The 72,089-nt window shown below is 41.2% G+C and overlaps 1 long non-coding RNA gene across 1 annotated transcript; it reads right to left on the bottom strand.

Annotated features, from left to right (window-relative positions):
• Positions 1–31,390: 31,390 nt before the first annotated feature.
• LOC133254425 (uncharacterized) lies at positions 31,391–70,772 on the bottom strand. The gene is made up of 3 exons (XR_009738668.1): positions 70,657–70,772; positions 41,777–41,885; positions 31,391–31,578 (listed from the first exon to the last, which is right to left on the bottom strand). It is a non-coding gene; the product is annotated as an uncharacterized LOC133254425 (long non-coding RNA).
• Between the last annotated feature and the right edge of the window lie 1,317 nt (positions 70,773–72,089).

Here is a 72,089-nt window from a genome sequence, read left to right as displayed (position 1 = left end):
ATTACTTTATTTTCATCCCACCTCTAAAAATAGATTCCCCATACACTGAGAGGGAGACTAAATGGGGAAAAACACAACTAATTTTAATAACAACATTAATAACAAGAGCCTTCCCAGTCATACTCTTACTATATACAGAAAAACAATTGATGGCGTTTTGCTCACCTTGCAATTTTTAAATCTTTCTTTCCCTTATATCTTCACTAAGTAAAGCAGGCCAGAGGCCTGGCACCTCGTGTGTCCCCTCTGCAGTCCCGGCAAGTGTCCTTTACACCTTGATAGCTTTATCACCTGCAGTCAGCCTCTCCCGTAAGCCAGACAGGCATATTATTGGAAGCTGGTGTGTCGGCTCCTTGCATGCGTTTATTGCTCTTCTCATCTTTGTCTACAAAGGAGGATCCTCTTTTATGGTTGTGGGGATAATTGATTCACTAGACTTCCTCAGGTCTGTCAGAAAGCTTCTCACCTTATTACAATCGCAAGCTTCTCTCGCAATTCAAGCAGTAGGGTTATTTTCCAGACTTGGGGAAAGCTTCCCTCCTCTCACTTTTTCATGCCGGTTTCTCTTAACTAATTCCCTGCACAGAGGAACCTCCATTCCTGTCATCCGTTTTTACCACTTTGGCGATACGTTCATCACATGGGCCTCCTCCTTCTGGTCTCCCAAAGAGCCCTTCTAGAGCACATTTCATCTAATCTAGAAATCAGTTGCTGACATTTTTTTAAAGCAAAAATATATTAAATGTTAATATTTGCTCCTCACAATCAACTTTTTCTTACCCAGGACCCTGCTCAGTCTTGTCCACCTCTTTGCGACCCCACAGGCTCCTCAGTCCACAGGATTGTCCTGGCAAGAATACTGGAGTGGGCTTGCCATTTCCTTCTCCAAGGGATCTTCCTGACCCCAGGATTGAACCCGAATCTCTTACATCTCCTGCACTGCAGGCAGATTCCTTATCACCGAGCTACCAGGGAGGCCTACCCATGGAGAACTCACTCCGTTTATTTAAAGACATAACAAAGTTTCTTCCAAATCATCTGTCTTGTTCATTACTGAATCCCCAGCAACAAGTTGAGTCTGGCATAGGGGTCCTCAGCAAATACTTGTTGAATTGATAAAGAATTGAAATAATTAATCTTAAATGTGTAGATACCATGTTTCAGATTGTCCTTCTGGGCCTTTATATGCTATGGTACAAACACCCCTGGTATCCAGTCTTAAATAAAAATATCAACCACAGCAAAAGAAGTAGAAATTGCCATCATGTCTTTCTTAAAATAAGAGAAACAGAAAATTGCTCACCAAAGGGCCAGTTAGTTAGGACATTATATTTGTAGGTTCACTAAAAGTAGCATAGCCATTTCCTTTGCTTTAAATGAAATAAAGAGGGTCAGGAAGGTTTGGTCTGTTCCTCCCACCCCCAGGCTGTTAAGCTAACTCTTAGATAACAAATCACTCTCTGGTCAGTTTTTGAGCCACTGGATGTAGATATATATATATATAGCTTGTAGATGTAGGATATACATTGTTCTTTTCATTGCACATTTGAAATACAATATTTCTAATACCTGGGTTATTTATTGAAATACATGAAGATGGGTTAATACACAAAATGTTGTTTATATGTGCAAAATATACCAACAGAGAAAGAACCCATAGCTTTAATCAGCTTCTCAAATAAGTTAGTGACCCAGAAAAGTTCCAACCTAAATGTGAAATCTAGCTATATCTGGTTTTTCTGCTTGGTGCAGCCCTGCCTAAGGTAGCTTGAGAGGAACTGGTAGGGAATAGCATTTCTAGCTTTTCTGGGAACTCTATAATTTGGTAGTCTAGTTAGCATCATAGACTCAAGATGTTAACTAACTTAAACTATGTTCTGGAAGGCCATGTGCAAAAAATTATGAATCTAAATCAGTCAGATTAAAAAAACAACCTAAGATGAAATTTAATCTATATTGAAAAATTCTACCCAAAGTGCCAAATTCTCTGCATGTTGCATACAACACCCAAAATGTGGGATCATATAAATAGAAAACCACTTCTATATCCTTACAATGAAATATTACTCAATTACAGTAGGGATGAACATATACTGATACATGCTACAAAATGAAAAATTATACTCAGTGAAAGAATCCAGTCACTAAAGACCACATATCTTGTGATTCCATTTATACAAAATGTCTGGAATAGGCAAATCCATACTAACAAAGAGTAGATTGGTAGTTGCCTAGGGCTGGAGGGTTGAAGGGAAATGGGAAGTGACTGCTAAAGGGCAGGTGGTTTCTTTTAGGGGGAGATGAAAATATTCTAAAATTGATTGCACTGATAGTTATACAATCTGGGGAACATACTGAAAAACATTTAATTGTACATATTAACTAGGTGAATCATGTGATATACTAATTACATCTCAATAAACCCATTACAGAATAAAAAGAAGAAATTTTCTCCATATCAGAAAAAAAAATAGAAAACCACATCAAAAAGTCAAAAGCTGAAAACACAGTATGGCGTGTATGAGGTGTGCATTTCAGTCCATGCTGATGGCACAGGGTGGAATTGTTATAGGATCTGCTGGAAATCAAATGACTTTCCAAGAATAGGGAAGGACATTTTAATGTAAAAATTCAATGCAAGAGAACTGAATGTCCAGAAAATAAAAGCCAACAGATCCATACTCAGGAATGGTAGTCCTTTCAAGTAAATACAGGTAAGCTCTTCTCATAGGCACCCTGAACCCTTTCTGGTTCCCAAGTGGTGTGAGTTTTGTCTCTGCAACCCACATGAGTTGCAGAAATTCATCTCAGCTTACTCTTTACAGCCTGGATCACTGTATTCTCTCACTTGAGACAGAGGAAATGTGCACGGTGCTTCTTTCCCACATCCCTCACCAACATACAGCTTCCAGCGAAGTCACCTGCTTTACCTGGGCTTGAAACATACCTTTTACATATCCAAGTTCCCAGCCAAGATGTACTTCTTAAGAGATATATTATCTATAAAGACTGCAGAAGCTCAGAGCCAGGCTTCTGAACTTTTAAAAAAATCTAAAACAACAGAGAATCGATTGCTTTTAATGCCATATCAGGATATAAGTATTTCTCCAAATAGAGTACATTTTTTAAAATAAAAGTTCAGAGGGAAAGACTTTTTTTTTCTAAACACAGGAAACTAAGCACAAAATGCAGTATCTCTTCCAGGAAAAAAAAAAAAAACCTAGGTGTCATACTGGAAGGTGGGGAGCAAGTTCTCCTCAAGAGAATGAGACAGAGAACAGCTACTTTTTGATTTGCAGGACAGAAGGCAGGTAGAAAGAAAATGTGGACATATAGCACTGAAATGGTCTTCACTGAAAAAGGAAGAACTTCAAGAAATATTATTTGGATAATTAGCCCAAACAAAGTATTTCCTGGGTAGAATGAGGTTTTACATTTTCAATTACCCAGAAATTTGCCTTAAATTTCCATTTCATGCTACAAATATCGATATGGGCAAAGCTATTTACTGGTGGTTTCACTGGTGTGGGGCGGGGGTGACAGGAGCGTGGTGGCAAGAGACAAATGACTTAAGAGTGAGCTGAGAATGGGAAAGTTTCTAACAGTATTAAACAATCATTCTGCATAACCTAATGTTGGAAGCATAATTTTATAAGTGGAATATTTCTACAGCATCCGTAAAATTCAAGAAAAAATAATAAAGGTGAGTATTAAAAAATAAAGCTAACCAGGTATCATTTCATTTTACATAAAATGGAGATTGCATTCCCAGCTGGGCTGAAGTTAAGACAGCTATTTCCATTTACTATGCCCCTTAAAGCTGTTTTAAAAGTATCAGCCTCTCTGCTCAATTGTAAAATGCCTGCTAGTTTTTGAAGGAGTGCTTTGGAGGGTGAGAAAGATTCAACTCTAAAATGGCTAAAAGACAGTTTTATGAATCTCCCTGTGTCTACAAGATGAAGTATTCAGGCCGTTATCATGTGCTTATATTTCTAGGATATGAACAGGCAGCTCCTGACTCGGTATTGATGACTGCTTACTATGCTGGCACCTTTTGTGCCGCACAATAGGTAACAAGTCTGCAAAACCACTCTCAGTAGCAGCAAAGGCAGCTGTTAAAATTACACTGTTCCTGCATTCAACCCACCCCCCAGTTGTGAGCCTTGCGAGCTCTGTTAAGAAGTCATCTTACCTGATCCCTGTTGATGAGCTTTATATATATATATATATATATACACACACATATAACACACATATATAATATATATATATACACACATGTAGTCTTCTGGAAATATCACTGAGGCGTGTTGCCAGGCTTCTATTATTAGCAGGAATTCCACCTCTTGTGAAGCCTCAGAAGCCAAACCATTACAGCTTATAGACCACCCCCCCTAAATCCCACCTATTAGACCACCAATCTCCCATTGGGTTAGAAAAGGCTGAAATTTGCATGCATATAGAGTTTAACCAGAAACATTCATTTCCTGTAGAAGAGGACATCTCAAGGTGGTAAAAATCAAAAGTTTTCCATTCCCAACCCATTTGCATCTTGTACAAAGTCCGTCTCCCTAGCCTGCTACCCAGCAGCCCACCAGAATCATGAGGGTTCATCCAGATTGGGTTTACTATTACCCTAGAGGAACTGGGAACCTCACATTTTGCCAGAAGAAGAACTTTCAGAGCAGGAGGCTTTCTATGACCCTGAAACCAGGGTCCTTAGTTAAGAGCAAGGATTCAGCAAAACACCTCATAGAAATCTTTGCCTATTGCCTAGGAGGTTAGATGCCCAGAAAGCCACATTTATGCAATGTGGGTCCAGGAATTCTCTCACATTTTTATTTGAAATCTATATTTATCTTCTGGGGATGCTGTAACAAATTGCCATACACTGATTGGCTTAAAGCAACAGAAAGATATCCTCTCACAGTTCCAGAGGCCAGAAGTCAGAAATTAAGTCTCCAAGGGAGAATCTGTTCTCTGCATCATCCAGCTGCTGGCGGCCACCAGCATTCCTTGATTTGTGTCCACATCTTTCTAATCTCTGCCTCCATGATCACAGGACCTCTTCTGTCTGTTCTATCTCCCCTTGCCTCTCTTATAAGGACATTTGTGGTGGCACTATAGGGCTCACGCAGGTAATCCAAGATAATCTCCTTATTGCAAGATTTCTTAATAATGACATCTGCAAATAGCCTCTTTCCAAATATGGTACCATTCACACATTCCAGGGATTAGGATTTGATAAGAATCTGCCTGCAATGCAGGAGACCAGGATTTGATCCGTGGGTCAGGAAGATCTCCTGGAGGAGGAAATGGCAAGCCACTCCAGTATTCTTGCCTGGAGAATTCCATGAACAGAGGAGCCTGGTGGGCTACAGTCCAAGGAGTCGCAAAGTGTCAGACACGATTGAGTGACTAACACACAACATTACCCAATGCTTTCATCCTTGAGTAGCCACGGGTTTTGAAAGTGCAGTTGGTGCAACTGCTGACTAACACAGGGCTGTTAGTTTCTTTAACATTTTCCTCAAATCTGTGCCAAAAAGTTTGGGCTTTTTTGTGTGTGTATGTGCATTGGTGCTAGAAGACATGAATAAATCTGGCCTTTCTTGTCTTCCCTTTAACCCTGCTGCTCTCCTTTATCCTCTCTCCAATCATCTTCCCTTTGCCCAACATACTGACTTTGCTCAGAAGGGGAACCTATAATTTCACTTGTCTCTCTTCAAGGGAGTAGGCAAGAAAAGGAAGAAGAACCCCGATGCCACAATGCCTTAGTCTCACTCTCAGTCCACTGCCTGTAAGAACAAAAAGGCTTTTTGTGTATCACAGTCTGTTTCCTCTTTGTTGGCCTCCTTTCTTCTTTATTCTCGGATGAACCTGGCTAACAAAATGTGGCTGCCCTGCTGTTTGAGCCCACTGCTCTGCCAGCTCTTGGCTGAGGTGAGGACTGGTAGATAACTAAGGTTAGGAGACAATTTAAGGCTGCATCTCCCTGCAAAAACAACAACAACAACCTGGCAAAGAATAAACCCTAAAGGATGTTGTCCAAATTGTATCATCTTCCAAAACCTGTGACTACCTGAAATTTGAATTCAAGGAATAGCCTTGCTTTCTAACACTCACATTGTAACAAAGAAGACAGGAAGAATGATAAAACAGCCCTGGATTCTGAGCACACGTAACTTAACATGAATTCAACTTAATGCACTGAGCTGAGGGTAGGGAGAAGGAGAGAACATTCAATCATGGGGATGTTTCCACCTGCCATTCCACTCAGTGAGCATATGCTCCAATTAGCATGAGACAGAGACGTTAATTTCTATTTCCTCAGTTTGGCCTCACTTTTCTAGTGAGTATAAGCTTCCTGCTACACTGTGCAAAATTCTAGAACGGAAAGATATATATTGTCTTGCCATGTGATCTTTAAAGACAACCCAACCACTTTATTATAAATGCGCACATAACATGCATTTACAAAATAGTATATATACTATGATATTTATTGCTGTTTATGGATGTCTTTATTTTCAAGGGTAATTTTGATAATTTAAAAGTTTTCACTGACTTTATCACCTCTGATAGTTACACTTCAACTGTGACAAAAGAAGGGATGAAATAGCTAGAAGTAAAAGATTCTCTAGATTATATCACACAGGTAACTGCTTTTTGTGACAATCTTTATAAGACCTCTGATGCAGAAGTAGTCTTGGGGTCATTTCATTCAGAATATAGTCTGTATCAGTCAGGATAGCCTGATAAGCTGTAGTAACATACATCCCCGAAATCCCAGGGGTTTAAAAAACTTTCAGGGTTTGTCTCTGCTCACGTTACATGTCTATTGTGGGTCAGTTGTGGTTCTGCTTGGCACCATGTTCATTCAGGGCCCAGGCTGACCACACACTGACACTTGTTGTGGCAAACAGAAAACGGAAACAGCAAACCATGCCCTTTCCCTTAAACTTCTTCCTGAAAGTGGCAGATGTCACTTCTACTCACATCTCAGTGGCCAGAACAAGTCATGCCATTGCTCTTAAGCAGGTCAAGAGATGTATAACTCTCCTGTAGCAAGAGGAGACGGCAATATTTAGCAAACTTTCGAAGATTCTCTTCACTATTTTCCCAATCAATTCTCAGGACCTCAAAATACCCTTCAAAGTAGACTATTTTACTTTTAGTCAGTTCTAAATACTAGAAAGTTGTTCCTTCAGATGATTACACATCTATTTCCTTGGAGTTTCTACCCATTGGTCCGCGTTTCGTGCTTTGTCAGTCAAGACAAATTTAGTTAATTTCCATGGGACGGCTCCTCAAAGATCAGAAACACCCAAGCCCTTCAACTATTTCTCACAAACCATGGTATTTGATCTTTCCTTGATAATTTTATTTTCCCAACTCTCTATTCTAATAATAAACTCCTTATCATTTTCTCTGTCTCTAGAACTTTTTACACATTTGGCTCCTAGCAGTGTGTTTTTACCATCAAATTCACTTCACTGGGTTCAAACGCCTGTCACAATGCTGGCGGTCTCCCTCCCAAAAACCAATGAACAAGATTCAGCAAGAAGATACACGGTTATGGCACCCTAGGTATCCGTGTTGCATGGCACTGTTTGTACCTCATTAGTAAACATTTTCTTTAAATTATCTTGGATACTCATTAAATATTATCAGCTACTTAGAACCAAAGGATAATTATGAGTTTAATGAAGCGTGCACCAGCTTGCTCAAGTCTAACGTTTGTTTCTCTGCTGGGACCCCATTTTACTTTGCACTTATCCTTCAGCAAAGCTACTCAACAAAGTCACTTTGGCAATAAGAAGTATTTAATTAGATTAATGAATTTTTATCGCCTCTCCTAGGGATTAGGCTTGTTAAATCCTGGCGACCAAAGAACAACAGATTTTTTATTACTGAATGTTTAGGGATGCACCGGTTGTGCTGCCGTGGCAGTCCTCATAAGGCAGGCTGCTCTGGGCAGTTCTACCTGGCATCCCTTGGTAGACCAGGGATATTTGGCAGAGACAACTCGTGCCTTCAGTGAAATCACAGAAATCAAAATGCAAATGAAATCACGAGCACACCAGTCAAGGCTTTTGGCGGCTTTCTGTCAGAGCTGCTGACTTATGGTGCCCTGACAAAATCTGCCCCTCTTCCTCTGTCTGCAAGTGTTTGAGAGGAAAGGGAAGACCCTGTAACCAGTACAGCCAGCTCTTCGAGAGGGCATGAGCGTCCACTGATATTCTTGTAAGTCCTTGGTGTGAGGACTTGGAAGTAAGGCAGGAGGGGTGGATTTTTTTCAGAACAGTTGTGTTTTCAAGATGTTAAGCAATATACATATGTAAAACAATTTGGTGTCTTTCTTAAGTAATGCTTTGAATGCTGGCAATATCTTTCATCTAGAAACTTCAAAGCACTTTTAAGAAAAAAAAAACCAAAAAACATGTTTCTCTTCATCATGTTCCTAGGAGTCAATTTTCAAGCATCAGCATCCCCACTTAATACATGGGGAAACTGAGGCACAAAGCATAGGATTGGTTACGGTGGTAAAAGCACAATGCATATCACAACAAAAGAATGGCTTTGTGCTGACAAGACTGGTGTTCTTTCAGAAGCATTAAATCCAAACGGAATCACACAATCCTCTCTCAGAGTTTTAAGGTGATGATGCAGGAAAAGAAAAAGGAACAAGTATGGGGGTAAAAGAAGATGGGAGACTTCCTGGGGTGATAAATTTTTGATCAGAGCAGAGAGAGAAAAACAGACCTGGAGATGCTGAAAGTCAGCTTCGTGGCAGTTGGGAGGAAAATTAAAATATAAAGAACAGTATTCCCAAATTTAGTCAATTTGTGAACATTCAGGATTTGCTACACAACATACACATGACCATACAATCTATCACCCAGATGGGGACATTTCTGAGAGAGAAAGCCAATGCCATTAATCATTCCACTAATTGTACCTCTCTCATTTCTTTGCAATTAGCCTAGAAATCAAGGTTTTCCAGTCTTTTAAATAAGCGCTCTCACTTAAGCACTGTCCAAGTGTTACAAAAAACCTTACATGTTGATCAGGAACCAGGAGAGAAGATGAACATGGTGAAGGGTTTGCAGGAACTACAAAACTGTGAACCAGACTGACGGCCTTTTTCTTTTCCAAGAGCAGTCTCCTTTCCTAACACTTCAGGTAAAAGAAATGCTGCTTGAGGAGAGATTGCACAAAGCTCATTTACAATTTAATTCTTCTCTTCTTTCTGATTATTAAAAAACAAAAAACACCAGTGTTCTCTGCTGCCCACGTTTAGCTGACTGGGCTAAAGCAGTCACAAAAAAGGTGGCATTCAAGAACTGTCCCTGTAGACACAGACATTTATCACCACACTATCAATAGTTTAGGTCCGTATAGAGGGAACTGGACTGGATCCCTCAACAAAGCAAGAGTCCCCTTCCAGCACTTACCTTGGTGAGCTGGCTAATGGAAAGAGTGATGTGGATGGGGGGTCTTTTGTTCTATTTCAAGACCCAGAGTAAGAACACACATGCCACCTCTACACCAGTTCAGTTCAACAGAACTTTCTGAGATAATGGAAATGTTTTATATCTGCACAGTTGGATCCACTGTGGATCCACTCACCCCCCACAAAAAGTCATGTGTGGCTAGTGGCTATCATGCTTGACAATACAAATCTAGACACTCAAATTTATATACAGACCACTTTGTTCTGAGGTGGCACTAGTGGTAAAGAATCTGCCTGCCAACGCAGGAGACACAAGAGATGCAGGTTCAGTCCCTGGGTTGGGAAGATCCCCTGGAGGAAGACATGGCAACCCACTCCAGTATTCTTTCCTGGAAAATTCCAAGGACAGAGGAGCCTGGGGTGGGCTACAGTCCATGGGGTCACAAAGAGTCAGACACCACTGTGCGTGAATACACACACACACTTTGTTTTCTAGGAATCAGCATATGCTGAACATGTTCAAGCTTCTAACATCTAAGTACAGTTTTGCAAACTGGGAACCATTTTGTCTTTAATTAGAGAAGGAGTCTAGTCTGGCTTCAGCCATCAAGAAGGAATGATGAGACATTTCTTTGCTATGGTGACAGCCTCAATCAGAGCTATGATTGAGAGGTGGAGGCTCTGGGGCCCACATCCTCACCTTCAAAGACGGACTCCCAAGAGAGGAAATAAAGCAGTATACACACACCTAGAGAATAGAGACATGTGGATCTGCCAAAGCCCGAGATGTTCATGCAAGAGACTTATGGCTAGCTTTCCTTTCTTTCATCTGCAGTTAAGACACAGTTTAAAATAGCTGAGTGACTGCCTTTGTGCTAATATCACTGAAACACAGTGATCAGACAAGTCTGATCCACCAAGGTAGCAAGATCTGTCTGGGGTTTGGAGGACTCTCCCTCCAGAGAAGTCAGCTAAGTGACTAAGGATTGACAGCATTTTCCCACTCCTTTTATAAACAACTCTGGTGTCAGACTACCCCCTGCTGGAAAAAGGAGGAATTAAAAACTGGGTACCTCAAAAAAGGACCACCGCCTCCTCTTTCCTACATAAGTGTTGTATTTCACTCACGGTTCAGGAGACTGTCACGATGCAGGTTGGATAAAATTACAAGGCACCAGCTTTGGTCACATCCTTTCATTTCTTCCAGATCTTGAGGCAACACAACACCACAGAGGTGACCCCACCAAGGGTAAGACTTGGACTCATTTCTGTACCTTTTGAACGGCTTACCCTTCCTTACAGGATCTCCTGAATTTATAAGGGAATAGCACATGTTTTATGGGAAATCAAAGCTCAACAAACCATAGGGGAGTTTACATTAATGCAGCTCACACACTCCACACACACAAGAAATCAATTCAACCCATGGACATCACCCGACATAACATCGTTCACTCACCAAACCATGCCACACATGCAGTTATGTTATGGGGCCATTTGGCACTAACCCATATTTGCAATATCAATACAAATGCTCCACTGGTAAGGCATAGTTAAAGGACAAGTGTTCTTTGCTTAAAAGGTGTTTCCTAAAATACAAAGTAAAGTCAACTGAATTTTTGCATACTTCTGACTTATAGAGTCATGATATGCACTGAATTCATTACAAACTCAGAAACAAACACTGAATTTAACTTTCTTAACTACTTAACCCTTATTTAACTATTCTATTTTTTAGAATCTTGACATTTTCTGGATCTATTTTTCCCACTTCCAAAATGGAGTTAAGATACAGAATTAAATATAAACTCACTTGAGTTAGGAAGATTTCATCTTATTACATCCTTACCACAGAGGAGCCACAGCTTATGACTTCGTCAGAATAACCACAATCGGCATATAAAATACTATTCAGCCCCATTTCTATGGACCTTGCCCCTGGCCTTGAAATGATAAGCCAGACAGCACTGACACTAGCGGGTAGGGACAGGCTCCACTGAGGGAGAGACACCAGTGTTCTGTATACAGTTAGAGAGAACCTACCACCAATTAATAAAAATTGGATGAATTTCCCATTTTATTCATTTTCCTTGTCTTCATGACAATTACGCTTTGACAAGATTCTGGACCATAACTGCTGAAACCTTAGCCTCATTTAAACCAAATTTAGTTTCCGAGAAAATGACACATCGCTAGATAATAACACATCACGTGTCCTGCCATCAAATCTGCGGCAGGGTCTGAACTGGACGGACTAGGAATGGAGTCCTGCACCACTTGTAAGGCTGCCCGGTTGCTCATGGACCCTCATGGGGGGAGCAGCCCTGAGCTCCGCACGGTCCTGGGAGACAGCTTACCTCATCCTCACTGGGGCCTGTGCTCCCTGAAGGAGGGATGGAAGGAGGGCACCTGATAACAATAAGGCAAAGGACAAGGCCAAGGCTGACTTTACAGTCATGGTCCCTCTAAAGTGAGGAGAAGTCACCATAGGTTACCAGTCATGCTCAACACTCTTGAACTTCGGGAAATTCAGAACCTCAGGATGGCCAAGGGCTTCCCTGATGGTTCAAGTGGTAAAGAATTCACCTGCCAATGCAGGAGACACAGGAGATGTGGGTTCGATCCCTGGGTCAGGAAGATCCCCTGGAGAAGGGAACGGCAATCCACTCCAATATTCTTGCCTGGAAAATCCCATGACAGAGGAGGCTGGTGGGCTACAGTCCATGGGGTCGCAGAAGAGTTGGACATGACTGAGCATGTAATGGATGGGATGGAGGATAGGCTGCTCTCTCTTACATGTGCTGGCCCCTCTTGGCTCTTCTCTTGTTTGGACCTTCAGCTTGGACCCAGCTCACTAACCTCATGGACACATACCTGGGTGTATCCTGAATGCTCCAGTGATCCTTTTCCTATGACAGTCATACAGGAGATTTTGAAACTGCAACTCAGAAGGCTCCATACGCATATAAAGCTATTCCTGGTGGTCATTTTGTCATTTGGTTATAACCTGATTGACAAGTAATAAAACCAGAAAAGAAGACTTAAGCAACCAGGTGGGGAAAATGCTGAAATCAACCCCCTCCCACATTCAGAAAGTGGCTCCTTGGCTGATGCAGGCACAGGTAGAATTGGGGGGAGGTGAATCTTTTCCTTTCTTTCACCTCTATCTCTTTTGATATAAAGTGATAACAGGAATATCTGCTTTTCTGACAAAGGTATTATGTTCATGCTTAGAAAACACCTGGATGGTACAAACTGATAGGTGTTGTTAGAGTGACAAGGTGTTGTTAGAGCGACAAGGTGTTGCAGGAACAGACAAGCCTGGCCACGGCCAGCCACCCATGACCCAGGAAGCTGGTGGTACCCTAGAGGGTTCTGCTTGCACCCGGGCACCAGACCTACTCACATGTCCTACTTCCTTCTAGGTGGATATTCTATCACTAAAATGAGGAAGAGGCGCAGGTGACAGTGTGTGCCCAGAGCAAACGCTGACAGCTGGAGAACCAGGGCCCCTGCAGGGCATGGTCAGCCTCACCCACGGGACTGCAGGCCTGCGTGCTGTGACGAAAAGGCACCCACAGTAGTGAGCTGCAACTTGTTTCCCACCAGGAACTTTTCACTAATGAAGGTTTTACATCTCTCCAAACACATTAAACAAGGCTTTCATTTGTTAAAAATAAGCCATCCAAAGAAGGAAGCAACTGGAAGAGAAAATATTGTATTTATCTCTTTAAGATCCGGGAGTGACAGTAAAGAGATACACTGTTAAGGTATTTCTATAGAAATTCTGAAGATAGATTTAAAGTCATGAAATGAATAGATCACTGGCTAACTGATCTGTTTTGGCTGCCTTGATGACTGATGTAGATCAACCTGGTTTTAGCTAGAAAGTTTAATTGGCTTTTTTAAGATTGTGGTTTTAGATCAGGAACCATCTGAGTCACGGTTCAGTTCATGCACTCTTTACGAAACTCCCTTTCTGAGAATGACAATTAACATTTATTGCACGTTTAGCATGAGCCGGGCACCAGGCTGGCACTTTATGTGCATGAACACATTTAGGGCCCAGCATAGCCCTGCAAGGTGGGATTCACGACTGTTCATCATTTACAGATGAGGAAATGAGGAACTTGACCACGGTTATCCAGCAAACAAGAGCAGAGTCAGGACTGGATTCGCAAATGGAATCCATTTATCAATAATACACAAAGGAGTATTTGTGTGTGTGTTCAGGGATTCGGAGTTGTGGCACTTTAGAAATGTGGGTAACCATTTCTGAACCTTCAGAAGGAAGGGGCAGTCAATCCACACAACCTACATGCAATCCATCTTATGCAGTCTATCCTAACAACTAAAGCGGGTCCAGTTCATTTGGTTTTACTTACATATATCCGATATAATGAAAATTTAACAGATTGAAGCTTTTTGATACAACCCTTAGGTTGCACGCTGTATAATACTACATATATTAACAAAGGTGTCTTAATGCCCCACACCAGATTTTGACAAACTCCATCCCTGAAGTCTGATTTAGTATTGCTGGTTTCTGATTTAAGACCAAAAATAATTCCAAGCCAATAAATCTGTATAGAGAGGAAGACTGAGAAAACAAGCCAGGCTCTAAGCAGCTTCATGCTCTGATACTACAGGTAGGTGTTGAATCAGATATTAAGTTTCCACTCCCTTGGCTGTACCCAGTGTCAACGGGCCCATCTCTTTCCCTGTGACAGGGATGATGTTAATTTCTCCAGAGTCACGTGCGAAGTGACCAGGGGAAGAAACACAATCAATTCACCCTGAAATTGGTAGTGGAATGGAAATCCCACAGAATCCGCTTAGAACTCAGGTTTGGACAACATCTATTCTGCTTGGCACTGAGAAGAAATTTTTTTAAAAGAGAGGAAAGGGGAGAAGGATAAAGTGGAAATCTAATTTTGAGAAATAAGGATTAAAGGTTCCATTATTCATGCTGTTTTCGCTGTATAGATTGAGTTAACAACATGTGATTTTACTGGATGAAAATGTGGGCCCCATGCAAGGCGAATGCGGTGCAGATCAGTCCCCACCGTGACCGTAATGAGCCAGGGTTAGTGTCTCATCGGCGGGAGGCTGTAAACAGTCCTGGGTTTTGAGCGAGTATAATAAGTGGAGATTGTTCCTGGACTTACTGGGGAGCACAGATAGTTTCTGCCACAGGAAAAGCAACACCCCCCTGGGGCAGAGAGGCGCAGCATCGCAGTCTCCCTGCTTATCTGCTTGTCATGTGCGAATTGGGGTCCCCAAAGTGCAGAGTCCCCACAGGGGGCTGGACTGCAGGCTCCTCCGAGTTGGCTGCCTGCCTCCGTTTATTTATTTATTTATCCTGTCTCCACGAGGTTTTGTCAATACTTGCGAAGTTGATATTTCTACCCTATCACCCTCCACCACCCCCTTCCCTTCCAAAGGTTGGGGGTTAAGCAAAGGACACCCTGAGAATCCCAGGTGTGGATCAATCTATTGTGATGGGACTAAGAGGAGATAAACAGGTAATAAATTCATTTCTGAGCCCTGTAATGATCACCACCCACACCACCCTCACCAAGCCCAGATCAGCAGCTCTAGGCAGGCAAATTCAAAGAGTGTGTGGTAGCCTGTTCATCTGAATCTCATACTGGTGCTAGCTGGCACGAAAAATGGGGCTTTAACTTTCACATGACTTGGTGTCCCGGACTACAAAGCGAGGGCTTCCCTGGTAGCTCAGCTGGTAAAACCATGTGCCTGCAAAGGAGGAGACTCTGGTTCAATTCCTGGGTCAGGAAGATCTCCTGGAGAAGGGATAGGCTACCCACTCCAGTATTCTTGGGTTCCCCTGGTGGTTCAGTCAGTAAAAAATCCTCCTGCAATGCAGGAGACCTGGGTTTGATCCCTGGGTTGGGAAGATCCCCTAGAGGAGGGCATGGCAACCCACTTCAGTATCCTTGTCTGGAGAATCCCCATGGACAAGGGAACCTGGTGGGCTGCGGTTCACGGGGTCGCAAAGAGTCAGACACTACTGAGCGACTAAGCACAGCACAGCACAGCACTGCACAGCAAAGGGAAATTTTACTCTTTCAAAGCTGTTGCTGGCTATTGGCTACACACCATCTAAAACTAATGACTTGCTCACTGCCTGATATTTATCATGAAAAAGTCTGCATCTTATCATTAGTGTGAAGATCAGATCAGGCAAGAATCATCCATGGTTGTGAAATCTAAAGGAAATTTCCATGCAGGGCAAGATATTCTTAAAGTGCCTACTCACAGATTGCTTATTAGTTGCAAGGGGGAAGTATGATAGCTATAAAATGAAAAAACCAGAAAATATCTTGCCTGAGGGCCAAAATTTGCATCATCAAGGTGGGGAGATGACCATTGTTTGCACAACACTACCTAGGGAACATTTCCACCAAGAGCATGTAGCCTGCATCCAACCAGGAGGAAATGTCTGACAAAATGAGAAACGTTCCATTAAAAAAAGATGGAGGGCTGTATTCTTTTAAAATGCCAATGTCAAAAGGACAAAGAAAGGCTCTGGAAATGTTCTAAATTAAAGGAGGCTAAAGAGATGTGACAACTAATTGCAATATTTGACCCTAGACTGGATCTCGTACTGAGGGGGAAAAAGCTATAATGGCCATTACTGGGCCAATTAATAAAATTAAAATATGGACACTAGCTTAGACAAAAAGTATTATGGCAACATTAAATTTCCTGAAGCTGATAGTTGTACTGTGGTTATGTAAGAAAATATCCCTGTGCTAAGAATACACTCGGAAGTATTTAGGGATAAAGGACCATAATATATGTAAATTACCCTTAAATGGTCCAGAAAAACTAGTCTGAGTATATACACATTTACATATATCATATCGGAGAGTATAAATATATGTACATGTAAAGAGAGAGCAAATAATGCAGCATATGGGGGAAAATGTTAACAATAGGTAAATATGGCCAGAGACTTTACCGTGTTCTTTATACTGCCCTAATTTTTGCAACTTTTCTATAAGTTTGAAATTATTTCCCAAATAAAAAGATTTGTCTTAATGTTTAATTAAGGCTTCAATTCAGCACCACATTGTCCTCATTTATTTCATTTAAATAGATGCTCAATCCACAGGAAACTGCAAGAGACACATTGGTACATTTTAGTCAGTTGCTTCCTTACTCTGAGTTTATCTGTTCTACAAGAACGAACGCATCCTGGACTCAAAATCTTCCCCAACCCCAATTCGATAAAGGCGCTATTGATGGCAGTCAAGAACTGTCCTGACAAATTTTCACACGTAAATGAAAGTCAATTAAAACAAAACTGTATGCTACCTTAAGCCAAATACCTTTCAACACTAAGAATTCTTAAGTTATTCTACATTTGGAAATTTCCAATTATGCTCAAATATATCTTTCTGTAGTATCACAACAGAGAAAGAAAATATCCAATAGATTGCATTCTGAAAATAGTCAATCTAAGATATACAACAACATGTAGAAATATATTATTGTAAGTTACATCACCACTTCCCTTTTACTTAACAATGTGTATAATATTTCTTTATGAACAGCCCACAAATATCCAAGCAGTTGGTAACTCAATCCAGACTTTTACTTAGTTGTAGGACCTGAATAAAAATCTTGTATTTCTATCTATTCTGTTTCTGATCTCACAGTTTGATGAAGAGATTGTGATTTACCAAAAGTTGCAGCCAATTAGGTTAAGAAGAGGAGGCTGTTGTTCCCAGGAAGCATCCCTCCTCACCAACATAGCTTTTTTCAGCCCATATCAGTTGTTTAGAATAGTGGGATTTGTATACACAGTACTATATATAAAATAGTATACAGAGGGCTTCTCTGGTGGCTCAGACAGTAAAGAACCTGCCTGTAATCTGTCCACCTGCTCTGGTCATTCTCACCAGGAGAGCTGAGCTAAAGTAAGAGAGTCTACCCTCCTTAGATGTGTCAGTATAATTAGTAGGGGACAAAAGAGGATACAAAACTTGGTTCAAGAGAAATGTGAATTTTCTTAGTAAGACAGTTATGACAAAGAATCAGAGATGGGAAGGATGGATGTTTTATAGATGGAAGGAAATTGAGCCTTAATAAAATAAGATTTGGAAGCATGCAGTCCATTAATCAGAAAGTGACCTTTCTTCGTCACACTTCTCCTCCTCTAAACACTGGGTGATGCCTTTCACCCCTACTTAAGAGGTGAGAAAGAGGACCTCGATGAGTTAAAGCAGGTTTTCCAACTGCACTCTGTGAATAATAAAAGTAAATACTGCACAGCATGGGAGGCTGTGAGATAGGGTTTATGGAGCACTTACTGCATTCCAGGCACTGCAGAAGCACTTCACCTTTAATCCCAAACACAGCCCTTAAAGTGGGCACCATTATTACCTCCATTTTACAGAAGAAGAAATTGAGAAAGTAACTTGGCCAGAAGTTGCACAATGAATAAGTGGCAGAGCTGGGAGAGGAGCCTGAGCAGTCAACTGTGAGTCTGACAGAGCTTTACGCCCGCAAAGCACTATTCAAGGGCTGCACTGCAGGCTGTGGCTTGGAGCCAAAGAAGCTGAGATGAGCACAATTCATTCCTATAGGAAAGCAACCCTGAATATTCATTGGAAGGACTGATGCTGAAGCCAAAGCTCCAGTACTTTGGTCACCTGAGGGAGAGGGAGAGGGTGGGATGATTTGGGAGAATGGCATTGAAACATGTATAATATCATATATGAAACAAGTCGCCAGTCCAGGTTTGATGCACGATACTGGATGCTTGGGGCTGGTGCACTTGGACGACCCAGAGGGATGGTATGGGGAGGGAGAAGGGAGGAGGGTTCAGAATGGGAAACACATGTATACCTGTGGCGGATTCATTTCAATATTTGGCAAAACCAATACAATATTGTAAAGTTTAAAAATAAAATAAAATTTAAAAAAGAAAGAAAAAGACCCTGATGCTGGGAAAGACTGAAGGCGTGAGGAGAAGGGGACGACAGAGGATGAGATGGTTGGATGGCATCACCGACTTAATGGGCGTGTTTGAGCAAACTCCGGGAGATGGTGAAGGACAGGGAAGTCTGGTATGCTACAGTTCATGGGGTCGCAAAGAGTCAGACAGGACTTAGCAACTGAACAACAAAATGTCTTGTAAAGGTGAAATGCTTACATTTTGGTCTCTGTCAGCTGGTCCCCTTGGCTGCGGCCCATCCTGTGTTTGATCTCAGCTTCCCCCACTGCCGCTCCCAGCCCATGGACATCGCCTATCCCTTCCCTCTTCAGAAAAAAGGAAGGAAGTGGCATCATGGTGTATGGCAGTGGTCCTTTGATACACCACATGCTGGGATTGGCCCTTCACACCTTGTATCTCCTTTAACCAGCACAGTCTCCCTGTGAGGTTGGTTTTGTTTTTAATCCCTATTTAACGGTTGAGGAAACAGGAGCCCAAAACAGTTCAATAGCTTGCTTCTGTCTGCCTCCAGAGCCTATAATCTTTTCACTAAATTGTGCTGATTCCACCCTCGATCTGAAAGACAAATGCTGTAGGTAAGATTTCACTAGGAAGCATTTCAAGATCTCAGAAGTTAAGAGGCCAGGTCCTTGACTGGCAATAAATGCTCAGGAGAAAACCCCTTTCAAAGAGAGCTTTTCTTTTGTAAATTAAAAATCTTCTGAAAAATAATGAGTCCTGCCAAACCTACAAAGAGAGTCATTTCACCCAAAATTCACCTGAGTCTGTATTTCTATTTCAACAAATGATGGAAAATCAAAGATTCATATGAGATATGCTACATCACACCAACTAAAATTTGGAGTCTGAATTTCCCCTGGAGATGTGACGTGAATCTTTCCTCTGCCCCAAGTTTCCAGAATGACCCCAAGGAAAAGGGTGGCTGCTCTGAAGTGTGAGGGACAGCTTGGGTTGGTTCCACAGCTGACAGATGTCAAATCCCCCTCAAGAGATTGAGAAAAATCCAAACAAATGTAAAGAAATAGAAATTGAACTCTTTGCATGCCTGGTTATAATGACTGATGCCTGGGGACTCTTTGACAAGGAAATTAAAAATCGTCTACGTTTCATGGTTTAGTGAAAGGAGCACTAACTTTTGAATTAAGGGTTGGCTGTGTGACCTTGAACAATCTGCTTAACCTCTCTGTGCTTCCGTATTTTCACTGACATTTCTCTTACTTGACGATATATAAGGATGCAGGTGGAAGGGCCTGGGATGTATGTTGCTCTCCCCGCCCCCGCAAATTCCTTATTCTCTCCTCTCAGAATAGCTTCCCCAGAGTCCTCTAAACCAGTTTTTCCCAAACACCAGTATGCAAAGAATCACTCAGAATGCTTTTTAAAGCAAACATTCCCTTGCTCTGCTGCAGTTGGTCAGAGGTGAGACTGAGACGCCTGCAGTCCCACAACTGGCCAACTGCTAAAACCCCACACTGAGGAACACTGCCCAAGTATCACCCATCCTGTGGCCAAAACACACTCAAATTGTACATCCCCAAATTAAATACATGACCCAACATTTCCTCCTTTGCAAATACAATCGATGCTACCTTTCAGCAGGTTCCACATCCAAAGACTCAACCAACCATGGATCGAATATACTCAGGGGGGAGAAAATTTCCAGAAAGTTCCAAGAAGCAAAACTAGAATTTGCTGTACACAGACAGCTATTTACATAACATTTACATTGTATTTACCATTATTTGCATAGCATTTATGTTGTATTAGGTATAATAACTAATCTAGAGATGATTTAAAATATACTGGAGGATGTGTGTAGGTTATATATAAATGCTATGCCACTTTATATAAGGGATTTGGGCATCTGAGGAATTCAGTATTAGGGTGGTCCTGCAACCAGTGCCCCCTGATGGATACCGAGGGATGACTCTCTACCTGTCTGCGTTGGTCAGGATACCCAGTAGTCCCTGTGTGCTTCATTCTGAAGAGTTTCCTGTGACATTCAGGCACACTGGCTGGCAGAATGTACTGCCAGTTCCATAGCACCCTCCCTGTCTGGCCAGATTTATGCCACCATCAGCTGCTTCCAAAAACTTAAATCATGCTTCAGACAGTCTGAGTAAAGGGGACCTTGAGGCAGAAAAAGTTAAGTGAGAAGTGGAAACATTTCATGACAATTAAAGTGTTTGGAAATGACTTTCACTTCTCCTAAGTATTTTTAAGAAATATTATTACCCACCTCAATGCCTGGGATGTTTTGCTGATATTGCTATTTAGGAAATATACATATAGCTGTTAGTGAAAGCCTAGCGTTATCTGGATCATCAAATTCCGTATCCAAAATGTGTGTTTCATTTTGGCCAAAGATGTTTGTGGTTATTTGCTTTACAAAAACAGCTGGTAAATTAACATAGTCAACCTCATGGACCTCCTCTTTCTTCCATTTCACTCCTAACTGGTGAGAATGAAAATAAATAGTAGCAAGTCCACTACAAGCCCAGGAAGATGAGGCAGAAGAAGGGAGAGAATGTAGAATAGATTCCTCCTTATTACAAAAGCAACACGTATGGTGTTTCCGTGTGTGCAGCTGCAGAACAGGTACCAGTTACTTATATTTCCAGATCCTCATCTTGACTGGGGATTAAATCAGTACACTGAAACCAGCAGCATAAACCAAAAGGGACCATGTAAAATCTTGGCCATGGGTACCAGCACTTAAACCACTCACTTGTCCTCTGTTGAGCAATGCCCTCCATCGTTGATTGTTCTCAACTCCAAGAGATGTATAGGTCAGCAGATCAGCTGCTATGTGATGATTAACCTAGGACTCTAATCAGTGTCTCTGACAAGGAAATGCAGTGGTCCCATCATTGAAAACAAATAGCCCTTGAAAGACTCTAAGCCACATAGAATCTGTCTCATAATAACTTACGATTTCTCCTCCTCTCTCCTCCCTCTTTCTCCTCTTTCTGCCCCCTTTTCTGTTTTTCTTCTTTTTCACACACACACTACTTTTCCAACAGAAATTCGTCTTGTTCCAAAATCAACACAACTACTTCTCTTTGTGTTCAACCCCAGTGCATTTTCATAGCCATTCCTGAAATAATATCCTAAAACGACAACTTGCTGCTGTAGGACAAAGGCACAGCATAAAAAGAAAATGAGGACTGAGCGCTCTTGAAAATTTCAGATGTCTGCTGAAGTAAGCCATCTATGCATCTTAGTCAAGCGCAGAGCTCCCCCTAATGGCCAGACCAGGAAGCGGGGGTGGGGGAAGGGAGCACCGGAAGTTTTATACTGTCCTGTATTTCGTTCAAAACAAAACAAGCCAGTTCTCAAATGCTAATCTTGTTCAGGATAATCTTGCCTTCCTTTTACTCTTTCACCTCTACCCACACAGCCCTACACCGTGCCCAGCAGGCTTGATCGGCGTTATAATCTCACTTGTCAAGGTCACCTGGCAATGACCGGGTGCCCCCCACCTCCCCTACCCCCCATCCCCCTTACCCCCACACCCCGTCCACCAATAAGGCTAGTGCCTGGGGCGCCGTGAAGAGCTTTCACATCGAACCAGGCTCTGAAGGCGGCTCCTTGTCATAAGTGCCAGACTGTCACGGTGGACTCTGGGGACCTGTTTGAAAAATTATGTTTTTGGTCCTGAATTAAAGGATTGCATTTCTCCTGAAGGCCAGCTGTTGGCTGACTCCAGTGCCAAGAAGACACTCTTCGAAGTGTCCTCCTGTGTTCCTTTAAACCGGAGCTAATCCTCTGGTTGAGAAGCAGCCAGCAAGTCTCTCACAGGGGTTTGCTTGCTCACTGATAGGGAGGACCCTGGTATCTGCTCTGCTCAGGAACACCTTGAGAACCTGGAACACGCAGAGCTCTCCCAACCCGGGACGATGGCTGTTTCCACATCAAAGGAAAATGAGTGTCATTTACTGAAGATGACAGAAGCCTCCGAGTCACTCAAAGTCTCATCCCAAGCAGAAGAAATGAGGCTATGGCCCCCAGCCAACCCTTCTTGGCCTTCATCCTCCTTTAGACTTGACTCCAGTCAGGTCTGAGGGACCTGAGTCCTGCCCCAGCAACCCCACATCCCGTGCTCCGTGACTGGGTGTTATCCACAGGCCCCTTCTCCACTCAGCTCCTCATAGAACATTTAAAACAGTCACCTGCTTCCAGACTCGCCTCCAGTATACAACACCAGGAAGGCACAAATCCTGAGGTACAAACTAGAGGCCAATGAGCCTGACCACATCAGGTTGGCCAGGAAGGCCATGCCGTGTTTCCAGAAATTCTGAAAGAATGATCAACATTTTAAAAATCAGGATATTTCAGACATTGAATGTGAAAGTGATAGTCGCTCAGTCACGTCGGACTCTTTGCAACCCCATGGACTGTAACCTGCCAGGCTCCTCTGTCCATGGAATTCTCCAGGCAAGAATACCGGAGTGGGTAGCCATTCCCTTCTCCAGGGTATCTTCCCGACCCAGGGATCAAACCCTGGTCTTCTGCATTGGAGACAGATTCTTTACTGTCTGAGCCACCATTAATCTTTCTTAAAAGGAAGGCAAATGGCTGCCTGGACCCCAGGCCTACGCACTCACAGGTGCCAAGCCTCAGCTGGGTACCTGCTCCTGTCCAGCCCTCCCCAGTCAGCAGTCCATTCACAAGCTACTGGTCTGGCCCCTGAGGCACTGTGTTTGCAACTATGAATTAATCAGATATATAACACATTAACACAGATTAGTTTATTTGGCATCTCTCCCAGGTAACATCTTAACCCAGCTAAAATGCCTAAGAAGTGGTTCTAATGAAATCTGATCATGGGAGGGTCAAGGCGGGTGGAAATATCCTGGCTTCACAAGGCTTTTCAGCACCCTTCCAGTTTCTCAGTGACAGTTGCATGTATGCCACAGCTCCAGCATAGGATCCACTTTGTACTATCTGGTTGATTTGCTCAAATTAGTTCCACAGGAGAACAAATAATAGAGAGCATAGAGTAACCTTACATCTCTTTTGGAACAAAGCAGTCCATGCATAAATAAATACAAATTTTTGAGATGGGCCTGAAAATAAACTCAGGTACAGGTCCTAAAAGAAATCCAAATAATTCATTCGTGTCTTTTTTTGTGTTTTCCTTCCAATTGGTTTTTAAAGGAATTCACATTCATGGAATAAACTCAAAGATGTTGTCTTCAGGCAAATGCTGTGCTTTCAGCTAAGAAAAAGAATCTGGGCAGGCCAGGAGTTAACAGAATGTCAGTCACTGGGTTCAAGGACAGACAGCCAAGTTAAAATTTTCAGAGTAAGAAGAATTTTGAAAATTATGTTGGAAGAGAAACTGCAAGACTACTGTTCTATGTTTTGGGTTTTTTTAAATAAGGGTTTGGTTGGGTGGATTTATTTACTCAGTCAATAGAAATAAAGAGGTAAATACATAGATATGTACTGTGTAGGAAATATAAGTCCTACTTAAGAAGCTATGGCCTGTGGAATCTACCAAAATGTATTGTATCCCTATAAGTCTCCAGCCCAGAACTCAGCACCCTAGGGATCAGCTTAAATACTCAGTGCCTGACTGTGTCCATGAAGCCAGGCTTCTCAGCCTATTATTAGTCTACAGCTTGTCCTATTTTACCTGAAGGACTTTTCCAATTAGAATGTTGTAATCGGAAGTTAATCAGGCAGAACATTCATAATATTGTCTATAATTTTACCAGAAAAAAATATATTTATTCTAGATATTAGATTTTTTTCAGTCTCTCTACTTTTCACAGCTTTATAGCACTGAGTTTTGACTTTTTAAGTTAAATGCAAATTTTTAAAATAGTAAAATGCTATAAAATATTTTTTCATAAAAAATACTAGAAAGGCATTTTTTATTTTTTAAATACTTTTTTTGAATCCTCATCTTGGGTAAAACCTTCATTTTATCAGAATATTTTTTGTAATTTTATCCAAAATAGGTGAAAACACTAAAAATTGTTCATTAGAAATGTAATTTTTTAAAAGGTTGAATAATTCAGCTTCTACACTTTCCAAGACAGTTATGGCATATATAATGAGCACTCATAGTTATAAAAGAAATCTTAAAAACACTTAAAGAGAGTAAAATCTTTGACAATACCAGAAACTTACAATGAGTGTCTACTCAACACTCATTTCACAGATGAAGAAGCTGAAGCAGTGTATGCTAGAGTGAATTGTCTAAAAAGTTACTCCTCTTCTTAGAAGTAAAACCAGGGATAATTTCCGGTCTATGATGCCCATCATTCCAGGCATCCTTCTTTGATTAGTGAGTGAAGATTCAACCATGTTGAATGTTCTACACTAAGTTAAGGTGACCAGGAGAGTTAATAAAGCAAATATGCGCCCCCCCGCCCTCGACAATGAATCCTGGTCCTTCTTATAATAAGAATTCACTGACCAAACCCAACATCATTCTAGAAACAGGAACACTTGTTTACCCAACTGATATTTATTGCCATACTTACCAGCATGCACAGGGCCCTTGACTAGGATCTGAAAGAATGACCAAAAAATGTAAAATTCTTCCCTCCCCTCCTGAAGCTTACAATCCTTAAAGCTTACTTCTCATTAAAGGAAATAAGAAGTAATGTGCTAAATAATTAGTAAACATTGCAAAAAATCACAGCGAAGCACAGGTAGGACAAAGTGTCACAGACTTAACTAAAGAATAAGGCCAAATGAAGATAGGGTGGATCAGAAATGCCCTTCAGCCAAGGGGGAGCTTGCCTTAGATGCTATTAAACCCTGAAGGTGACACCAGTTGGGTCATATGGACCCTCACTGGGGCCCTAGCCTGGACAGAGACCCTCTTTTTCAGCCAGGGAGTTTCTTTTCAACCTTCTGAGTCAAACAGCCAAAAAATGAAACCAAAGCTAAGATCAAGCAGGGCAAGATTTATTCAAGGACCAGAGCATAGAGAAGCGGGAACTTAGTTCAGAAAATCAAGTTCTCAGCCAGAGTGCAATTAAGGCAAGGTTTTAAAGGCAAGGTTAATGAAAGGGAGGCAAATGTATTGGATTTCTGGGAATAGGCACAGTTCTTCCTGAAACTGGGGTGCCACCTCTTTTCTGCCTTTGTATGGTCCTTTGGCATCTGGGTCAGGAGGGGGTCAAACCCTCATGGCATGGCGGGGAGAGATCTTACTATTACAGTGAGATGGTAATGGGCTGCAGGGCAACCTCTGTCCTGCTTCTGAAGCTGAACCCAGCTTGCACCAACTTTCTTCTGGTTAGATTCTCTGATTCTTGTGCTGTGAACAGAATGGAGGATCTGGCTAGTTGTGGTTTTCTGCAAGTTTCCCCAGGGGGAGGGGCAGGGGTACAGTTTGGGGGCAATAGCCTTGGTCACAAAGGGATGCCAGGGTGAGAGGGAGCAGGAATAAGAAGGGAGGGAAAAGCTGACCTTCAAAAGGCCCCCCTGTGCCATAAAAATATCTTTGATGAATCTGCTTTATCCCTTAAATTCACCACTGTAAACAACTGCAGGTTCTTAACAGAACCATAAAACAACTCCTAACCTTGACCCTTAGCGGTCTCTGGTCTTCTTGTCACCTCTGCTCCCCTGCATACACAGAAAGCAGTGCGCTCATAGCCCCATTAGGTACCAGTCAGGCCTCTGAGTATTAACAGAGCATAGAACTGTGAGACTGGTAGCATGTTTTCTGGTAAAGTTTAGTGCTCAGATCCAAATTAGTGTTCCTGGTTATAGACAACTGTCCAGTTACCCTTGGGGCTGGGGGAGAGGCTTGATTTATAGGAGAGCCCCTCCCTTGGAAAGCCGCTTTGGTCCCTCTGCACTGGCACAGAGGAACCTGTGGAACCTCCACTGTGGTGTCTGGGTCCCCCTGGGCCAACTCCACAGCCCCTTGCAAAGGAAAATGGCACCATTCAGTGATACCTGACCATGTGACAGGCCCTGCGTCTGTACAAGCTCACTTAATCCTCAAAGCAACACTGCAAGGTGAATCTCATCCTCTTTGTTTACCACCTACAGAAACAAGGCTCTTGGATATATACACTACCATGTGTAAACTAGACAGCTAGTGGGAAGCTGCTGTACAGCATGGGGAACTCAGCTTGGTGCTCTGTGATGACCTAGAAGGGTGGGATGGGGCAGGGGGTGGAAGGGAGGTTCAAAGAGGGAGGTGATATATGTATATAGCTGAGTCACTTCATTGTATAACAGAAACTAACACAACATTGTAAAGCAATTATACACCAATCTTAAAAATAATTTTAAAATGAAAATTGAAAAAATAAACAAGTCTCTCAGAGCTAGAGTAATCAGCCCAGTGTTGCACCAGAAGTGAGTGTTAAGGCTGGAATGTGAGGTCAGGTGGCCCTGAGCACCAAGGCCCAGGCTTTGCACAAGCATCACAGTCTCCCTGGGGATCCCTCAAGGTGGAAAGGCAGCTAGAGCAGCCCCTTTATGTCAGAGCTCGGCCCTTCACTAAAAGGGAAGGGGACTGGTGTCAGTGAGTGGCTGAGTGATTTAGGAGTTGAGATTCCTGCTGATTCCAGTGACAGCTGGACCCAGACCAGGCCTGACACACTGTGAAGTCTTGAAGGTGAGACCTATGTCATTGTTCAGCCCCCTGTGGCACTTGGGGCGGACATTTCTGGTCCATTTACCAACTTCAGTAGTTGTACAAGATAATGACTCATCTCCCAAAATGTATTTTTTTGTATACTTATATATTACATAATCCTTTCAACTTGCCTTTTTCTTGTTTCTCTTTTTTTACTGGAATGGGACAAAATGAAAGCATTAGTTGTTCAGTCATATCCAACTCTTTGCAACCACATGGACTGTAGCCTGCCAGGCTCCTCTGTCCATAGAATTCTCCAGATAAAAATTCTAGTGCGGGTAGGCATTACCTTCCGGACCCAGGGATCCAACTCGGATCTCCTACATTGAAGGCAAATTCTTCACCATCTGAGCCACCAGTGATGGAATGGGACAAGATGATGGTAACTGGCTGAAATCTGACTTCAAGACCACTGTCCAGAAGGTCGCATCTGGTGTTACAGGTGCTGTAAACAAGTAGTGCCTGGCAATTTCTGGCGTAATAGAGCTGTGTGGTAGAAGGCAGGGCACATCAGTCATTTATAGAGTCTGTCCTGAGCAGAACGTTCTTTCTTTCCTTGGGATGGATCTGTGAATTCAATATGGCTTCTGGTTCAAGCTTTCCTGGCCACTCCTCACTGTCACCAGGCAGATGCTGTGGACACCAGCGCACAGTCTGATATCAGAGCAATCTCATGGTAAAGGGGAAACTGCCATCACAACAGAACTTTCCTTGTTCTGTGTACTTTTAGATCAGTTTCTTCCTTTCTCCCAAATCCATCACAAAGGAAATGAAAGTCCATGTATTATGAAAGAGATAACAACAATATTCTACAGATTAAAAACTAATTTAAAAAAATGATGACAAACTAGTTACAGCTTAACTTTCCTCACAGAGATACATGTGAAAACTTACAAAGTCTGACCCTCAACTGTGCCCCCTTTATGTTTCTAAAATCCTACTCATAAAAATCTCTGAAGACCGAGACCCCGTGTAGGTATAGTTACTGCTATTTCAGATACAACCTGTAATAAAGTTAATCAGGCACACATTTAACAACATACATGTGGTGATTGTTATGGCACTGCATCGTAATTGGACATTAAGACTAAATGGTTCACATAAATTATAGAAAAATGGAAAATCCACATTACTCCTTCCTCAATACCACTGGTTCCTAAATGCCTGGGTGCAGACCACCTGTGTCCACATCACAGGGGAGGGCTTTTGAAATTATAAATCCCTGATCCCCCACCCTACCCCCAGAGAGTGGGTACACTCAGCACACTTGGCCTACAGAGACGCTTTTCACCACACCAAGACTGTCAAGTTCAAATGTCTCCACAAACAAGGCAAGTAAATTTGTGTACAGGACCATGTCCTTTAACCAAAGCAGTTGTGTGTCTGCTAAGTATTTCTTCCCAAAGGCATTTCCATTAAGAACATCTGTAGTACTCTGAGCCACCTCTGCCATCCCTCCTTCACTTCTTACCCCTAGAAAACAAGTCTGTGTACTGAATTGAAGCTGACAGTTTGCATCCTCCATGGACTATACCACAGTGCCCGTATCTTAAGAATTTACTCTTCTTGGTACATGAAGCAGAGATGATATACACGAAAAGGATCTTCTGCTGTATATGCCCATGCCCTTCACTTGCTGCAGCTAATTCTAAATCATTGTTAACTACACACATTCATTCATTTCTTCATTCAGTAAGTTCTTACTGGGCATCTAATATATTTCAGGCACCTGCCTCAACACTGGAAACACAAAAATTAAAGAAGACAAGTAGCTCACAGTTTGGAGGGCTAGATTTCAGAGTGATTCTGATGGTCACAATGGCATGAAAATATTCCTTTAAATCCAAGTGCAAGAACTGATTTCTCACCGTCCAAAAGCTGAGGATACAGATCTCTCAGAGAACCTATTTTGAAGGGTCTCCCTGCCACACTCCCATTCCCCACCTCCCGCAACCCCATCTCCCACATCCCAACGTCAACAGAGGACAGGCCGACATCTGAAGCTCCGTGGCTCTCTGAAGCAGACATTACCTCATGCTACATGGCTCTCTTGTTCACAGTGGCACTAGGAGAAATGGGGCTTCCAGGACATTCCATCCTGCCAGCCATCTGATGATGTATTTGAAATGCCTGTTTCTGGGCTGTCTAATGAATGACATTTATAAGGTGTCCTTCTCTTCCCCGAATCAAAAGATACTGAAATTTCTTTTATCTTATGCTCTCCCAGCCCGTGTTCAGTGTATATATGGCCGAAATCTTGAGCAAGTCACTCAATTCCATTTCTGTGCTCACTGTTTCGCTACAGAAATGCAAACTCCCCTGGGTAATTCCAAGCAGTTTCTTTACCCAGAGATCATCTCTGGCCACAGAGCAGCTCAGCTGCAACCTGCGTTGTGTGCACTGCATAATACTGTAACATTTTCAGAGTCAGGGAAGATTTATTCAGTGATCAACTGCCTCAGCATCCTGAATCACTCCAGAGACAGTCTGTTAAAGAGGGGACCAAGAGGGAGCTGAAAATGTAAGCAAGAAGTGAAATAATCCTCTTTCCCTTTTAACCCCTTAAGCCCTGATAAGGAAATAACATTCATTTTTTTTATATGCATAGTGGAAAATTTCTAAAAGTAAATACCTCAAATTATGGAATGCTTCCCTGGAGGAGAGCATGTCAACCCCACTCCAGTATTCTTGCCTGGAGAATCCCACAGACAGAGGAGCCTGGCAGGCTACAGTTCATGGGGTCACAAAGAGTCGAAAACAACTAAAGTGACTTAGCATGCATGCATTCATGGAGTGCTTATCTGTAGAAGGTAAAATTAAAGGTGATATTTATTGTCTTCTTTTTTCATAATATATACTCTCTACAATAAACTTTAATTCTATAGTAAGAAAAATATTTTAAGGTACATACACTATTCTTCAAAAAGATCTTCCAAGAGAAAAAAAAAAAAAAACAACACATCATTAGCTATCTTAGGAACTAGGTCAGAATTTGGAAGACTAGTACACTATTTACCAAAACAATTAGAGTGATTACATATAACCAAACAGTAAAGGCTTCCAGAGCTTTTAATATTTGAAATCAATATAAGCCAGGAATTGCTAATAATTTTTACTTAACACTACACACTAGACAAAAGCTGCTTCAACTTTTTTTTCCCAATTTGCTTAGAAATTCAGAATGAAAGACGTCCTCAGAGGGTGAAAAAAACTAAAGTGTCATGTCCATAACTCTAAGACCCTTCAAAGTGAATATCTAATCTGCCCTGCGAACTCTATGACAGGGATGAGCAAAAGTGGCCTGGTTGCTAATTGAATGAAAGCCAAAAGGGCAGATGATGGAATTCTCCACCTATCCCAGTCTATCTACTTTTTGGATCACACAGGTTTGCTGAAGGAAAGAGCGAGCCACAACTTGAATGATCTTTGAACTCAAGATCAAGGTGAAATAGATCTCTTAGAAGTACGGGCACATCTTCCTTCTGATGGCCTACAGTCAGTCTGTACTGTGCACAACTACTTCTACAGAATTCAGTTTGTTAAAGAAAGCAAATTTACTTGGTAGGTCAGCTGGGGCATTTGCTTACGTGATGGCAGGATTTTTCACTTTTTTGTCATTTGACCTCACATGCACACAGCCAAGACCAAAATGAAGCTTAGAATGAACACCAGAAAAGACAGCTACTAATGGACCAGGCTGGGCAAAGAGCAAGCAAAGGGCATTCTGAATAAAGACCACCAACTGACTAAAAGGAAGAGGGTGGATTTCAGATGGTGATAAATCCTTTAAATGAACAGATATCGTCAGACAAACAAGCATATATGAAAAGCCATTACAGTAACACTCATCATAACATCCATGCTAGAAAACAATCATTCACAAATGGCAGATATTGTTCAAACTTGTAATATGAAGGATAATCATTTGTTACTTAAAATTTAAAAAAAAATCTCACTATAAAAAAACAGAAAGAAAGAAAAAAGAACCACTGAATGAGCCTGGGTCCTTATTGTCAACTATAACAGAAATTAAATTTAAACCTATCTATGGATTTCAAATTAATTATTTTCACCAGAGTCATAATAGCAGAAATAACTGACTAGCTTTTATATAGAATAAAACGCACTCTGTTTAATTAATTTGCCATTGGTTTTTACCAGGTAGGCATTAGCCAGTGTTTGGTCTTTAATCATGATGTACATACATCAACTTACTCGGAAAGTTCAAAACATCAAAGTCAAGGTTTAAATTTTTTTCCTGGCAGTTGTTACAAAAAATAAAAATAAAAAAGAGTTGAAAATTTGTTTAAAAATACACACACACACACAATGCAGGTCAACGGGAGAAATCTTCATTTCCAGAGAATTATTTTATTTTGACTGAATATATTCTTTCATCAGTGCAATTTTCTCTTTAACCATCCTGGGAAACACCCTTCCCGCGATGAACAAACTGCAGTATCTCCCGATCTCGACAGCCGCGCCAAGGCCGACACTCAAAAACCATCGTGCCCTCTGAAAAAGGGTTCAGTGAAGATGTGAAAGTTAGATTTGTACATTCACGTGGTTTTAGATTTTTTTTTAATCCCTTTAAAGGTATGTTTCACCCATGTTATCAGATTAACATTATTTTATGTTTTTCTAATCATATCCCATGATGAATTTGAGCACCAATTCAAGATTTTAAAAAAAAAAAAAACTTTTATTAAAGAAAAAACAGGAAAAAATAGAAAGAGAGAAGGAAGGTATTGCTTAAGAAAAACTCACAGAGGGTCCAGCCTCCCTAGCATTTCAAATTCTATCAAATGGTAACATGGAAATGTTTGCCAGAACAATCCACATCCTTCTCTGAAATCATAGGAGGCTGTCACTGATGACAAAAAGGTCCCTCTCTCCCCACCCCTCTCTCTCTCACACACGAAACAAATGAGAGATGTCACCATGAACAATCCCAACGGCTATGCATTTATTCATTTCTAAATGCTATATAATTTCATTTTAAGGACAATTAAATATGCATTTGCATTAATGAATATGTGCTCTTGTGTGATGCGTACAAGCCAGGAAAACTGCAGAGGTTTGCCACCAAATGTACTATCAAATCAGATCAAACTTATGCCTGCAAAGACAGTCTTGATTTTTCTAGATCTTCCTTAGAAATTCCTACTCCATCAAGGTGTAGATGTGGTGTTTTCTTGTGTATTTTCTAATTCTTGTCCAAAGCAAGCTAATTTGGGCACACTTCCTTCTTCTGTTTGCTCAGTTGTGATTCTAACTTCCCTGTAAGCCTGTTAATAAATAATACATTGTCTTGTCAGCTTTAGCAAATATGTGTAGGTTAAAATGTTTCCTCTTCTTTCCATTAGCCCATCTGGCCACCATCTCATCCAGCAACAACACACAGCACTGTGAAACGGCTCTGAGCAGGGTCCTCAACAGAGAGGCACTGCGGCCTTTCACTGTTGGGATGGCAGCATTGGCTGACCCGTGGCATCACCCTCAGTGAAGTGAAAACCATTTCACTAGCTGTCTCTTCAACTGTGACAGGCCTTAGTCAAAAAACCAGTGAGTGTGACCTGCCAATCACAGGAGTGAGAGGCCCAAGGGCCATATGTCACCCGATTCTGCAGCCCCTTCTGACTCGCGGTCTAAGTAATTCCCAGTCAGCAGGCTCCTCTCACCCAAGAGCTGCAGAAACCAGAGTTTTTCCATCTACACTTGTAACATGTTTAGTCACGGACTTGGGTGACTTAAAATGTGAAAATTATTTCCCTTGCAGTATCTGTCATTGGTTGAGATATGTGGTTATTGGTCTGCTAGATCCACAATTCCCCAGAAAAGGGTGTAGATCCAAATCTGAGAGAGGAGCAGAATCTGTGTGGTATTGGTGGTAATTTGCCCATTGGTGGTGCTAGGGGTAAAGAATCTGCTTGCCAATGCAGGAGATGAAGAGATGTGGATTTCATCCCTGGGTTGGGAAGATCTCCTAGAGAAGGGCATGGTAACCCACTCTACTATTCTTGTCTGGAGAATTGTATGGACAGAGGAGCCTGGCGGGCTACAGTCCATGGCGTAGCACAGGGCTGGACATGATGAGCACACACATGCATACTCCAGGGACTGTGGCCTGGGAGCTGGACCACGTGCCTCCGTGCCCGGAAATCAGCCTGTTAGGATGCTAGGCCCCCACTCAGAGTATCAAAGCCTCTCATCATCACTATTCCAGCTCCAAGCCTCAAATGAGAAAATGAAGTAAAAATACAAAAATGTAAAAAGCAATACACTCACATTATTACTGCTTTTACAACCAACAATAATAACCTCAGACTCCACTTTTGCAAGACGGTACCTGCCTGGCATGCTTTTTGCAAACTGAAAGACAATGCCTGGGTTTAAAGAAAACTTGGGCCTTGATCACCAAAGGGATTTTAACAGCTGCTCCCCACACATATTATCCTGCTCCTCAGATTCACCCCTCAATCTGACACCCTAAAACTGTCCACCAAAATCACCTGGAAAGTTTATCAAAATACAGATCACTAGGCCCCCACCTAAGGAGTTTCTGAATCAGCCAACCCAGGGTCAGACCTGAGAACTGCATTTCTAACAAGTTCCTAAGTGATATTGGCCTTGCTGGTCTGGAGACCACTCTTCAAGAATCATGTCTATAAAGAAAAAGAATTCAATTTAGACTTTTATAAAGAGGTATGGGACATATAAAAATAAGTGAGTTATATGAAGGAAATGTTGGTGATGGGAAGAAGGGAATCCCAAATGATTATATTAAAGAATTACCAGCCTGCTGTCATATATATATATATATATATATGACAATATGACAGATATATACAGATCCAGCAATTTTAATCTCATTCAGGGATGAGCTCACACAGAGGCTCTAAGTGATTCAGTTATTGGCCCAGTGTCATGGGGCTTGTTCAGCACTAACAGACTAGAACTGAAATTCAGTTCTGCTCCATTCTATGCTTTCCAGTGCAAAACATTGTCAGCAGTTAGGATCTTCACTGTTTTCAACACAGAAAGACATTTCACATTTGATCTCTTTAAGGAAAAGTGGTGCTCAGGTAGCCGACTGTAGTCACTTATGTTCAAATGGGAAGACAGAAGAGGAAGCCTCAAGAGATAAAATATGATCCAGAGATGTGCACATAGGTTTTCACAGAACAGCTAATTTATTAACCAGGTTAGGTGACTTAGTAGTCGGCCTGGCATTGATATTTAAACTCTTTCTTCGCTGTTTCAACTCCACCATCCAGGAGGTTCTGGAGGAACTTGATTCCCTATTTGATTTTTAGCAGCATCTGCCTTCACCACACGTTCCAGTTTGACTTGTCCTGGCAGAGATGAAGTCTGCATTTGCCCTGGAAGCCCGAGCCAGTTCCCAGGACAGCATGGAAACTACCATTCTCTTTTTAGGAACATCTCCACTTTAGGACTGCCTGGTAAACTGACCAGCTGCCACCTACTGCTGTTAAATCCCCTCTATTCTGGCCTAAGAGCACAGACCCTTTCCTCTCCCATTCATTGTGAAGATTTTGAAGAAGAGGGAAGAGGGGAGACCATTGTAACTGGGAGCTTGCGGATGGAGCCCTTCAGATGGAGGATGAAGGAAATAGACGCACATGAATTTGTTTTGAATTTAAAAACAATTAGAGGACAGGGGGCTCTTCCTAATATTATTCATTTAGTTGAGATCTTATTGTCCCGTGCCTTAATAGGCCCTTGATAAGTGTATTTTGAATTGGCTGAATTTTAATGACATATTCAGTTTGGATATTACTTCATTTCCTCGTCTGAAAGGAGAGGGTAAGAATCCACAGACATAAATGGAGATGTGGTGAATTTATTCAGGAGTCTGAATGAATTCCTTTCTGGCAGCGTACATAGATATGTATTGTGAAATAGCATCTATATTAGTAGGGAGACAGTTCTAGAAAGATCTAGAAATAAGCATTTCTATGTATCTCCAATTAAGTCATTGCTACGGGTACCAGTAATGAAAACAATAATGCTGTCAGACTACTGTTTGGTTAGTAGAGATTTGCTATAGAATTGTTTACCTTTGTCTCACTGGACAGTTCCAGCTATAGAAGTACTGAGTTTTAAGCTTTTTTTAAATTCACCCTTTGGTCTTAGGAAAGATAGGAAGGTAAGGACGGGAGCCATCATGTGCTGGTAAATGTTGAACAACCAGCTCTCTGGGGATGGAGGTCGGGGGGCCTGACTTGTCATGTTTGCCAATTTCTGTGGTGTAAACAGTCTGCCATGGTCAGTTCAAAGCTGCCAGCAATTTAACAACTGACTTGCAAAATCCCTGACAAAAGTGGCTCTCAAGTGTGACACCACCACCACAGGGAGGAAACCACAGGTAGCAAAAGTGTCAGGATCTTCCGAAAAAATGTTGGGGTGAGAAGGGGGAAAAACTGTTCTATGAGTCAGGTAACCTGAATTACAGTTATTTGCAAACAGCCAGATAGGTAAACAGATCTGTTACACACAGAGCCAACTGAAAATGACACAGTGGACTGGACACGGAAAAAGTCCCTGGCGATTAGTTCACAAAGACTGAAGAGATGTCTCAGTTGTCCACGATCCTACCATAACATTGGCATGGATTGGTCGAAAGGTCAGGGTCTTCCAATCCCATGATTGCACAAATTCCACTCGTACACCAGTTTATCTCACCAAGCACCGTATGATTCAGGCACCTATGCTACCAAGACCTAAAGGGACAGTGTGGTATGATAAAAAGCACTAACCTAGGCTGAAAAGTCGGAAAGACCCAAATATGGTCTCTGTTACTCATTGAATGACTTTGGGAAAATCATGTTAACTTTTCTAAATTCCATTTGGCCAAATCTATAAAGTAAATAATTCCCTAAAGTTCCTTACAGCTCTAAGATCCTAGGCTTCCAAATGGAATTTTTTTTGTTGAGTTTGAAACTATGCCCACTGCAAAGTAGTGGTGGACATTAAAAACCTGCTTGAACTACAACCCAAGTGTCATTAGGGCTTTAGCACTGGATCTGAGCACACGATTTTGACACAACTGTGAGAACCCAAGTCAGGGACAGTGCATGAAGAGCTCTCCATATCAGCTCCTTGCCTTTTAATAATTTCAGTAATAGAGAAATTAGATTTGTCTCTGAACATCACACCCACCTGCTGCAGCTCCTATTAGTGGCCTGAACCACAGACCATACAAATGCAATGCCTCTCCAGAGTCCACTTCACATGTCTAGGGCTTCCTTGCTACTTAGGATCCACGTGGGTTCTTTATCAGTGCAGACAACAGTCTTCTGCGGCATGACATGCTGATTTTATAAGATCAGCTGGAACAGCATTTTGTTACTCCAATTAAAAATTAAAATCGTTAAATATTCTGTACATATTGCAAATAACACTGTTCCACTCAATAAGTGATCCTTTCTTAAAACTGCTGTGAAGTTTTCCAGAAACTTCTATCTAATGAATTTTGTGTATATGTGTGTGAGAGAGAGACATACTGACAGAGATTCAGTTGTTGGGGATTGGAAAGCAGGTAGAAATAGGGTGTGAAGAGCGAGGTATGTGAGCCTGTGAGTCTATGTGTATATAGATACAGTCACAGAAAAGTGACCAACAAATGATTTTCAAAGAGGATTTGGGTCAGAATTCTAGCTTGCTCTGAACATTCAAACCCAGAGCCTTGATCTAGAGTTTCTCAGGTACTATTAATTTGCGATTTAAAACTGTAATTATTGAAGATTGATGGAGTATCTGGACCTTCCTGATTCAACATCAAACAAATCTCAAATTGATACTACTGAAAAAAATGAATGTAGACACCACATAGTGCATAATGATCAAGATTATGCTCCAACTAGCTAAGTAAAACCACAGAATGAGACAGGATACAAGAACACATAGGCGCTTGCCCGGTGGCTCAGTGGTAAAGAATCTCCCTGCAATGCAGGAGCCACAGAAGACATGGGTTCGATCCCTGGGTCAGGAAGATTCCCTGGAGAGGGCATGGCAATGCACTCTAATATTATTGCCTGGGAAATCCCATGGACAGAAGAGCCTCTTGGCCCATAGGGTCACAAAGAGTCAGGCACCACTGAAGCAGCTTAGCAGGCACAGCACGCACAAGAAAGCATGAGTGAGGGGAGTTGTAGGAAGGTGATATGGCCTCCATATAAAAGAACAGATTGCAAACTAAAATGCCGACTTCGGGGACTGTGTGCCATGTTTGACTTTCCTGGACCAACAACAGCAGAAAAAAAAAAAAAACTCTAGCTTTGAGTCTTTGCGATTATTAATTTTTTTAAGAAAAAGAACTGCATTTAAATCAGGCCCTGAGCAGGTTGGCTGGACGCGCGGAAGCCTCGCTCAGCCCACAGATGTCTGTCTGCGCTGCCACATGGCAGGATCCGGCCGTGGGGGTCTCCGGAGCCCAGCACAGGACCCAGAACTTCTGATTTTGGTGCCGGATCCAAAACTCCCCATCCCTTTCCAGTTCATTTCAAACGCCTATTGTTTGCCATATTTATCTGCCATCACTGCTGTTTGTTAGCAAATGGAGAGAGAACTGCCAGGACTAAATTTCTGCCTGCCCTCAGAATAGTGCAAAGGCGCTACAGGAATTGCACGACAGATGGTCTTTGAATGATATACGGAACCTCTGCCCTTGGGCCCGCTTTGGAGGAGCCGTTTTGGATTGTTGCTCAGAAGAGTGAGAGGCTGTTGTGTGATATGTGATTATTCCATAATAATTTTAATTATTTTGCCTGTTTTCAAACAATAGTCTCAGCCTTTTTTAATTTTTACACTCACTGAGTTGTGACACGAGCATTCTTTTCTCTATGTTAGCAGGGATTAAAATCAAGCCCTGTATCCCTTCCCGTTTTTCAAATAATCCATGTTTAAATAAATTACCTCGGTCTGGAAAACCAAGTTACGTGGCGTCCTCCTGGCATACACACAAGCAAGGAAAAAAAAAAAAATTCCTTATTGTGGTGTCTGGTTTGAGATTGTCGCGGTAACAAGTTTCAAGAAAAGCTTGCTCTTTGCCTCTTTGGAGCAAGGCTCGGGCTAAGGGAACTTCATTGACATGCGTGTGGGGATCCCATCGGATCTGCTCAAAGGTGCAGTCCGAAGCAGTCAGACGGCATCCGATGTGCATGTAAATGAAGCTCCCCAAGTGGGGTGTAGGCTTCTGGAGATGTGGAAAATACGCCATCTCCATCTCTTCCAAATCCAATAGAAACTTCCGAATGTTTTTCTGAAGCAGCAGGAGCCAACGAGAAGCAGATGCTAAACTTTCCAGGCATCTGAATGTATTTCTCTTTACTGGATAGATTTGTTGGCTGTGCACTGGCAGACGGGGTTCGGGGTTAGAACCCAGGCTTTTGGTTTCTCAGCTCAGTGGACAGGCGGCTGTCACCCTGCACATCCCAATGGTTCTGGCACTGGCCTCCAGCATTTACCTAAAGGAGAACGTCACTCTGGTAAATGCCAAGGCTGCCAGGGGCTGTCTCAAAGGATAAAATCCACAGTGACCGTAAACCACAGTTGAATCTGGGAATGAGTTAATATTCATAAGGTGGCCTTTTTACCCAACATAAGAATGTGTGACTTTACCTGGAGGTCGTCGCTTACTTAGGAAATTTTCCCCTCCAGCTGAATTCCATGTCCCCTAATAGGTAGTCCCACCCCTCAGCTGAGAGTCAAATCAAGCTTTGGATTATTTCCAAGCTGATTGTTCTGGCACCTTGGTAATAAGAAAGAAATTCTGCATTGTCCCCTTGGTCTCCAGCTAAGTGATACTGTTACCTCCAAAACAGGAATCTCTGGTGAGTGGGGTTACTAGAAAAGAGAAAACCCAAAACTCTGACCCTGCTGTTTGATAGAGAAATCCCCCGTGGAGTCTTCAGTGCTTCCCAACAACTGTTGTTTTAATCCAATAACAGCAGCTCCTCTAACAGAGAGAAACTCAACTTCACTTAATACCCAAATGAAATTCAGATAACTCCCACTGTGTTGACAAAAAGGATTGGGGAAACGAAATGTCCTCTGCTCTTTCCCAAGGAAGGCATGCCTTTGGTGAGACTCAGACAGCCCACCCTCCCAGAGAACAGCCTTCTTGCTTTCTCCCCGGCAAGGCAGGTGTGCAGAGACGTGCAGTTGTACGGAGCACACATTCTCAGAAAACAAACAAACAAAAAAAGTAAGTTAATGTTTGCCACCTCGAGGAGCCACAACTAGTCTTTTAAGACACGGAGTCTAACAAGGACTTCTCCAGCTTCTAGGGTGTGACTCCTTTTGTAAGAATGCTGTTGCTAACAATTTTCATCACGGATGTGTGATTGAAAGAAGGGCTCTGACAATATCAGCAATCATAGACAATATCCATCTGTGTTCTCTGCCTGTTTGAAATTGCAAAACTCCACTTCAAATGTATTTTTATGTTATCTTCAGTCATTAAGGTCAGGCCCTAGGCAGTGCACTGTACATGTGTGCTCCTGTGTGAGCAGTTGTGTCTGACTCGTTGTGACCCCATGGACTGTAGCCCACCAGGTTCCTCTGTCCATGGAATTTTCCAGACAAGAATACTGCAGTGGGTTGTATTTTCCTACTCCAGGGGATCTTCCCGACCCAAGGATCAAACCATCATCTCTTGTGTCTCCCGCTTTGGTTGGCAGATTCTTTACCACCGTGCCACCTGTGAAGCATATACATTATCTCTAACACTTATAACAACCAGGAAGGTATTTATTGTCCTCTGGATATAATTCAGATGGAAAAAGTGTCTCATGTTGATCGAATGACTTAACAAAGGTAACTCAAAATAAGTAGCCAAGTCAAAATTTGAAATCACTATTTAATTCCAAGGACAATATTCTTTTCATTGATGTATGTATGTCACATATGTGCCGTATCACACATGGTAAATAGCCTTGTGAGATGTAAATATCACCATATTTTGGATTCCTGAGGGAGGAAGTTATGTATACCCTTAGTACCTGACATGCTATGAATTCTAAACAAATACTTAGTCACTGGACTATTCCTTTATAGAAATACAATTCAAAACAAATGTTAGTCTTAATCATTTAGGCTTTATCTGCTATTTCTTTTTGGTCATTTCACATGATATTTACCCTGTGTGTGCTAAGTTACTTAAGGTATATGACACTATCACAAAGCTAGGAATGTGTGTGTGTGTGTGTGTGTGTGTGTGTGTATTTGCATGAGTGCTGAGTCGCTTCAGTCATGTCTGACTCTTTCTGACCCTATGGACTTTAGCCCTCCAGGCTCCTCCGTCCATGGGATTCTCTAGGCAAGAATACTTGAGTGGGTTGCCATGCCCTCCCTCCAGGAGATCATCTCGACCCAGGGGTCTAGCCCACGTCTCTTACGTCTCTTGCACTGGCAGGCAGGTTCTTTACCACTAGGATGTTTACCCAGGATGGACCTAATTTCTGGAAAGTTTCCCTGGTTGAGCCAAAAGGATTCAACCAATCCAGGTTGACATGGAACAATTCCACGCAAGAGCAACTATCAGTACCTATTCCTGAAATAAAATCAACAAAAATCTAATAAATATCCACAACAAACTCAGTTCTTCTGACAAAGAAATATGGTAAATAAATAAATAAAAACAGTGTTCTTAAATATGGAGAGTTCTAATAATTTGATTGACCAAAAAAAAAAAAAAAGAGAGAGACGCTTTATTTGTTGACTCTGCAGGAGAATAAGGGGCAAATGATTCTACCTTCAAATCCCCAACTGCATCTTCTGCATCTTGTTCTTTGTAAGTAAATTTCCGTGTTTTTGTATCTAGCTCACCTGATTTATAAAATGCTATTTTAATATAAACACACATAATAAATATGATTATTTGCTTCAACCAACCACTTGAAGATTCCATTCAAGATCAAAAAATAAATAGGCTATTTATCAATAGCAATCACTGAAAGATTCCATTCAAGATCAAAAAATAAATAGGCTATTTATCAATAGTAAGATGACTATAACTGAAATATACATATATAATTTAAAAGAACAGCTATTCAAATATTAGCCATTTTGCCACGTTTCCTGAGAGCTTTTTTTTTTAACATTAGCAGTCAAAAGAGTGGCAGTCTGTCGGGACCCCAAGACCTCTATGGATGGCAAACTTAACAGTTAAAAGATTGCACAGAGTGCTTTTATTCTGACCCACATGAGAATTAGGCTCAAGCATAAAGGAAAAATAAATGGGAATTAGAGGGCAACTCACAGAGGCATTTCAGTTGGGGAAAAAATACCACCATTAAGTCCCAAATGCAATTTATGAATACAGCATTTGAATTTTTTAATTGTTTTTACCAAAAAAAAAAAATGAGGTTAATGGAATTACATTGGAACCAGCCATTCGATCATGTACAATTTAGCTGACTAACGTCTCTGTACATCCAGTCCTGAGCTCCTGATCATATCTGTAATCTTGCCAAACTTTGAGTCCAATAAGAGAAATCTTTTTCCTTTCTGTTTTTTCTCCCCCTGGGTAGGAATGGAAGAGGCTGGTGATTTCAAGTACTCCATGTTTCACGGTCAACAGGATCAATTTGATACAGCTGCCAGGGACATATGAAGCAGAAAGGGGGCCCTGGAGGTCATCTGTGCTGGTAGTTTTCAAATCAACTAGAGCCACTTTGAAACTACTCACCACATTTGTCCACTCTTCTCTCTCCAATGGCTTAATATGCACTCCACAGGGAACCAGAGAAGAGGAAGTCTTCTTGGATAAGCTGCCAGACAAGTGAGGCTACATATCTCTGAAACAGATAATAAAAGATTATTATTACTATTTCCAATAATAAAATTATTATTTTATATCAGAAACCCATGAACACATATTTCTGTAGGACTATTTTTAATGTTTGCAATAGACAATCAAAGTAGACCTCCCAAAGGCTTTCGCCTGAGACCAAATACCCATGCCCAATCTGTTTTCAAAGTTCTACACATACAGCATTCCTAAGAGTGAAAAGAGATTAGATCCATAGGATGAAAAGAGTCATTCATTTTTTCATTCATTCATTCATCGCATGTTAAATTTCAGATACGTCGAGCAGTGGGAATTCAGTGTCTGTCCTTAAAAACAAATACTATCTAGTGAAGAGAAAAAAATGTGATAACAATTATGGTTCAAAACAAGAGTGGATATGTAACAAAATTTCTGCTGGTTTGACCATCTGTCTGCTTCATCACTGAGACTCCCCACACTGAGCCTCTGAACATTTCCTCTCCTATCAGACACAGCTGTTTTTGCCACTCCCCCAGTGGAATAAAGGTGTCCCCTGCCGCTCTGCCAGAGATACTTCTGTGACCAAAGCAGAGCACACTGCTCCTCCATATTATTATTACCTTTGCCATTTTTCCCTTGTCCAAAGTCTCCTTGGTCAAGGCTGGCCTATAGTCTTGCAGATTAAGAAGATACAACTCACTCCTATTTGTGTTTCACCATGTCATAGACCCTCGGAGAAGGCAATGGCACCCCACTCCAGTACTCTTGCCTGGAAAATCCCATGGATGAAGGAGCCTGGTAGGCTGCAGTCCATGGGGTCGCTAAGAGTCGGACACGACTGAGCGACTTCACTTTCACTTTTCACTTTCCTGCATTGGAGAAGGAAATGGCGACCCACTCCAGTGTTCTTGCCTGGAGAATCCCAGGGATGGGGGAGCCTGGTGGCTACCGTCTATGGGGTCACACAGAGTCAGACACGACTGAAGTGACTTAGCAGCAGCATGTCATAGACCCTAAAGAAATTTTACAGAACTTAGTGAAGTAGTACTTGCAGACCTGTAGGGTTCAGACCCATCAGAATGAAGCCAGCATGAGTTTGGCCAGGAGACAAATCCAAGCCTCCACGAGGCTCCTTGACCTCGCTGGAAGGCCTTGAGCCAGGCTACCTCTCTGGCTGTGCAGACATCACCAGACCTGCCTGAATCTTGAGAAAGGACAGAGTGTGACTTCTTTTCCCAAAAGTTTCCTTAGCCTTAATGGCAGCACATTTCTATGGGGTTTCTCCCAGCAGATCACAGATACATCTTGACAAGTTTGACTCCTACTTGGGCTGTAGTGAGGATAACACCAGTGGAGATGTGGAGGAATGGAGCCCTGAGCCTCAGAGCCCAGGAAGGGCAGCTGGATCTGAAAAGGTCACTGAGGAGATCAGATTTGAAAGATGTGCTGTACTCTATTAGTCAGACCATCACTGTGTGCATTGGAGGATGGAATCTCAGGAAAGTAAAGGAACAAACAATTCAAAGGCTTAGAGGAATGAAAAAAGTACAGTGTGGATGAAAAAAAATACATGCTTGCTTGCTGAAGTACAATATTTGGTGTTAGGAGGAAAGAAGCAAGAGATGAGCCTGGAAATGAGGAAGGGTTTGATCACAGAGTTTTATATGCTACATGAAAGAATCTGTTTTATCCTCTCTTGGGTTTTGTGGGATTTTTTTTTTTTTTTTTTGGCAAACCTTTGAAGATCTGAGCTGGATAATTATTTGATCATATTTACCCAGGGAAAGATCACTGTGTTAATAGTGTAGAAGGTGGTGTTGATGCTAGCTGAAACTACAATACTTTGGCCACCTAATGTAAAGAGCCAACTCATTGGAAAATACCTTGATGCTGGGAAAGACTGGGGGCAGGAGGAGAAGAGGGTGACAGAGGATGAGATGGTTGGATGACATCACCAACTCAATGGACATGAGTTTGAACAAACTCCAAGAGATAGGGAAGGACAGGGAAGCCTGGCATGCTGCAGTCCACGAGGTCGCAAAGAGTCAGACATGACTGAGTGACTAAACAAGACTAGAATAAAAAGAGTCAGGAAGGTCTATTTGGAAGAGGCTCTAATTTTCAGGCAGGAGGCCATGAGATATTGTAGCAGACAGACTACTGAGATGGCCCCAAGATTCCTACCCAAAGGCACCCATGAAACCCCCTTCCCTTGAGTGTGAGAGAGGACTAAAAATATGATGGGTATCACTTTTGTGATATGCCAAAGGTGAAAGAATTGTACAGATGTGATTGAAGTCCCTAATCAGTTGACTGTGAGTCAATCAAAGGAGACACTATCCTGCAGGGAACCAATCTAACCAGGTGAGCCCTCAAAAGAGCATTTAGAGGTCAGAGACTGGAACCATCAGGGATATCCACTTTCTGGCCTTGAGGAAACAAGCCACTCTATTCTGAGCAGGCCTATGAAAGGATCACATGGTGAGGATCTGGAAGAGCCTCTAGGAGATAGGAGGCAGCAAGATAAAATCCTGACCCATATAAACTATGAGATAATAAATGTGTGTTGTCTTTATTGTCTTAATCTTCTAAACATGTGGCAATTTTGTGTAGCAATATGAAAAAAAATACAGATATAGATATCAGGAGGCAAATAAGTAATATATTCAGAAGAAAGACCTGAAAGGAAGTAGAGTGTGAGCTGTGAGTGAAAGAATAACTCGGAAGTTGCTAACTGAGATGGTAGGCAACCAGTTTTATTTTGAACATGTTGAGCTTTCTATAGCTTGCTATATGGCATTCAGGCAGCCAGGTCTAGAATTCAGTTGTATAAAAGGCCCTAATGCCAAAGGAAAGTCAAGAGTTAAGCCCGGTAAATAGACCACATCTGAAGGGTGGGAGCCAAAGTCTGGAGCCCAAGGAGGCAGAGTAACCATGGTGACCAACGAACATGGAGGCTGGGAGCAGGCAGGTGGAAGGGGCCAGAGGAAGCTGCCTGCAGGTCTCTCAGGGACTCCACATATTCACGTGACTGCTCCAGGGGGTCTTGTTCTATGTTGCCATCATCATCATTTTTAAGAAACAAATCAAATCAAGCAGGGCCATGGTTAGATTGTGATCACCAGGGCACATGTAAGGAGAAAGGAAAGAAGAAGACTAAAGATGAAGCTCTCAGATGCATTGATGTTCAGATGACAGGAAGGGGATGGGGAGCTGGCCATGAGACTCAGAAGGAGGGGCCAGGGATGGAGGAGGAGAAGGAGAAACAGCTTTTCCTGAAAAAAAAAAAAAAAACAGGAAAGGGGAAAGATCGTAATGGCCACGTTCAGCACTCTTGAAAGCCACCGTACAAGAGGAGGCCTGAGGACACCCAAGAGGAAACAGTATGAATGAAATTTAATGTGAGCAGAGGTTTAAATTTGAGTCCAGTGGCCACTCTATGGCCAGCTTCTTACTCTCCTCATCTGTAAAATGAGTAAAATACCTGTTGGGCTTCCTGCACAGGGTTAGGAATTCCCCCCTCCCTTCCATTCTGGCTCATAAAGGCTTGAATGTAAAGAAGCCAGTCCTTCCCACCTCCTCCAGCCTGAGGAGACTGGACCTCAATTTCCAACTGCCCTGAACTGCTCTGTCAGGTTCAAGCTAATTCCTTTCTGAAAGGAGAGACATGAAGACAAATATGCTTGTGGACCATCTCTAATTGCCAACAAGTACAAGAAGTCAAATTGTAGACAAAGGGAACTTCACTTCTCTTTATTATTTTTTTAATTTGCATTGGAGTATAGTAGATTTACAATGATGTGTTAGTTTCAGATGTACAACAAACTGAATCAGCTATACATAACCATATATCCACTCCTCTTTAGATTCTTTTCCCATATAGGCCATTAGGAGTACTGAGGAGAGGGAAGCTCACTCCCCTTTAAGGACATGATGCCTATTTGTTTACTTGGCACTTGCTTTATTGGAAAACAGCTGAGAACCCAGGCACACAAAAAAAGACCTCTTACAGCCACCATCTACACCATAGAACCCACCCTCATTAGCTAGCTTTATCAGAAAGGATTTCCTAGGGTTCTTACTTGAGGCCTACTTTTCTTATTTGGAAATTCTAACAGGCTTGGTGATATGGTCCCTAAATAAGCAGCCCAATAAGACCAGAAAATTAAAAGAAGACTGGAAGAGACACATCGATAACAGTAACAAGTGACGGCTGATGGCTTAACAGCAAGAATGGAAACATGGGGGAAATAACTACAGAAAGCAAACGAAAGAAGTAAAAATCACAGCAGTTTAGGATCATTTAGTGCAGAACAAAAACATTCCACATACTACAACAGATCCTGGAGGGCATTGGAGCTCAGCATGGTATAAGCCATCATTAAAAAAAGTTAAATTATACTTGCTAAAGTCTAAAAGGCAGAGACATTCATAATATACAATAAGAGGAGACTTATGGCCTGATCCATTTATTCTTTAGATGTCATTTCTTGAGGAGCAGCTATGTTCCCAGCAATATGCCAGGCACAGAAACATAAAGGAGCAGGAATGAGGTGGTGGCTGGCTTGAGTGGCCCACAGTTACCTGGGAAGCTCAGCTATTCTGAGAAAAATCAGTCTCTGCAAGGTGTCCTTTCCAGAGCCCTTGGAACATTTATTAAAATATCAAGGTTTTTGGAAAACCTGAACAATTCACACTTACCTCATTGGCAAAACCAAGTATGCTTTATCTAAAATGAATTGACTACTTTTGTTGAAAAACAAGAAGAAAATCTGAATATGATTCTCTTAGTCTAATGGCTACCTACCCTATGGTTGTATATAAAAAACATCTTCGGGAGCTGTGATAGTTTTTAACAATAGTCAGGCAGGAGTGCTTTTGTTCACTCAGAGTGCATGTTATTTGTTTTATGTCATTAATGCAAACCCCAAAAGTGTTGATGCTAAAACTAAGAGGTAGCTTAGACCCGGGGTGAAAGAACCTGGCTCTTTCTGATCAGTATCTTGTTCTGGTTTTTGGAATCCCACAAAATAAAATCTAAACCAATGTTTCCAAACTATAGGCAGACCAGTTGTATTAGAATTCCAGACTTCTGGGCCCCACCACAGATCTAGTGGGATAGAATCTCCGTATTTTTTGAAACCTCTCTGGGTAACACTGACATGCAGCCAAAACCTCCTATAGCTTTAATAGTCTATTGTTTTCAGTGTGTCTTACACCAAATTAATAAAAGACAATTTCCCCATAAATACTGTAGTCCAAATTCAATGAAAAGAAAATCCAAAGTGTTCTACATTAGACTTTAATCTTATAGGTGAACAGAAAAGAAAAAATTAACAAGAGAAGTTAAATTCATGGTATTTTTTTGTAATTTTGAGGTTTACAGTTTAGAAAAGTGAGGATCCAAGCTAAAAAGTTTCAAATACAATTATATTTTGGCTACATCATCTTTCTATTATCATGCATGTGCCCTCAGGGTATTAATAATAAAGTCAAAGGGAAACTGAAACTCTTGCTGGAAAAATAGAATTTCAAAAAAAGCTTGTCAGTCTTTAGAAATAATACCAAGACTGTCTTTGGTGCTGTTTAAGTTTTCTGCCTTTGCAAGCCCAGATATAATATGAGGATGAAACAAGAAACATGTAGAAACCAGAGATAGTCTCATTACATAGAGTTTAGTTACCCTGTGGAATGAAACTGGTTAGGGAGAGTGACATTATATGTAATTAAGATGTCCAGGGTTCATTGGAGCCCCAGGAAACAGATGCAAAATATATAACTATTAATAACAATGATTAAATAACAACAATAGATGTCCTTGTGTTATTAAATACCAGAGATGTGGTTTTTTTATGCTAAGTCACTGGAACTTGAAAATCTCCTGGGACCAAATGTTTACCTCCAAGCTGGATGGTCAAATGATTCCGCATATGCTTTCTGCCTCTGTCAAGGGGAAAAAAAAGTCTTCCCTACTCTCCTTTCTCATCAGGAACAAATTGAAAGACTTAAAGGCTTAGGATGGAGAAGGAAATGGCAACCCACTGCAGTATTCTTGCTTGGGAAATCCCATGAACAGAGGAGCCTATTGGGCTACAGTCCATGGGGTCCCAAAGAGTCGGATACAACTTAACGACTAAACCACTACCACCATAGACAGGAAGCTGTGGTAACCAGGGTACACACTGGTTTTTGGCAGCCAGAAAATCTAGACTGTCCTTTCCTGGCTTGGTATAAATTTTGTAGAAGCTCTCCCTGGGCATTTAGTGTGATGAACAAATTGGCAAATCCACATGTACCCTCTATACACAGAACATTGTTTGGGGAGCCAAGGGAGATAGATATTTTAACACTACACGAGCCAGGATTCTGTCCTCAAGGAAATCAAAATATAGCTGGGGAAAAAAATCCACAAACATCAATTAGGGGATTGTATGCCATAATTCATGATTAAGTAATAAATTAATGTCATAGCTGTTCAAAAAAGGAAAATTAAAATGAGAATAAGTGGAAAGACTTCATGGAATTCGTGCACTTGGGCTTTGAAGGATGCTACCAGAACTAATCTCAGGTGGTTATGCAAGGAGAAGAATGGGCACTTGTACATAGAATTACATGTATGTAAAATGACCTCTGGGAGAAGGCAATGGCACTCCACTCCAGTACTCTTGCCTGGAAAATCCCATGGACAGAGGAGCCTGGTGGGCTGCAGTCCATGGGGTCGCTAAGAGTCGGACACGACTGAGCGACTTCACTTTCATTTTTCACTTTCATGCATTGGAGAAGGAAATGGCAACCCACTCCAGTGTTCTTGCCTGGAGAATCCCGGGGACGGGGGAGCCTGGTGGGCTGCCATCTATGGGGTCGCACTGACTGAAGCGACTTAGCAGCAGCAGCAGCAGCAAAATGACCTCTATGGTTTTCTTTTTCCCTCTTTTTATTTTTCTTTATTAATTAAAAAAGGGAAACTTTTTGTCCATGGCCATGAGCTCAAAATGTATATAAAATGGAAATTGATGATTTAACAAATTTAGTGACATGTTCTTTAGAAAATCTTCAGTTCTTCCTAGATTTTGAGAAAAAAGCAAATTTGAAATAGTAAGTAGGAAAAAAGTGGGAGACTTAACCATACTCTCCCCATCCCCTCCACCCAAATTACCCCAGAATGCATCCATCATGGTTCCTAGAATGTAATTTACTGATCCTAATCTCCTATTTTAAGAAGGAAAAAAGGAAGAAAAGTTAAAAGAGGGGAAATTACCAGGGGAAAAGTTCATTTTATTCATTCATTTGTTTATTTGAGAATTTTTTATCGAGCAACTACAACTGCCTTAGGTACTAGAGACACAGCTGTGAATGAAAGAAATAAAATTTCTACAATTTTGGGTTTTTGTGCCAATGGGCAAAAAAATTCGCCATTTTATGATTTTTAAAGAGAATGAGATGAACAAAGCTTTGAATATAGCTTAGGTCCAACTCCCCATGGATTAGTGAAAGTCAAACTAGGTTTTCTTTTTTTAATCTATGCCATAGGTCACCTCTCTGACAATGAGTATCGATATGGAGCCTTCATCTGCTCCTTCTTTTTCAGGCACACCCCTCCTTGTGCTTCTACTAACAGTTAGCAATCTCTCTTCTGCTCTCTGGAACTGGCCTTCTGCAGCTCCTTCTCCATCTCTCTCACCTGGGATAGTTTTCTTTTCCTCGGTTTCCTCAAACTCCAAAAGCTCATACACCTAGGCAACTATGAAACCCGTAAGTCAGTTATGTGATTTTTTTCCTTCAGACCAAGGGTCTGAGGAACTAAGAACTAAGGTTCTTGTTTGCCACTCAGGACCAGCTCCCACCCTGGGCAGGAGTCACAAATGACATTGCTGACTCATGGCCTAGGGGACCTTCGGGGACTAGAAACAGGTATTCTGGTTTGTGAGCTTGTTCTTTTAAAAGAGAAACAGAAAACCCTTTTCTTTTCCTTAATGAATTATTCTAGTTTTGCTCTGAGACCGCAGCTCTGTTTTATTTTCAGTTGTCTTTTTCCATAACTCCTTTTAGAAATAAAAATGGGAAACGTTATCTAGCCCCTAGGAAGAAATATGTACATACATTCAAAAAGCAGTTTCATGCAACCTTAATAACCTGAATTCTATTTCCCTTTCCGTACATGATGGATGAAATTACTTTGATTATGCTGGCTTTCCAATTACTCATTCATGCCAAGAAAGCTAGCCCTTGAAACCTAGTCACCTTGTTTATTTCTTTCCCACCTTGCCCTTCACAATCAGAAAATCAAAGAGCACTGGAGCCGGAAGGAGCTTCGTGATCCCCAAAGGAAGGATTAAACTTAAAAGTCATACATATTGATTGACCTGAGTTTTCTAAAATTAAACCTAAGTAACTATTTCAATACCAATTTTTAAGCTGTAAAAACTGACTTGGAGTTAGAGTTTTGAGTCATATGAAAGGCTTTGTAAATATATAACCTGGTTGCCAAAGGGTTTCTACTTAATATACCAGGAAAAGATTTATTCCCCTGTGTTCACTTTATTCCTTAATCCAAATCAGTGATTTTCAAATTGTGCTCATTTGAAGTCTGAGGGTCTCTTCCACACGAAAGTGAAGGGAGACCAGTTTCGGAAGTTCTATGCACTCTGCCCTGCTATGCCCAGAGACCCTCCCCTTTTTCGCTCTTAGAGTTGGGTTCAAAAGTACAGGTTCATGTAAATAACACTTTCTGCTACTAACCAAAAAGGAAAATAATTTTTTAATGTTTATTTTAATTTCTTTTTTTATTTATTTGGCTGCGTCCAGTCTTAGCTGTGGCATGCAGGATCTTTCCATCTTTGTTGTGGGATCTTTTTTTTTTTTTTTAATTGTTGTTGGTTGTTGTTTAGTCCCTCGGTTGTGTCTGCCTCTTTACAACCCCATGGACTGCAGCATGCCAGGCTTCCCTGTCCATCACCATCTCCCAGAGCTTCCTCAAACTCATGTCCATCGAGTCGGTGATGCCATCCAACCATCTCAACCTCTGTCATCCCCTTCTCCTCCTGCCTTCAATCTTTCCCAGCATCAGGGTCTTTTCCAACGAGTCAGCTTTTCACATTCGGTGGCCAAAGTATTGGAGTTTTGTTTTTTTTAATTGTGGCACATGAACTCTTTAGTTGCAGCATGTGAATCCAGTTCCCTGACCAGCGATTGAACTCAGGCCCCCTGCGTTGGGAGCATGGAGCTTAGCCACGGGACTACCAGGTAAGTCCCCAAGCAAAATAAATTTTAAAAATAAATGAACTTCCATAAGTAATGGTACACAAATAAATACAAAAAGTCAACCATAATTATTTTCTCACAGACACTTAGACGTGCTAGCAATTGGTCCTGGAGTCAGCAGTGGGCTGGCCTTCTAGTATATGATTCTAGTATATGACTAGATCTTCACTACCATGAACCAGGGCTCCCCACCAAGTGCCCCAGGAGTCAACTCCAAAGCCACAGGCATCCTGGCTACTTAGATACAGCTCTGCTAATATGCTTGTAGTTTATAGTTGCTAGTACAATTATTCATTCAACAAACACATAAGGAAGGACTCAAACACAGAGCCATGATGCCCAGAAGCAACACATTTTTAGTCCCACAGGAAGACAGATAAGCAAAATTTATAATTAACTTATAGTATGTAAAAACAGGATATAAAAAGCAAAATTTATAATTATAGTGCATAAAAACAGGATGTAAAAAGCAAAATTTATAATTAACTTATAGTATGTAAAAACAGGATGACCATTATTTTATTTATTTGGCTGTACTGGGTCTTAGTTGCAGCAGGTGGTGCGTTAGCTGTGACATGTGGGATCTAGTTCCCTGACCAGGGATTGATCACAGCTCCCCCTGCATTGGCAGCACAGAGTCTTAGCCACTGGACCACCAGGGAAATCCCTGACCATTATTTTAATGGGGAAAGTACAAGGTGTGTGAAAGCTAAGAGCCACACCCTAGAGATCAGGGTGAAGCCTGGCAGCATTTCAGGTGACAGCACAAATACGAAGCAGGGAGGGGGAAGATTTGGCTGGATAGGCAAGCAAGAGCCACATGAAGGGTCATGCCACTCGGAGGATTTCATTGATCTATCCTGTAGGAAATGGAAAGCCAGTAAGCCATTCACCTCACGTTATTGAACAATAGATAATTTCTTCATTTCCCTAGCCATTCTTTCTTTTTTTTTTCTCTCCTTTATCCCATTCATGTCAACAAATATTATCTGAATCCCAACTCTGGGCCAATCACTGCTCCAGCCATAAAGAAACTTTGGAATCATCTGAATCCTCTGAGACTCCAGGTCTGCTGCCACACACCCCCAGTCAGGCTTTTCGGGCTCAGCCACCCTTTGGGTGTCTGCTCCAACTGCCCAGTCATTCCTTTGGCATTTCGTATGGGGATTTTCCACCTAGAATCAGCAATGGAATTTTTTAAACTGCAGAACTAGATAACATAAGTAAGGAAAAGAGTTAAAAAGGAGGCTCTTGAAAACATTTAAAATAGCTGCTCAGCATTGAAAATCAGCTTACGGGATGGCAAATGCAAATGTGAGCTCAGACAGGCCCAGCTCAGTTCTGCAAATCCTTTGGTAATGAAAATAGATCCGCACTTTAATTTTTCAAACCATAAACCTCCCCGAAGCAAGTAAGAAAAGAGAGAGAACATAAGGGAAATGTTCTACAAAGAAAGTGGATTTTGCATTTGATGTGTGGATGGAACTCAGTCAGGACAGAAGTTCCAGACACTGTGCAGCAGGCTCAGTCATGGCTGGTACCCTAGGGTCCAGTTCCAATTGGAACCATCTCTTTCCAAAGTCCAGGATCATCTTATCTCCCTCCCACCCCCACCTATCACATCAAACCCTGCTATCTGGCAAGGAGACAGGACCTTCATGAACACTAAGGTATAAATGATTGATAACAGCTTTAAAATGCCATTTCTTCTATAGGGCATTTGCATTTTAACAGAGTCCAAAGTCTCAAGCCAAAGGGAAACTCCTCTGAATGTGAACATATGAAAATAGTTTGCGATGGTTTGGGGGTTTTGTTTTTTTGGGTTTTTTTTTGGCTCTTTCTCCACAGACTCAAAAGTTACCTGGCAGAAAGTAGATGCTTGATCATTCAACAAGGGAGAAATTGAGATTTATAAGCCACTGAGTTCATACCTAGTGCATTTTCTTGGCAGAAAAATAAAACAAGGGGCAGTGCACGTGGCGTGTCCGGTGCGGGACTCCTGCCCAGCCCCCAGTGGCCCCTTAGCGGGCTTCACAGTGAGTCTTGAAGTGCCGCACCTCGTTGTGGATCCTTTCTCTTGAATTCCGAAAGGATTTCCCACACACTCTGACGACATATCTCAGCAGCGGCTCTGCATCCACTGAGCCCTCACCAAGGAGTCTTGAACTCAGCACCTGCCCCGACTCCCCACGGAGGGGTGAAGTGGGAGGGGTTTTTCCTGAGTTGGTCTCTCTCTCAGCCCTACAAGAAGGGTGATAATCGTTTTGGTTTCTGCTCCCCTATTGCTTCAGATTCTCTTTACACTGGTTAGCTAATCCCTTATTGTCCCAAGCCTCTATTAAAATCAGTAATTCTTTATATTAAGCTTTCTTTGTTTATGTAAAGTGCTTTTTTGTTGCCTTGAACTTGATGTTACTGACCTCTGCTCCCCTCCCCAACCCTTTTCCCTCTTCCCCTGGCTTAAAGACATTGTCCCTTCCGCCAGGAGATTCAGACAAAGCCAGAACATCTAGTTTTAAGGCTCTTGTCCAAATTTCTGACATATAAAATCACCAAAATACACTGCCTCAAGGCAATGTTTCTGAGTGTATTACCTTCCTCAAGGTTTATAAGCTGAAATAAACTCAAATATCCCAAATTTCAAGACATGAGGATGTAAACATACTTAGATCAGTTCTTTGCCTTTCCTAGGTTGCAGAAAATCTAGAAAAATAATGTAGGTAGAGTAGGAAAGAGGTAGGAAAACAAAACAAGAAGCCAAAGTTTATCTGCCGGGTATATGCTGAGGAACTAGAGAAATGAGGAAGACAGAAGAACAAAGCATCCTAAATGTTAAAGAAAGTCATGATAGAGAGAGAGAGAGATTTAGAAACAGAGAGATTTGGAGATTTAGAAATTTTCAAGGAAATCTTAATAAGTAGTATTCTGAATAATAAACGTAATCTCTCTTTAGTCCTTCAAGAGATACAAGCACAGTTGAAATTACTTTTGCTTATAGTTGCTGAATGAAGCACAAGCTGGAATCAAGATTCCTTGGAGAAACACCAATAACCTCAGATATGCAGATAACACCACCCTTATGGCAGAAAGTGAAGAAGAACTAAAGAGCTTCTTGATGAAAGTGAAAAAGGAGAGTAAAAAAGTTGGCTTAAAACTCAGCATTCTTAAAACTAAGATTATGGCATCTGGTCCTATCATTTCATGGCAAATAGATGGGGAAACAATGGAAACGGTGACAGACTTTATTTTGGGGGGCTCCAAAATCACTGCAGATGGTGACTGCAGCCTTGAAATTAAAAGAGGCTTGCTCCTTGGAAGAAAAGTTATGACCAACCTAGACAGCATATTAAAAAGTAGAGACATTACTTTGCCAACAAAGGTCCATCTAGTCAAAGATAATAGTTTTTCCAGTAGTCATAAATGGATGTGAGAGTTGGACCATAAAGAAAGCTCAGTGCCGAAGAATCAGTGCTTTTGAACTGTGGTGTTAGAGAAGATCCTTGGACTGCAAGGAGATCCAACCAGTCAATCCTAAAGGAAATCAGTCCTGAATATTCATTGGAAGGGCTGATGCTGAAGCTGAAACTTCAATACTTTAGCCACCTGATGCGAAGAACTGACTCATTTGAAAAGACCTTGATGCTGGGAAAGATTGAAGGCAGGAGGAGAAGGGGATGACAGAGGATGAGATGGTTGGATGGCATCACAGACGCGATGGACATGAGTTTGAGTAGGCTCCAGGAGTTGGTGATGGGCAGGAAGCCTATCGTGCTGCAGTCCATGGGGTCACAAAGAGTCAGACACGACTGAGTGACTGAACTGACTGATGGTTGCTAGACTGTTTCTTAAAGTACAAAGCAAGTCACATGGGTTCCTGTTATATTCAGTAGTCTAGCCAATGTTGTTCTAAAACTTCAAAATGCTTATTCTTTCCAATAGCCCTACAAGAGTGCCCTAAAATTCTACTTCTGAAACCAGGAGATTAAATTTCCTAATGGTGATTATATTCAACCTTCATCATCTGAGCCAAAATACCTATAAATCCCTCCAGAAGAAGGGCCTACTTTCCAACCATGGTGTCTGTGTATGCCAGTCAGGGATGGATGGCCACTGTTTTTATATGTCAGCAGGAAAATCTCTCTCTCGAGTTTTGATGGCGTTCCTTCAATAAGACAAACTGCTTTCTCAGCTCACTGGTAAAGGGTCACTTAATAAAAAAGATCATCCTACATGCCAACACTGGGGAGTCATCCCCACATGCTAGAACTTGCCATTTACCCAATGAGCATGTTGGGATAATAATAACAGGATTTGTTCCACTTACTTTGTTTCTAAAGGTAGAGAGGGTGTGAACCATACATCCTCTGATGCTTTTGGCTTTTGGCTTTCCATATTTGCTTCCTGGCTTGGTACCCAAGCAAGTGTTCTCCCCATGACCTAAAAAAAGGTGGCATCTCTCCCTCTTTACTTCTGCTACCCCTCAATATCCACATAGTCCCAGCTTCAACCCAACATTAGAACTCTTTCAACCTGGTTCACCCAACACTGGGTTCTCTTATCTAAATCACATCTTTCTGGATCGCCCACAACAAGTTGTAGTCTTCGAACTACCTCTGCTGTATCGTATCACACAGCCTTAAAAGAAGATGATCCCTCCCTCTACTCTTCCTGACAAAGAGTAGCAGTTTGTCTTGTTTCTTATAATCCCATTAATCCACGATCTTCCTCACCTCTAGCATGGGCCAGGCCATTATTGTCAGGGCTTCCCAGGTGGCACAGTGGTAAAGAATCCACCTGCCAATGCAGGAGACACAAGAGATGCAGCTTCAATTCCTGGGTATGGAAGATCAACACACTCCCGTATTCTTGCCTGGAAAATCCCATGGACAGAGAAGCCTGGCAGGCTAAGTCCATGGGGTTGTGAAGAGTTAGATAAGACTAAGAGACTGAGCACACACAGGCCATTCTTGTCAATTCCCTGCTGTGTTAGTCATTTTAACCCAAAAGCTCTCATTTTACATCATCATTACGATATGTCCATTTCCCCAAAACCTCTTCACCACAATAAGTATATAGGTCATTCTCAGGGTGTTATTACCAAACTGCTCCTGCCTTTCTCCATATCAGAAGATAAGAAAGGGCTACAAGGAAAGGAAGAATAAGTCAATGCATTTTTTGGCCCTAACTCAGAGACTTCTGTAACAACCTCTCCTGACTGGCTGATGCAACATCCATACCTAATTTCTTGCTCCTTTGGTCCTTTCCACTATAGAACATGCAGTGGGTAAGTATGCACTTTTCTAGGCTTTTGAACAAGTAGGGCTAGCCATACAATATATGGTCTGCCCAATAAGATGTAGAAGAAGTCTGCCAAGGTGAGAACAGTCCTGGGAAAGTTTTGGGTTCCTGATAAGAGAGGCCAATATTGCTGGCCTCGCCCAATCCCCCATCTTTCTGCTTTGAAGGTGAGTACAGTAGCCAATGCTGGAGCAGCCATTTCGTGGCTCTACGGCAGCAAGTACAATGGAATGCTCATGGTGACATTATCAAGCTGTTGAACCAACTCTAGCCACTGCCTGACTCTCTGGATCTTTGTTATGTGAGCCACTATGAATTGAGTTTACCATCATGTACAGGCAAAAGCATTCCTAGTTATTATACAGGGTCACCAAATGTCTTTCCAGAGCTATCTTTACAAGTTTCTCATCCTTTTCCCACTTTGAGAAAGAGCCTTTATTTAACAGTCTTTATTTTCCTGAAGAATGAATTATCCTTTTTTCTATTTCAGCATGATACCACAGACAAGCACATTTTTAGATTTTGTGTGCTTAAGAATTTATTAATATCCATCACTACCTGACACTGTTATTTAACTACTGTAATTATATTTATTGTTAATCTGTTAAAGTTGTTGCCAAAATGTTGATTAATTTTACTATATGTCATAAATATACCTTACTCAAAATTAATACCATAATGTATATGTTACTTATACTTTATTGATAAAATATCACTATAGCATCATATTATATCATATGTTATCTACTTATTGCTTTTCTTTTTCACTAGAATAAAAACAGTGCCTAGAATAATGCCTACTACCAAGTAACCATACAGTAAATATTTATTGAATAAATAAATGAATCTTACTTTTAAAATACTTTCTTAAAATTAGTCTGTTTCAGGCAAAAAAAAAATTTAATGGGTGTGTTATTAAGGGGTCAGTTTAAATGAGGGGTCCAGCTTGACATCCTACAGAAGCAGCCTTTTAAACACTGGCAATTAGTTTTTTAAATAAATTACATTCTTTGTTATTTAAATTCCCCATAGGCAATTAGACTTCTGGTTTTAAAATGGGAGTCTGGTAAGATGTCACTTTAGTAGACTCCTGTTTCGACCATGGTCCTTCTTAAATCTGCATCCGGGGCACAAAGTCAAATCACAACTTCTCTTCAGCCTCGGGGATCAGGAGCAAGATGCTGACCCACACTTTTGCCAGTTAGTTTCCAAATTCCTTTCAAAGATCCCTTTATGATGAGCATCATTTTAAAATGCATACCCTCTGTTTTCTTCTATGCATGATTAAAATAAAGTCTTCATGAAAAAATTTTAAGTCCTCTCTGTTGAAAAGCAAAAACAAGAGAGCGAGAGAGGGTATCTGATAGCATGTGGTCTTTCCCAAGTTAAACAATGAATGTTAAAATTGCGCCTGTTTCTCTTAAGGGCCCTTCCCACCTCTGGAAACCGAGCAGATCTTCCCGTGTGAATTCTGGCCACCCCAGAGGTCATCCAAAGTGGGTGGATGATGACTCTATCACCAGAGAGGGACTCTTCGTGGCCAATGTTACATCAGTGAGTGGCTCTGCCTGCCAGTACAGGGCTCGAGTCAGCTCTGACCGTTATCCAGATTTTCCCAGTGAGGCACCGGCTGACCACTTTCCAGAAGCCTGAAGGCTTCACTTGGTACATACAGGAAAAGCAGAGTACAGCATGACAAAATAAGTATACAATTCCCAGAGCTAAGTAGGTAAAGACCTTGAATTTGTTATCTATTGCTGCAGAACAAATTACCACAAACTTAGTAGCTCAGAGCACTTCACATTTACTATCACATAGTTTGGATGGGTCAGGAATTTGGGCACAGCTTGGCTGGGTCCTCTACCTCAACAGATTGCCATCAGGTGTCAGTCAGAGCTGGAGTCTTATCTGAGGGCTCAACTGGGGAAGGATCCACGCCAACGCTCACGTGGTTGTTGGCAAGATTTAGCACCTTGCAGGCTGTTGGACTGAGGGCCTCAGTTCCTCGCTGGCTCATCTGCCAGAAGTCTCCTTCAGTTCCAGGTGGGCCTCTCCATAAGTGGGATCACAATATGGCAACTTGCTTCATCAGACAGCAAGGGAGAGTCACACATACTCAGGCTTCGGTCTTCATCTTCTTTTCCCACACATTCAGTCACTGTGCCTTACTCATTCTAACACTGAAGTGTCTCTCAAGTCTGTCTCCCTCCACTCTAAATGCTAAAAATCAAGCACTCAGCATCTCTCTACAGAACTGTCTCAATAGCTTTCTAATGGGTCTCTCTGACCCAGTGGGGGAGCTAGTAAAAGTTTAACAACTGACTCTCTAGGGGGCCGGTAAAACCCTGATTTGTAGAATCTGCTGAACTGCGTGGTATAAATACTCCAATCCTGGCTCATTTCAAGCTACCAAAGTCACATCCCTGATGACAGAAGCTCAGTACACAGTATTATACACTGTTTACACTGTGCAGATATAGTATATACATAGATAACCTCGAGAGCTTAGATAATGGCAAAATAAGATAATTAGGAAGTGATATGCCCTGAGTATTTATTGTCTTTGTTTTCAAAATAACTTAACAGTAACTTTATATAATTTAATATCGAACAACATTCATATTCAATAACCTACTCAGAAAATTCCTGAACACCCAACAATTGGCTCTCACAGCTGATGATACATACCCCCGGAGCACACCACAGCCCAGCCTCTTGTCTCTGGACAAGCTGTTCTTCAAAGCACAGCAAACATCTTAACACAAATCTGGTCATGTCACTGTCCCTGTTCGTTTTGGTGGTGTCTCATACCTACAGCTCTGACCATGAATCATCCTCTGACCACACCTATGGCTCCAACTGCATTTTAGGTCACAATTAAACATAATGGTAATAACAGCAGTAACAGAACCTAACAGTTATTGAACATTTACTCTGTACTATTTAGCATGCATGTATTACTTCATTTAATCTGTACAACCATCGTAGGAACTAGCCACTCTTAGTGTCCCCATTTTGTAGGTGAGAAAAATGAAGTGTGTTTCAGTGACCTGTAAAAGTTCACACATAGAGTAAGTAATGAAAGAAAGTGAAAGTCGCTCAGTTGGGTCCGACTCTTTGCGACCCCATGGACTGTACAACCCATGGAATTCTCCAGGCCAGAATACTGGAGTGGGTAGCCATTCCCTTCTCCAAGAGAGTTTCCTAACCCAGGGATCAAACCCAGGTCTCCCGCATTGCCGATGGATTCTTTACCAGCTGAGCCACCAGGGAAGTCTAATAATAAAATCCAGATTTTTAGGACTAAGCTTCATCAATCAATTACCATTCTCTAACCTGGAGGGTGACTTGACTAACTAATGGACTATCCCCATCTGCAGAGATGCTTGACTGCCATCCGTGGCTATACTAAGAGGATGCGACTTTTCTTTTCTTTTCTTTTTTTTAAGAAAAAATAACTTTCAGGGGAATATTCTTCTGATGGCTTTCATCATTGAACTTAGTAAAGCAATCTTAAAATTTCAAGAACAACAAAGCTCTTCACATGCATTGTGTTCTTCTCATCTTTCTCCAATTGCATACTTTTTTCCTCTGTCTAAAATGCCGCATCTCCACTGAACCCAGCACCACATCAGCCTATTCTTCTCACACTGCTTCAGAGTATCTAGTTCAGTGGTAATCTAAATGGGGAGGCAAGAGACACTGAGAGGCTCAAGAATGTACAGCCAACACTGAGAGTCCAGGAACACTGGGATCAATGCTTATTTGGGGCAATGAGATTTTTTTACCATCAAAAAAAAAATTTTAATCAGAAAATCATTTTATCCAAATGCCAAGGCACAGAAGAAATAGGTAAGGTGTCTTATGGTTGAAACAGTTGAAATGTATTTGTTAAAATGGGGTCTAGCTCACCATTCCTTCTTAAGTGAAGTCGCTCAGTCATGTCCGACTCTTTGTGACCCCGTGGACTGTAGCCTACCAGGCTCCTCCGTCCATGGGATTCTCCAGGCAAGAATACTTAAGCTACCATTAAATTAGATAGAATGAAAGTGACAAAGACAGGGAGAAAGAGAGAACAAGAGGGGAAGGAAGGGGAAGGAAAAAGAGGATGGAAGGAGAGAGCACAGAACGCAAAATATCATCCATCACTTAACTTGAAGACAGCTTGTTGCCAAGATCTGTGTGGCATGCAGAAGTCTAGAAAACTACAGTAGTTCCCCCTGTACCTGCAGGGGATACATTCCAAGAACCCCCAGCAGATGCCTGAAACTGCATATAGTACCAGACCCTATATATATAGGCTATATATACACTATGTTTTCTTCCTATAATATACACCTATGATAAAGTTTAATTTATAAATTATGCACAGTAAAAGATTGACAAGAACTAATAATAGAATAATTATAACAATATACTATAGTAAAAGTGATGTGAATGTGATTTCTCTCTCTAAACATCTTGGTCTGTACTCACCCTTCTTGTGATATGTGAGATGATAAAAAACCTGCCTAGTGAGGTGAATGATATAGGCATCATGATATAATGTTAGGTTACTATTGATCTTCTGACCCTATTTCAGAAGGAAGATCATCTGGCTCCAGTGATCCTGCATCCCTGAGCTACAATGATGTTGATGCTTGGATGTCAGGAGCAAAAAATGTCAGTAGTTGGGGATCCCAGGTAGGACCCAGTGGGACAGAATGAGATTTCATCATGCTAATTAGAACAACACACAATTTAGACCTTCTGGACTTTTATGCTTAATATTTTGGGGCCACAGTTGACTTCAACTGAAACAGTGGACAGTGAAACTGAGAGAAAGACCCTATGGCCCTTTTAAGACCCTATGGCCCTTTGCCTACCTACTGTCTGTAGAAAAACTTTAGCCAAAGAATAAGTTTAATCAGAGAAATGAGAAAATGCAGAAACAAAGCAATACAGTCAAAGGAGACTAAATAAGAACAGTTTGGTCATGAAGCATAGACCTTTAGTTCCTTCTCAAGGGCTATAGAAAATATTCTGAGCCATATCCTGTGAGCTGTATTATAGATTCTGAAACGCTCACCAGTAAGAAGTTAACAACATGACGACCGGACTGTAGCCTTGACATGAGATGCCACGAGTCCAAGGATTGGCCTCAAAGAAATGGAACCAAACCAAAATCTCCTGCCTTAGCAGGTGGATTATTTGCCACTGAGCCACCAGGGAAGCCCTAGGAAACCCTGTTGTAATGGAAATAATAATCAAATGGCAGCCTATTTTTGAGCCTTTCAAGGGGTCTCTGCTTAGACGCACTTTACCTACATGATTGCACTTAGCCTCCACTCTTCCTGATGAGGAGTAGCAGTTTGTCTTGTTTCTAATAATCCCATTAATACACTATCTTCCTCACCCCTTGCATGGAGCCAGGCCATTATTGTCAGGGCTTCCCAGGTGGCAGGTGACATCAAAGGCTCTTCTGGAGCAAACGGACCAACCAACCAGCCTCTAGGATTGCTGTCAGGCATTAGGTCCAAGTCACAATTTTTGGTGGCATAATTTGACCACCTGAGTCTATATAATTAGGAATCTTGTTTTACACAATTTTGACAGATTCTGTTGATAAGAGAAACAAAACTGAACAACAAAGCAAGCAGAAGGAGGCACACAGATCCTGGGAACCTCAGCAAGTGTGTCTCAGGCAGACAGGAAGCTAACAAACCAGGTATGTGAGTGTGTGTAACCATGAAAACTTTGAATTAGTTGCCAGACAGAGTAAGTGCCCTAAAACCAAGATACATTTTAAAATGCTTTTATTCCGAATATTTATTCATAGGTCAAGCCTCATTTTTCATTTCATTAATGCATTCATATTGCACCTGTTTTCCTCTCCCTTAGGTGCTTTACATATCCAAATGAACAAATACCAATTCACTCCAGGTTCCCTTGCAGCCTCTTAACTCTCGGCCTCTGACATTCCCTTTCCCTCCCTCCTTCCTTCACTGAATCCTGCTTTCTTGGACTTTCTCAATCCCCCATGCACGGTCCCACAATTACCACCCTTAACCTCTCCCACATGTCTCCTTTTGTTTGCCCTGAAAGACACCAGACTAGGAGTAATTTTCCTTTGATTTAAAATCCAAGCATAAGAAAAGCCTTATTGATTCAGTTTCAGCATCTGGTTGTAGGGAGAAGGTAGTAACAAGAATTTGTATTTCCAGGTGTGGTTTTTTTCTCAAGATGCTTTAAGCAACACTGTGTTTAAACAACCAGACTCAACTGATCAGTTTGAATAGTTAAATATATGAGTTCCAGTCCTCCACATTCTCTACAACACTTAGTATTGTCAATTTGTAAAATTTTAAGCATTCTCCTAATGGTTGGGAATAGCTCACGAAAGTATTATCTTGTATTTCTCTAATGGCTATTGATGAGGAGGATTTTTTTTTATGCTTATTGGCTATTGAGATATTCCCTTTTGAAGAGGATTATTTGAACTTTTTGTCCATTTTTAATTGGATATTCTTTACCTACTGATTTGGAGAAATTTTAAAAATAAAGTCTAGGGGCTAATCCTTTGTCTAATATTTGTGATGTAATTATCTCTTCCATCTAACATAAATATGTCTCTGTTGCTTGTCATTTCACTTTCCTTCATGGTAAGAAAAGAGTCTTGATTTTAAAAAAGTCCATTTATCAACATTTCACTTTAAAGTTAGTTCTTTTTGTGTCTTATTTAAAGAATCTGCATATTCCTAGGTCTTAAAATATATTCTCCAATGTTATCTTCTAGAATATTTATTTCATATTAAGGAATATGATCCACCAAAAATTGATTTTTGTGTACAGCCTGAGATAAGGGCCAAAGTCTTTTTTTTCCCATATTTATATCCAATTGATCTAGCACAATTTATCGAAGAAGGAAAACGGCCATTGGCACTGTACTACCGTGGCACATTGGTCATAAATCCAGTGGCCAGGGATATATATGAGTCTGTTTTTGGACTTTCTATACTATTCCTTTAGTTAATTTGTCTGTCCTTGGGCCAACAGTGTTAATTATGATGGCTTTCTAAGAAGTTTTGATATCTGAAAGTCTACAGCCTCCAATTTCATTCTTCAAGATTGTCTTCACTACTTTTAACTTTTGAATTTACATATAAATTTTAGAATCAATTTGTCATTTTCCATTTTTAAAAACCTGTCGGAATTTTATTAGCATGTCATTAGATTGATAGCTCAGTCTGGGGAGAACTGACGTCTTTTTCATATTGTGCCTCTAATCCAGAGATGTTACAGTCCTCCATTTACCGAAGTCTTTAATTTCTGTCAATTATATTTTATAGTTTTCTGTATAGAAGCCTTGTATTTGTTACATATTCCCTGACTATTTAATATATTTGCTGCTGCTGCTAAGTCACTTCAGTCGTGTCCGACTCTGTGCCACCCCATAGATGGCAGCCCACCAGGCTCCTCCGTCCCTGGGATCCTTCAGGCAAGAATATTGGAGTGGGTTGCCATTTCCCTCTCCAGTGCATGCATGCATGCTAAGTCACTTCAGTTGTGTCCAATTCTGTGTGACCCTATGGACAGCAGCCCACCAGGCTCCTCTGTCCACAGGACTCTCTAGGCAAGAATACTGGAGTGGGTTGCCATTTAATGTATTTGATGTTAGTATAAATGGCATCTTTTTAAAACTTTACTTTCTAATTTGGTGCGGCTGATATAAGTAAATACAATTGATATTCGTATGCTGACTTTATTGTATACAATAGCCTGACTAAACTACCCATTAATTCTAACAGTTCATTTGTAGATGTTTTGGAACCTCTTTATACACAATCATATCATCTGCAAACAAAAACTTTTATTTCTTCCTGTATAATACTTACATATGTTGTTTCATTGTCTTATCTCATTGCACTGGCTAAGAATCTCAATATAATAATGATTAAAAGTAGTGGTAACAGACATCCTTGTCTCATTCCTGATATCAAGGCAAATACTTTCACTATTTAATCATTAAGAATAAAGTTTGCTGTTGATCTAGCAGGGAAGGAACTTTGATTCCTTTTGTAATTAAGAAGGTTACTTTTTAATCCCAGCTTGCTAAGGACTTTTTTATAAGTTGGTATTGAATTTTATCAAATGTGGTTTCTTCATTCATTGAGGTGATCTTTTCTTTTCCCCTTCACTCTGTTAAAATTTCTGCTTAATTCCACTATGATCAGAGAATATACTCTGTATGATTTTGGTTTTTTCAAATTTGTTGAGACATATTTTATGACCCAGCATATGTTCTGCTTTGATAAATATTCCACATTCACTTGAAAAGAAAGTGTATACCTGCAGGCATTCCATACAATAGTCTATATATGCAGTGAGGTAAATTTTGTGGATCATGCTGTTCACATTTTTTATGTGCTTACCTAAATTTTGTCTGAAAATCAATAGCAGAAAAATAATTATAAAATCACCAAATGTTTGGAAGTTAAGCAATATAATACTAATTAATCCATGAATCAGAAATATTCATAATAAAAGGTAAAACAGAGCTTAGAGAAAAATTTATAACTTTAATGCTTATCTTGGAAGAAAAGTAAAGCTTAAATTTTTTATTGTTTTTATTTCCCTTTTAAGTTGGCTTTTTTAACATTATGAAATGTCTTTTTATTTGTAACAGTACTTCTCAGCTGAGGACATTTGGTAAGGTCTAGAGATAACTTTCGGAGAAGGCAATGGCACCCCACTCCAGTACTCTTGCCTAGAAAGTCCCATGGACAGAGGAGCCTGGTGGGCTGCAGTCCATGGGGTCGCTAAGAGTCAGATATGACTGAGTGTCTTCATTTTCACTTTTCACTTTCATGCATTGGAGAAGGAAATGGCAATCCACTCCAGTGTTCTTGCCTGGAGAATCCCAGGGATGGGGGAGCCTCATGGGCTGCCATCTATGGGGTCACACAGAGTCAGACACAACTGAAGTGACTTAGCAGCAGTAGCAGCAGAGATAACTTTGGTTGCCACAATTTGGGGTGGTGGGTGCTATAGATGTCTAATGAGTAGGAACCAGGGATGCTTGCTGATAAGCATCCTACAGTGCACAGGACAGCCCTCCCCTGCCTCCAACAAAGAATTATCTAGTCCAAAGCTCAGTAGTGCTGAAGAACTGAGTAACCAAACCCTGTTCTATAGTGTGACTTCTTGCCTTAAAATCTACTTTATCTGATATTAATTTAATTAATATCCATATGGGATCTTTTTTTTTTTTTTTTTTGCCTGAGGAATTCTCTTTATTATTCCTTTTGGTGTTCATATTCTAGAGATTAATTTCATCAGCTTTTGTTTATCTCAAAATGTCATTTTTTATTTTACCTTCATTTTAAACAATGTTTTCTTGGTAGAAAATTCGAGGTTGACAGTCACTTTCTTCTGCCATTTAACAGATGCCATTCTATATTTATCTAGGTTATCTTAGTTCTCACAAAAGTCAGGTGTTACTCATATTTTTGCTCCTGGGCATGTTTCTTTTCTTTCTGACTCCTTTTAAATTTTTATTTTTGATTTTGTCTTTTCTTTAGTTTATTATGATACGTCTAAGTATGGTTTTCTTTGCATTTATCCTAATTATAATACATTGAACTTCTGTGTCTGTGGTTTGATGTCACATGGATTTATAAAAATTGTCAATATTTTTTTTCTATTTATTTTAATTGGAAGCTAATTACTTTACAACATTGTGGTGGTTTTTGCCATACATTCACATGAGTCAGCCATGGGTGTACATGTGTTCCCCATCCTGAACCCCCTTCCCACCTGCCTCCCCATCCCATTCCTCAAGGACATCCCAGTGCACCAGCCCTGAGCACCCTGCCTCATGCATCGAACCTGGACTGCCAATCCGTTTCACATATGATAATATACATGTTTCAAGGCTATCAACCAATATATTTTCAAACCTTACTTCAGACCCATTTTCTCTCTTTTTGTTTTCTAGGACCTCAGGTACATACATTTAGATACATATATACATACATTTCGGAGAAGGCAATGGCACCCCACTCCAGTACTCTTGCCTGGAGACTCCCATGGACAGAGGAGCCTGGTGGGCCGCAGTCCGTGGGGTCGCTAAGGGTCAGACACGACTGAGCAACTTCACTTTAACTTTTCACCTTCATGCATTGGAGAAGGAAATGGTGACCCACTCCAGTGTTCTTGCCTGGAGAATCCCAGGGACGGCGGAGCCTGGTGGGCTTCCATCTATGGGGTCACACAGAGTCGGACACGACTGAAGCGACTTAGAGGTAGCGGTAGCGGTATACATACATTTAGGTACATACATTAGCTTTTTCTCATTTCTATATATATCTTATATTACATACTTTCTCTGTCTGTGTATCAATCTGGATATTTTCTACTAACCTGTCTTCCAGTTCAATAATCCTCTTTAATATGAGTTCTAATCTGCTATTAAACTCATCTTTGAATTATTAAGTTATTGTAATTGCAGTTATAAAACTCCTATTTGATTCATTTATATAGGTTCTTGTTCTCTGGTGAAATTTTCCATTGTTTCCTCTATTTTATTAAGGACATTAATCACAGTTGTTTTAAACTATGCCTGTGTCTGAGAACTGCAATATCTGAATCACCTGTGAGTCTGTCTCTTCTGTAGATTTTCCTTGGGTTTTCTTTTTTCTTGTTGTTGTTCGGGATTTTTGTTTGTCTTTTATTTTGTTTTGTTTTCAGTCCTTTGATCCTGTTTCCTAATATGCCTGATAATCTCATGTTTTAATGTGTGAGAAATCCTGTCTGTGTATAATTCCACAGAGAATTTTTTATTTTTTCCTGGAAGACAGAGAACTGAGAGATCCTTCTGATCCAGTAAGGTGAGTCTATTTCTGGTTCCCCCTTGTCCCAGTGCTCGGTCCGCCAGGAGTCCCAAGTGAGAACTACAGTTCATTACCAGCTCCCCCCACACACACACCTTCCTGAATTCCAATTTAAGTCTCCTGAACACTGTGACAGGAGAAGGCAATGGCACCCCACTCCAGTACTCTTGCCTGGAAAATCCCATGGACAGAGGAGCCTGGTGGGCTGCAATCCATGGGGTCTCGAAGAGTTGGACACGACTGAGCGACTTCACTTTCACTTTTCACTTTCATGCATTGGAGAAGGAAATGGCAACCCACTCCAGTGTTCTTGTCTGGAGAATCCCAGGGACAGGGGAGCCTGGTGGGCTGCCATCTATGGGGTCGGACACGACTGAAGTGACTTAGCAGCAGCAGCAGCAGCAACACTGTGACATCACCCTCTCTGCTTAGCTTTTTAGACTCTCGTTTCTACTCTCTGCTTATTTTATCAGCATCTCATTCCAAGCATGTACTTCTTAGGATGTGACAAATGACTCAAGGAAAAACTACAGGCAGGATACTGGGATCAATATCCTACAGTACTCTTTCCTCTAAGATCTCACTCCTCAAGTCTTGGCTGCCTTAGCAATCTTGAACACCAGTGTTTGACTCCCAGCCTAATGAACCCACTTGGTACAAGGCTTTTGTCTAGACTTTGTGCCCTGAGCTATAATTGGCTGTGTTCCACACAGAAAAATTGATAGTGAACGTAAGACTTGCTTCAGTGCATTTTTCTTCTCATTGGAACTTTGATCTGTCAAGTCCTGCCTGCCTTGATTTCCCTTTGTTGCCTTCAAACATCTGTTTTACAGTTGCACTTAGCAGGAAGGTTAGTCTGATACTAGCTACTCCATCTTAATCGAAAGCACAAGTGGTAACTACTTTTTAATAGGCTATAAGCAATACAAAGTTAAGAACTAATTGGATTCATTAAATTATTTGGCTAATTAGACTAATAACTACCTTGAATTTCCACAGCACTATTCTTCCAAGGATTTCAAAGTACTTCCACACATTAACAAAGGGCCATTACTAGTTCCCTCTAGCTCTAATTTGTAAACTTAAAACGGAGTAATGGAAGAAAATAACTTCAGTTCCCAGGTACATAGGTATCCCAAGAAATTAGATAAAAACTGTACTAACATGCTGACTCCCAAAATCATTGAAGTGCTTTAAAATCCTAGGAAGTAGACTCCCCTCAAGTACACTGTGATTCATATTAAGCCTGTTACTCTCCATAACCTCTAGTGACCAAAAGCGATATGGAATGTATGTAGCTGGTACTAAGTGCTGGTTTGGATACTTCATCAAGCCAAGTGAATAGACTGCATTAAGACTACTCAAATATGCTTTTTAAAATATAATTATAGGCAAACGTGAGAGATAATGCTGGTTCTATTCCAGACCATCACAATAAAGCGAGTATCACAATAAAGTGGATCACAAAAAAAATTTTTTGGTGGGGAGGGGTGGTTCCCAGTGCGTAGAAAAGTTGTGTGGGACTTCCCTGGTGGTCCAGGGGCTCAGACTCCAAGCTCCCAAAGCAGGAGGCCGAGGTTTGATCCCTGGTCCAGGAAATAGATCCCCCATGCTACCGCTAAGAACTCACATGCCACAGTTAAGACCCAGTACAGTCAAATAAATAAATAATTTTTTAGGTTATGTTTACACTATACTGTAGTCTACTGGGTGCAATAACATTGGTGGTTTAGTCACTAAGTCGTGTCCAACTCTTGCGACCCCATGGACTGTAGCCCACCAGGCTCCTCTGTCCATGGGATTTTCCAGGCAAGAATACTGGAGTGGGTTGTCATTTCCTTCTCCAGGGCATCTTCCCAACCCAGCAATCGAACCCGGGTCTCCTGCATTGCAGGCAGATTCTTTACCAACTGAGCTATGTCTTTTTTAAATGTCCACAGCTTAATTTTTTTTTTAAATACTTTATTGCTAGAAAAAATTCTATCCACCCTCTAACAATGAAGGGTGGCCACAAACCTTCAGTCTGTAAAAGAAACACAATATCTGTGAAGCTTGATAAAGGAAAGCACAATAAAATGAAATATGCCTATTGGAGTGAAATAATTTTCCATAAGATTTATAGGATAACAAATACTGCAGTTTAATTCAGAATTGGTTCTCTCATGTAAGCAATGCTATGACAATATTACAAACCATATTCTGTTTATCCTTTCAAGTTCACTGTACCAGTATCCTTTGAAGTGGTATTTTTTTCTATAAAGTTGCAGTTTTTTCCATGCCTTCTCTCTAGAATTGGCATTAAACCTGGACTTCTTACAAATTCTTTCCAGAGAAATATATTCAGCTTATAAAAAAAAATCTGAAGATCAAAAATAACCAAAAACCTCAATGGGGAGAAAAATTACTAAATAAGCAATAAGAGCCTGTGGACCTGAGCTCTATATCATAGCAAATAGTTACAAATGAAACACAAAGCACCCAATAGACACCCAATAAATATTTGATGATATTGATTTCTTGCATCCTACGATGAGTTTTTAGTGGGGCTTTGATAGTAATTGGGTACCTCATCTTAATACCTTGACACAAGGGAATTTGGAATAATCCATCATCACGCTTCCCCAAGATTCCCAATAACAAGCACCACAAGCTGGGTGAGAATAGGTTGACCTCATAAGGCCCCATGCAGCCCTGTGACTTGAGAATTAATAATAAATGGAGGCTGGCATTTTTATAGCCAATTTCTGCCCAGAATTGAAAGTATCTCATAGAGACTGGCTGGGCTTCTTACCTTTTCTTGAAAGACTAGGAAGAAAGAAATATGGCGATGTCCATTTTATAGCACAGAAATCAAATATTTCAATAAAGGTCACATAACATGCCCAGCTCAGCTAGGGCAAGTACCTGGGTGTCCCCAGTACCTGTCAAATGAGTTATTGACTAGTGTTAATTTCCTGCTTGCTGTTACTCCTACTACAGACCAAATCCTAACTACTAGACTGTTTCTAACAGTGATACCATCCTTATGTCTGCAAATGGACCACACTGGTATAACTCTTTTAATGCTCAGCTCACACCTATTTTGTCCCATTTATGAATAAGCAGTAAAGCAAAACTATATGTGGGAAAGAAAGGGTGAATTGGGCACTCATTTCCTTCTTGCATTTACCAAAAAAATTTGCCACCTTATTGTATATTTCTATGGGGTCGCACAGAGTCGGGCACGACTGAAGCGACTTAGCACGGCAGCAGCAGTAAGTTATTATCACCTGCAAAATGAAGGTAAAAGATAGGATAGGTAAAATAGGGCTTTTAGCACAGTAAGGTTAAAAAGGGCTTCCCAGGTGGCACTAGTGGTAAAGAACCCACCTGTCAATGCAGGAGACATAAAAGGTGTGGGTTCAATCCCTGGGTCAGGAAGATCCCTGGAGGAGGACATGGCAATCCACTTCAGTAGTCTTGCCTGGAGAATCCCATGGACAGAAGGGCCTGGCAGGATACAATCAATGGGGTCGCAAAGAGTCAGACACAACTGAAGCAACTTAACACACAACACACCCAAGGTTAAAAAAGAGTAGTTCAGATCCTAAACAACCACATGCTTCACAAAGCTTAAAAAATCTAAATGGAGAAGTTTTAGAAACTATATCAGTATCATTGGAGTTTATGCAATGAATAAATCAAATATTTATCACTTCTTGACTCCTGTATTATAACTGTTATTCACAATGAGAAAATCCATGGTTTATGGTGTAAACCAACTGCTACTTTTTAGATAAAGACATATAAGTCTATAAATTCAGTAATGCTGTTTCCACTGGTTAACAGCATGCAATATGCTGAACTTCCATTATAACCTTGAACCCATCTCACCAGTCTTGGGATAAAAGGAAAATTGTGTTGGGACGCATCAAACTGCCTTTTGAGAAATCTGTATGCAGGTCAGGAAGCAACAGTTAGAACTGAACATGGAACAACAGACTGATTCCCAATTGGGAAAGGAGTACATCAAGACTGTATATTGTCACCCTGCTTATTTAACTTATATGCAGAGTACATCATGAGAAACACTGGGCTGGAATAAGCACAAGCTGGAGTCAAGATTGCTGGAAGAAATATCAATAACCTCAGATATGCAGATGACACCACCCTTATGGCAGAAAGTGAAGAACTAAAGAGCCTCTTGATGAAAGTGAAAGAGGAGAGTCAAAAAGTTGGCTTAAAACTCAACATTCAGAAAACTAAGATCATGGCATCTAGTCCCATCACTTCATGGCAAATAGATGGGGAAACAGTGGAAACAGTGTCAGACTTTATTTTTCTGGGATCCAAAATCACTGCAGATGGTGACTGCAGCCATGAAATTAAAAGACTCTTACTCCTTGGAAGAATAAGCTATGACCAACCTAGACAGCACATTAAAAGGCAGAGACATTACTTTGCCAACAAAGGTCCATCTAGTCAAAGATATGGTTTTTCCAGTGGTCATGTATGGATATGAGAGTTGGACTATAAAGAAAGCTGAGCCCCGAAGAATTGATGCTTTTGAACTGTGGTGTTAGAGAAGACTCTTGAGAGTCCCTTGGACTGCAAGAAGATCCAACCAGTCCATCCTAAAGGAAATCAGTCCTGAATATTCATTGGAAGGACTGATGCTGAAGCTGAAACTCCCAATATTTTGGCCACCTGATGTGAAGAACTGACTCATTGGAAAAGACCCTGATGCTGGGAAAGATTGAGGGAGGGAGGAGAAGGGGACGGCAGAGGATGAGATGGCTGGATGGCATCACCAACTCAATGGA

This window comes from Bos javanicus, chromosome 9 (assembly GCF_032452875.1).
Source record: "Bos javanicus breed banteng chromosome 9, ARS-OSU_banteng_1.0, whole genome shotgun sequence".
NCBI lineage: Eukaryota > Metazoa > Chordata > Mammalia > Artiodactyla > Bovidae > Bos > Bos javanicus.
The sequence above is the reverse complement of the archived record's forward strand: the minus strand, read 5'-3'. Positions and strand labels throughout refer to the sequence as shown.